Raw genomic sequence first — 72,089 nt, forward strand, 5'->3', positions numbered from 1 at the left:
ACAGTTCTGGAAAATAACCTGGGTGCTCCAAGGGACAAAAGTAGGACAAAGGTTAAGGGCCATCTTTACTGCCCCTGCTTATTAAGGTTTATGGATATTAACTTACATGCTGCTAAGGAAGGGTCAGTGCCATTTTGTGAACATGTGTTACCTGAGGTGGGAGGGGGGAACATATTAAGGGGAACATGTAGTAGGCATTCTGGGAAGCCTGTGAACTATGCTGACTCTCACCAATCAGAGTCAGTTAGGGGGGACTGGTGTCCAGGAACAGGTACAAAAGACTTGATGGGGTGCTTGGGTGCCTGTGCTTGGACCCCAGTTCCAAAATCATATCTCTCCCTAGCCTCAAAACACTGTCCCTAGCAGGCTCTCTCTAGCAAAATAGGACAGCATGCTCTAGCAAAACACTCATCTCTCTTCCTGATGCAGTGGCCAGCTGTACCTATAGAATTTATTAGTTTGGACTTGCTGTGTACATGCTGAACTGGCTGTGTACTGGGTCATAGAGATATTTACTACTCACTGACCTGTCATATGCATGCTATACCTAGACACATGTATACTCCCTTACATTTATCTTGTCTAACAAGACATTGATGGGAGCAACCTGGTATTCCCCAGTCAGCCCTGACTGTTAGTTGACTTAGTGATGTTTTAGGCCTAAAACACACCTCCATGTAACCCCCACCTTGGGCTACTTCCCAGTGAACTCTGGGTAAGAGAGCTGCAAAGTAGATACAAAAAGTGCAGTGTTCCTTTAAGAATTGACCACCCCTTAACCACTCCATAATCCTGCCGTGAATCACCTAATTAGCATATTTGGCACATGTTTTAGTAAAGTTTAAACTATATAAACTTCATCTGCACCCCTGTAAGGTTGTAGGTTCCCTAAGAACTCTTACCCTCTGAAAAGTGTCATAAATCTTTGCCACCTTGACTTAAAGAATGCTTGGGTCCGTGAATTCATTCCAGGCAGCCCTGACCCTCTCCAGTACTTGGGTCCTTGAGGGGTACTCCCCCTCAATTACCCTATCTGGGAACTTCAATCTTGGGGTTCCTGGACTTCATCCCTCACTCTCAACAGACCCACTCTTGCTTCTCTAGGGTGTAGGGGAGCTCATCTTGGGTCCCACACCCACCATGCAGGATGTATTAAAGTTCCAACTGCTTCACTCATCCTAAGTCTGCCTAATTTACCGCACTTATTTGGGCTTGAGGGGTTATTTCTCACATTGAATATATTCATATATTTCATTTAGTGTGTAAATTTTAATGACATAATTAGTCAAAATAATTTCTAATAATAACCTTTATTCTTCATTTGTTGTTAAGTCTTCCTTTTTGTTTTGATACTGGCAATTTGGTTTGCTGCTTTCTTTTTTCTAGCCACACTCCTAATGGTTTATCTTTTTTTTTTTTTGAAGTTTTAAAAATCTGTTCATTGTCTTATTTATTAATTCAGGGATTTTCTGCTTCCAATTCTGTTAGTTGCCTCTTTGGTTTTTCTATTTTGGTGTGTGATTGGAGTTTTAAAATTTGTTCCATTTCTGGTTGTTTTTCTTGCCAAATTTATCAAGCTGTTCTTCTTTTGTTGATAGGAGATGTTTTTCTCTTAAGGTCTGTTTTGCATGCATACCAAAATTGTGGATATGTTGTCTCATCATTTTCTTTGATGAAATTCTCTAGTTGTTCTCTGTTTTACTCTTGACTAACCAATTCTTTAAGATTAAATTATTTAGTTTCCAATTGATTTTTGATCCTTTCTTCAACACCATTTATTTGAATATAAATGTTCAGGAAGTGCCAGGGTGTTTAATTAAAAAAATAGCCCAAGGTGAGGATGTTAGAAGCCTTTGGGGAGTAGTTGTGGACATAAGACAATAGCGTGGTGCCACAATGATCAGACTAGGGCAAGCCAGGACTCTTGGGCTTTGAGGTGCCTAAAATTATGTCCTGAGGCGCCATAAAGGGAGGGGAGGAATGCGGCTGAAGATGCAGCACTTTGAATCCAGAGTTAAGAGGGGCATAACCCCAAGAGTAGAAGGACAATGGAAAAATCCAGGAGACCCAGGGTAGACCAAGCAGGGTAAAAAAAATCACCTTACCCACAAGGTAATCAGGGGGCCGAGTCTGGCCATAGCACAAAGCCACCTTTAAGGAACTTTATCTGAAGAAATGAGTAAATTAAAGCAAACACTAACTGGTATCAACAATTATTGTACACCTAGAAATTCAAAAAAGGAAAAACTATTAGACGCAAAGGGGGAAAAATGGAATTTCCACAAGGACTACATGAATACTTAAGATATATAAAGCGAGAGATAAAAAGGGAAATGAAATCTCTGAAGGAAGAAACTGGCAGGCAAATAAGCAGTTTAACTTGTCCAACACTTGGATTGGTAGGCAAATAAGTAGTTTAACTTGTCCAACACGTGTCCAAGAAATGGACTTTGGGTGGCACTACAAACAAGATGGAGGACTTTTCTCCATTCCTCATAATTCCAAATAAGAATTATGCAAAAGAGGTAAAGTAATTTCAGCTGTCTGCACAGGCTAAGACAACCAAGAACCTTAATGAAATAACAATCTGAAATAACAGAGAAAGCTAATTTCTAATGAATTCTCAGCATTAATAGGGGAAGATAAAACACAATGGGGAGATGAAAATTGGGGAGGAGGGCAGTGAGTTAAGCTGGGAGTAAATATGCTTAGGGCCTCTAATGAAATATCAATTCTATCTTAGGAGTGAAAACCTTGAGGGAAGATCCATGAGAAAAGAGTTTGAGATGGGCAAGGTCAAGAGGTGGAGTGATCCAGAGGGTGAGTTGAACTGGGAATGAAGTGAGCATGGCTGGGGTCAGTCACTCAGTCCACAAGCATCATTAAGCTCCTTCCCTGTGCCAGGCACTGTGCTAAGAGCTGATGATACAAAGGAAGGCAAAAAAACAAAACCCCAAAACAAGAAACCCAACCCCCAAAACTAGTCCCTTCTCTCAGGGGAGCTCACAGTGCAACAACATGCCATAACTATCAACAAACAAGATCTATCTATCTATCTATCTATCTCTCTAGATATATATATAGAGATAGATAGATATAGTAGAAGTTGGAGATAATTTCAGATAAAAGGCACTGAAATTAAGGACTGGGAGAAGCTTTTTATAGAAAGAGAGACTTTAGCTGAAACTTCAAGGAAGCCAGGAGATGGGAGATAGGGAGAGAATTCTAGGCTAGGTAGACAGCCAGTGAAAATGCCTGGAAGGAGTTAGGAGATGGAATTTTGTGTGCAAGGAATAGAAAGGAGACCAGTGTCATAGGTTTGAAGAGTAGGTGGGGTGGGGGTAGAGTTATGTGTAAGAAGACTAGAAAGGTCAGAAGAGCCCAGATTATGAAGGGTTTTGAATGCCAAATAGAGGATTTTATATTAGATCTTAGAGGTGACAGGGAGCTATTGGAGTTGATTGGAGGAGTGATATGGCAAGATATGCATTTTAGGAAGATCATTTTGATTGCTGTGTAGAAAATGGATTGAAGGAGGAAGAGACTTGAGGCAGGGTGGTAAACCAGAAGCTATTGCAATAGTCCAGGCATGAGGTGATGAGGGCTTGCACAGGGGGTGGCATTATCAGAGGTGAGAGGGGCCATATAGTTAAGAGTATACTGTATGTTTAGAAAACAAAATTGACAGGCCTTGGCAACAGATTTTTATGAGGAGGGAGAAGGTGAAGGGTCAAGGATGACACCTAGTTTGCAAGCCTGGGTAACTGGGAGGATGGGGGTACGCTTGAGAGTAATAGGGAAGTTAGGAAGAGGGCAAGGGTTGAGGGGAAAGATAATGAATTCAGTTTTGTGGTCTCACTTGACTTGGTGATCCCAGATAGGCCCAATCAGGAGAGCACGCCCTAGGGTGGAGGCATCTTGGGTTACGCAAGTCTGCTGATGAGGAGATGGCCAACTCCAGAGAGTAATCTAGCTGGGAGGTACAGAGACACATTTTTAGACGTGACTACTGTGGGAATTCATTTTGCTAGATAACACTTATTTATTATAAGATTTTTTTCTTTTTCTCTCTGTTTTAAATTTGGCAATAGAAGGGAGGGAAAGAGATTAGCAATGATGTAAAAAGAGAGAGCACCCTTGTAACAGTTTAAAACATGAAAAAGAAAAAAGAAGTTCAGAAGGAAGCACAGCCAAAGAGGGTAATTTTGAAAGTACTGTATAGAATTTATTATATGAATTTTAAAAAAGTTCTATGCTATGGAGATTCATGGTTTCATATAGAATCCTTCTTTTTGTTTTCTGCTATGTGAAAGGAAGGAAGGAAACATTTATTAAGTGCCTACTATGTGCCAGGCACTGTGCTAAGCACTTTTCAAATATTATCTCATTTGATCCTCACAACACCCCTGGGAAGTAGGTGCTATTATTATTCCCATTTTATAGTTGAGGAAATTGAGACAGAGATTAATTGACTTGCCTGAGTCACTCAGCTAGTCTGGATTTGAACTCAGGTCTTCCTGACTTCAGACCCTCAACTTTATCCACTGTTTGGAAATACTCTTTTTTTGTGTCTAAGTTCAGAATTTTTTTAAAGCACTCAGTTTGTCTTTAAGGCAGTGGGGAGGGATTTAGTTATTGAGACTGAAAGTTATATTTTTGGTCTAAAACTAGGGATAATCAAATCAGAAAGAAAATGATAAAACAATAACATTCGTGCAATAATTTCAAATCAAATGTTAGCAAAAAGGCTACAGCAACATATGAAAAATATTATAAACTATGACCAGGTTGGATTTATATCACAAATGCAGGGATGATTCAATATTGAGAAAACTAAGAATAGGATAGACCATATTAATAGCAACAAAATTTAAAAGTCACCTGATCATATCAATAGATGCTGAAAAACTTTTGATAAAATTCAACATTAATTTCTTTTAAGAGAACTGGAAAGCATAGGAATATATAAATCTTTCCTTAATATGGTAAGTAGTGATATCAATATAATAAAATTGATAATATGCTAAGAAGTACAAACAAGTAAAACCAAGAGTCAGCATGACCTTTGATGAGAAGAAACTGGATGCCTTTCCATTAAGATCAGGGGTAATTCTCCCTCCCTCTCTCTTCTCCCTCCTCCCCAACATGGCAAGCAATGTGATATAGGCTATACATGTTATTTCCACATTAGTCATGCTGTGAAAGAAGAATCAGAACAAAAGGGAAACACTACGAGATAGAAAAAAGAGACAAAAATAGTATGTTTCAATCTGCATTCAGACTCCATAATTCTTTTCTCTGGATGTGGAGAGCATTTTCCATTATGGGTCTTTTGGAATTGTCTTGAATCATTGTGTCAAAAGCTATCAAAGTTGATCACTACACAATGTTGATGTTACTGTGTACAATGCTCTACTGGTTCCACTCACTTCACTCAGCCTCAGTTCATGTAAGTCTTTCCAAGTTTTCTCTGAAATCTCCCTGCTTGTCATTTCTTATAGCACAAGAGTATTCCATTACTGCATAGCACATACTTGTTCAGCCATTCCCCAATTGATGGGCATCCCCTCAATTTCCAATTCTATGCCACTACCAAAAAAGCTGCTGTACTTTTGTACATGTAGGTCTTTTCCTCTTTTTTATGATCTCTTTGGGATATAGACCTAGTAGTGGCATTGCTGGACAGTTTTATACCCTTTGAGCAAAGTTCCAAATTCCTTTCCAGAAAGGTTGGGTCAGTTCACAACTGCAGCAACAATGCATTAATGTCCCAATTTTCCCATATCTTCTCTAACACTGATAATTTTCCTTTTTTGTCCTATTAGCCAATCTTACAGGCATGAGGTGGAACCTCAGAGTTGTTTTAATTTGCATAAAATACTTTCCTTTTAAGTAATTTTGTGGAAAGTTTAAAATACCCGGGAGTTTAGCTACCAAGACATACAGAACTATGTGAATATAACTACAAAACAATCTTTATGAAAATCAAGTAGACCTAGGAAATTGGAGAAATATTAATTGTCCAGGTAGTCTGAATCAATATAATAAAAATGATAATTTACGTATCCAATGCTATACCAATCAAACAACTGAAGTATTATTTTTTAAATTAAATTAAGATTTAAAAATTTTTAGTTTGCAACACTCAGTTCTGCATGTTTTTGAGCTCCAGATTTTCTTCCTCCCCGTCTGCCCTTCCCCACAAGACAGCATGGTATCCAATATAACTTCTACATATACCTTCGCATTAAACTTATTTTCATGATAGTCAAGTTGTAAAGAAGAATTATGACCAATGGAATGAATCATGAGGAAGAAGAAACAAAACCCAAGAATTATTTTAAAGAGCTAGAAAGAATAACAATGAAATTCATCTAGAGCAGGGGTTTGTAACCTTTGTTGCCATCACGAACCCCTTTGGTAATACCTGTGGACTTTTTCTCAAAATAATGTTTTTAAATGAATAAAATAGAATACGTAGGATTACAAAAGAAATGAATTATATTCAAATAAATATGTAATTTTTCCCATCCAAGTTCATAGACTCATTGAAAACTAAAGACATCTTGGGGTCCATGTATTGAGGTTTAGACCTCCTAATCTGAAGTAACAAAGGTCAAGAATCTCAAAAGGGGAGGAAGGAAAGGGGCCTAGCAGTAGCCCATCTCAAACTTTAGGAACAATTTCAAACTAACAGCCATATGGGAAATGCTCCAAATCGCTAATAATTAGAGAACTGCAAATTAAAGTACCTTTGAAATTCTATCTGTTGAAATTCTACATATTAGAATGACCAAAGATAACAAAAAAGGAAAATAATAAATGTTGAAGGGGATGCCTTACAGGCCTGAGCCTGAATCTTAAAATTACAAGCATATGCCTACAATTGGTTATGTAATTAAGCATACCACCCAAGGGACAGCTAGGTGGTCCAGTGGATAGAGTCATTTCACTGCCATTTCACCTCTATCTCAACTCTGTGGACAACTCCATCAAGGCCCTATCTCCTGGCAAAGCAGGACATGGCTTGGGGCTCTGCCAGTCAACCACTGCAGTATCTTTCCCAAGAAAACCCCAAATGGGGTCGTAGAGAGTTGGATAGGAATGAAATCACTCAACAACACCACAGGACCCAAACCAATATCATGGGAATATGCATATTCCAATGCATAATATGAATAATCTCAGGACAACATTATTTGTGGAATTTTAGTAGCCATTGAACAGCAGACTTTAAAAAAAATACCATTTGTGATATAAATTCTGTAAATCAACCCAATAGAGAAAAATGCTCATCACAAACTAAATCAATGTAAAAGAAAACAAATTAGAAACTAGATTTTAAAAAATCAGTGGAAGTGTTTAAAAAATATGCACCAAACATTATAAAATGAAAGAAAAATTTCCAAAAATATTAAGAAATGCTGAGCTGAATTCAGCTCAAAACTCAAAAGCATCAAAGGTACAGGAAAAAAATAATTTTCACTGATAACATTACAATGACTAGAAAAATAGATAAATCCATTTAAAAGCACACATAACTGAAAAAAAAATTAATTCCTTTTTACCGAGGAGATTGTGGCAAGCAAGGCAGATCGAACTATCAGTACACGTGCCTGGAGAACTTTCTGCTACAAAGGCAGTTTCACTTTCCTCTGGGTGCATTACCTCCTTTCAAACTCAGTGTGTGTATTGCCTTCCAGGAGAAAGGGACAAAAAGACCGCACATAACCAGCTCACCTACTTAGCTTTTCTCTCCCTTCCCCCTTCCCATCACTCCTCCCTCTTCGTGATCTCTTCCTCTCCACCCTCTTCTTCCCCCTGCTGTGTTTCTCCCCTTCCTCCTCGGTCCTCCCACTCAGACCCCACCATCCTTTAGGAATAACTACCAAAAAAGGGATGATAATCAGATTGAGAGTCAAATGGAGACATTATTTACGCAAACACTTCAATGCACCTACATTTCTAGGGAAGGGTTAATGAGGTGATTCGTGACTTGCTGTTCCCTCCACCCCAAGCCACTCCCTCTGGGCTTGGTTGGGCAATAGAGTATAAACATAAATAGCCAATGCTTCAGTTAATTAGACTTTGCCACGGTGTGGGAGTTTTCTGACTGCGCAGAACTGACGTGACCTGTGAGGTGAAAAGAAATGGCTCTTTCCAGATCTCACAGAGTGACAATGAACGATGGGAATACCATCCCGGTGCTGGGATTTGGTACCATTGGACCTAGAAGTGTAAGTATACAGAGGAGTGAGGTTGTGTGAGGGTGAGTAGAACACTGGGAGGGGAGATGAAGTCCGAATTATCCTAATTCCCTTCTCATACCACCCAGAATGGCGCTAGAGACTCTTTGAGGTAGAAATAAACAATTGCGAATCAAATGCCGGATAGTGAATTTCTGTATAAACCTGACACTGTGGTAAATGTATCACATCTCGAATTTAGCCACCACAGGCTGGCCACAGAGACCCCGGGGAGTTGTAGTTCTTCCCAGGCTGGGAAATGAGAGCTAACGTGAGATCAGCCCTCAGAAAGGAAGGAGGAAGGTTTTTCACTAAGCCCAGAGTTTGAAAAAGTACTTAGGTGTATGAGGAGACGAGATGAGCATCTGTGGCACACAGTGTCTGCTATACCTGCCTTTCGCCTCTTCGACACCTTGAGAGATGATATTTAAATGGATGAGCAGAGAGATGTGGGGCTGTGTATTATTACGCACGCTCGCTCCAGGAGCGAGAGTGCTGAGAGAAAAGCGTAGGTCCTGCCCCCTGCCTTACTTCTGCTTATTCGTGTTGTTAACAACATTCTATTAAAGAATATTTCCCAGATTTAACATTATTTTAAATATATTTATAAATTGTATAACATATAAAATATAACTTACATAAAGTTAATTTAATTTTAATTTTATTACATTCTTTTTAATATTATTTTCACCTGTGGTTGCTTGGTCCTTAAAGTTGCCGGGTGTTCTTGGATTGCGGCTTGAGGACGAAATGGAAACCATACTGGAGAGAGGGCCAGGGCAAGGCAAGGAGCTCTTTTTGTTCTGAGGCCATAAGCACAGAAGTACAAGCCTTTTCATAGTTATACTTACAATCACAAAATTATTATGAACGAGCACCATCTTTGAGGTAAAGGTGTACCACAAACAAGGGCCTTATAAGAGTAACCGGTTGCACCCTATGGACATAAACTACTTATTGAACCTGTGCACTTGTGTGGTCGTTGGAAGATGGGTGGATGGATTGTCCAGACATCTTGTGGGTGAGGAGAAGGCAAATTCATGTGCAGGAAATGCAGGGCCAGCCTTGAGGGAACCTGGATATTGACATAGTCTGAGCACTGGGGAGAAAAAGAGTGCACAGAAGGCAAAGCTGTACTTGGTGCTGTGTGTGTAAATATTACTGCTGTGTGATTATTGCAACTAGTAAAGGAGAAAGAAACAGAAAGGTAATAGTCGTGTGTGTGTGTGTGTGTGTGTGTGTGTGTGCGCGCGTGCGCGTGTGCGTGTGCATTTTGCTTAACATCTAAACACAGATGGGAGCCCGCCAAAAGGTTTCCTCTGTCCCCCTCCCTCTCTGCTTGCACATAGTGGTGTCCAGAAGGCAGGCAGTTTATTTTTTCCTTCATTCAGGGTGGCCGGGCTCTTGAAGTAGTTTGGGGTGTGTGGGGAAATAGCCCAGCTGAGGAGAGACCAAGAGCTACAGCTCTGAACCCATTCTCTCCCTAGGTGTCACTGTCTCACTGTCAGACATTCTTTGTCTGCCTCTTCCCTTTTCTGAGGTGAAATGGGGAGTTTTGGATGGGGGCAGGGATGGGGAAGGGAGTTGTTTTAGGGTGCAGTTATGATTGTTGAGGTTACATAGGGTGAAGGTCTGGACTTCTTGATTGAGCAGCTGGGAAAGGGTACAAACCCAAGCAGGGCTACCCTAACAAGAAAACAGAACGTGATATTTGGGGATCTTCAAGCTAGGAAGAACAAAATGGAATCACTTTAATATTTTCTGGTCTATTAGGTAAGACACTGCTCTTAATTTCAAGAAACCCACAACGTAAAAGAGAAATAAGACGCGAAAGCAGAAAAATATAAGTATATTATATGATAATTGCATTAGAGAGTTATACCAGAAAGAATTTTGAGAAGTTTGAAGTATAGAGTAATAACCAAATGGGAAGAGGGAGAGATGGAATAAGGGAAGGCTTTCTGGACAAAATGATATTTAAATTGAGCTTTGTGGTATGGTTTATTTTTAATACTTTTTCAGTAGCCCTTTATTCGTATTATAACTTCATTGCATTATAAGTTAATATATATTACGGACATATATAATATTTATGCTTTTCTGCATTTGTTCTTGTCTAAGATCTTATCTAAGATCTCACAGAATCTTATCTAAGATTCTATTCATGTTCTTAATTTTTCATTTATTTTTTGTTATATTTTTCTAGGGCTGATGGGGTAAATTGAAGTCTCTCGTTATTATAGTTTTATGGTTTGTTTCTCCTTGTAATCATTTAGTTTTTCCTTTGTTTTTAATCGTTGTGCCATCGATCACATATGTATTAAGTATGAAATCAATTATTGTGTTACCTTTCAGTAAAATAGTTTTCTTTTTATCTCTTTTAAATTAAGTCTATTTTTGCTATTGCCTTGACTAAAATCATAATTGTTACCCTGGCTATTTTGTGTTCAACTGAGACATAATCGATTTTGTCCCAACCCCTCATTTTAACTCTTTGTGAGTCTGTTTCGAGGATGATTCTTGTAAACAATGCATTGTTGGATTTTGTTTTCCTAACCCATTCCAACTTCTATTTTATGGATGAATTCATCCCATTCACATTCACTTTATTTTCTCATTTTAACATTTCTTTTGACCTTGTTTTAAGAACTGTGTTGTCTCCTACAGTCATTCATTTCTGTTTGGTCCATTGTGCTTTTTAGAAAGTTTGTTACTAAAGTTTTGTACCTCTTCTGTTACGCTATTGCTCTTTCACCCAGTTTTCTTCTCCATAATTCTGATTTCTTTTATAATACGTTTTTTAAACTCTTATCATTTTTAAAACAAATTAGAAGATTTCTTGCAGACAAACTTTTTTTCTTTGTAGCTTTGATTATAAAGTTTTTGTATTATTCTCTTTTGGTTTGTGCCTTTGTGATCTCTGCATGTATAAAAGTTTTTTATTTTAATTTTTGTTTAATTCATTTTTGTTTCTGAGGCCTTAGGGGTTGAGTTCCAGGTTTCCTCTACTCTGGCGGATCAGATCAAGTTGAGTACCTTTCCTTTACAAGCTCTGTTGTCTTTCTTTAGGCCTTTTTCTTCACTATGGACCCCAAAGTTTTCTCTCTTGTGGTCAGCCTTAGTTAATAGCTTTTCTTTTGAGGACAGAGAGAGAGAGAGAGAGAGAGAGAGACAGAGAGAGAGAGAGAGAGGAAGAGAGAGAGAGAGAGACCTTTTCTTTCATTCTTAGTTATTTTATGCATGCCCTCCTCTGGTGGGAGAAACCTAGTTGAAGACTTTTCCTTAAGAAGAGAGAGAAGGAGAGAGGTTAAAGTCCTTTTCTGCTACAATCTTTTTTTCTTCTTTCTATTCTCTCTTTAAAAGATAGTAATAGTGTGTATTATGTGTAGGAAAAGCTGCTGAACCTGGTGCTATATTCCCAACAACCCATAATTTTATTTCCTGAAGATCATTTTGGGATGTATAACTGTAGCAACAATGGAACTAGCAGCTGCTGTGGCTGTGTAAGATCAACAGCATCAGCACATAGGAGGGCTACTAGCACATGTTCTTTGATCTTTTCTAAGGAAAGAAATTTAAAGGAGTTAGCAATCTCACTTTAATCAAGCATACATATATCATTCACTTAGTTCGGGGGAAAAAGTCAGCACCCTGTACTTCAGAAAAAACATAAACAGAAATTACAAGCAGAAAAAAATAACATAAAGCAACAGACGGGCTTCTAACTGTCTGACCAAAGCTATACATACAAAGTTACCAGAGAGAGAGGCACCAACATCTGGGTTTTTAAAGCTGGAGGGCTCCTTAACAGCTACCCAGAATCTCCATACCAACACTCTTCCAATGAGTAAGCACCAAACAAAATGCTAACCTCAGAGTATTTGTACACTTCTTCAGGGTCAGAGCAGTTCACACTTCTCCAGGGCTTTACACCTCTTGAGGGTTTCACACCTCTCATGACCTAACTAGTAAAAGGATGTGGGCCTTCCTACAAACAAAGGCAAGACTCAATCAAAAGGGCTTGATTGCCTCAGTGCTGAGAAACACTCCAAAACAAAAGACAGCAAAAAGTCCCACTTTGCTTGCCATTACAATATCATGCACCCTAATATTACAAATAATGTTTGTTGTTGTTTAGTTGTGTCTGATTCTTTGTGAGTCCATGGACTACAGCACATGAGGACCTTCTGTCCTCCTCTCTCTCCAAGTCTGTACAAATTCCTGTCCAGCTTTAGTATTTGACTTTCCAGTGAATAGCCTGAATTAATTAATAATGACAGATTTGATCTCTTTGTTTTCTAAGGGAATCTCAAAAGTCTTCTGAGTGCCACAATTCTGTGGTGCTTAGTTTTCCTTATAGTACAACTCTCACAGCCATACGTACATAGAATATACATATAATATGCACATTACAATTCAAAGCACCACTTAACAGGCTGCTTCAAATCAAGCAAACTCTAGCAAAAGTAAAAAACAATACCTAAGAACAACATGCATGCAACACTACATATACATATAATAAAGTACTAAGTGTTATTATATATAATTCAAAAATAAGTTACATTGAACTGAGCAAGTAGCTGCAACATCCTTATTTAGCCTATTTATTGGTTGGATGGTTCTAATTCTTTTATGAGTAATTGGACTTTCCATATCCGTCCCTAAAATGGTTGTTGGCAAAAATCTCACTACCAATATTTTTGTACTTGCCCTCTTATCCTTATTAGTATGGTAGCTGAGGTTATAGGTATAAAATCCCTAACTTTAATTCTAAACTTTCTATCTTGTCCCTTTAGGTGACTCTAGAATTTTAATTTAAATGTGTAGTCATGGAGAGCAGAAGTCAAGTTAATTTTCTTTTTTTTTTTTCCAATCCATGATTAGTAGTGATTCTCTTAAGTTTATATTGTTTCATTTTCCCCCCCAATGCACAAAAAGTCTTCTCCCAAACTTTTTATCATTGAAAGCTTTTCTCCTTCTCCTTTAGGCCCTACTGACTTTGCAATGTGAATTAGTATTGCTCAGTTTTCTGGCATAGTACTCTGCTGTCTTGCAGAAGCCTGGAACTCAATATACTTAAAACAAAACATTCTATTAAACTATGGGCTGTGGGAGGAGGAAAGTCATGGAATGTAGCAGCAGATCCTCAAACTGAAATCTAAAGACATAATTCCAAGTCAGGGGTGGGGAGCGTGGGGCCTCAAGGTCACATGTGGCCTCCTAGATTCTTGGGTGTGGCCTTTTGACTGAGTCCTTGTTTCATACAACAAATTCTTTTATTAAGGGGATTTGTTCTGTGGAGTTTGGATCCAGTCAAAGGGTCACACTTGAAGACCTAGAGTGCCACATGTGGCCTTGAGATTGCAGGTTCCCCACCCATGGTCTAAGCCAAAGAATTCGGCTGACCTGGGCGGATGTGTATCTGGCAAAATGTCTAATTCTCTCTATTGCTTAATAGCCACATACTTCTTAGAATGGCCAGATGGAAAAATAAGCATCAGGATGTGAAGAAAATAAATGAAAAAAATGCAGCTGTTAATAGAAGAACTTGAATAGTACTTGGCCAAGAAAAAGACAAGCAAGGGAGAAAATGGAGGGAAGGAGAAACAATAGTTTAAGTACCATGTTATGGAAGGAGATCCATTGGACTAATGTGTCTCTATCCAGGTTGAAATTCTCTCCCTTTGAATTCCTAGGTTCCCAAAAGTGAAAGTGAGATGGCCACAAAGCTGGCTATTGAAGCGGGCTTCCGCCATATTGATGGGGCTTTCCTATATCAAAATGAAAAAGAAGTTGGGCAGGCAATCCAAGCAAAGATTGCAGATGGGACAGTGACCAGAGAGGATATATTCTACACAGGGAAGGTATGTGGGATTTTTTTCATAGTAAAAAAATGTGATAAATTATAAACAATATCCTAAGTGGAACAAAGAAGAATCCTCCCAACCAAGTCAATCTAAACAACAAAAATGAATTATGCTGCATAAGGGAAAAGATGAAGGCTAGCTAGTATTGATCAGAAATAATGGAATTTAACTTCCAGTCATTTAATTTCAAAGGTAGAGTGGCCACTCAGTTAATAAGCAACTACTTGCACAGTGATATTCATTAAAGAGGAGACATGGTCTTTGTTCTTCAGAAGCGTACATTTAAACCAGTTTTAAGCTAGTATAAAATAACTGGAAATTTAATTTTCCCAAATAGATAATTAAGAAATCACTTCAGGAACAATGAGAAAAATGAGCACCTCCAAGACAAACTGTTAAGGAGGTGTAGTGACCACATTTTCTGAATGAGCAGCTGTGAGCTTATTCCTTATTATGACATACCCAATGTAATTTTTTGGTATTCAGTGTACTTAATATTTTGAACTGACGGTTTCATAACAGTTTAAATTTAGTCTTGAAGACTAAAATTTAAATTATTCCTACTTTCAGTCAGGATTTAAGTTCCTTGACTAAACTGTGAGAAGACTGTATGGGAGCTTAGCAGATTTTATTTTTAAGTAATGGATCAAAAGTGGAGTTAATTTGGAGAAAAATAATATTCTTATTTTGGAATTTAGTGTTTGACAGACTTGTATTTTTTTTTTTAAAATTAGAAATAAATTGTCTACCAGGAAGTTAAATTTCATATTTAATGCAAAGGATACAAATCAGAAATATGTAATCAATTATTGGGCATTCTTTAAAAGCAATTTATCATTGGGAAAACATAGAACAATGCCTTAAAGACAAGACAAAAGTAGACTGGAACTTCTTTTTAAGGAAGTTTACATGAGCTTAACTGCTTCTGAACAGCAGTAATGTGCATTTAAATTTGGTAGAAATTCAGCGACATACTATTATGTAATTAAAAAGTCTCATGGACAATTTAAAGGTTTTCTCATAGTTTTGTCTTGCTATCCATACTTAACTGGATTTAGACAAGAAAAGCATTAAAATACACTTTAGCAATTTTTTTCTAGCTCGTTCTTATTCTTTTCCTTTGGTCCTCAGTGGCGGCTGATTTCTAGCATTTCAACCTTGAAACTTAAAGATGTTAGTCATTACATTAATTTGTTGGCCACAACAAACCCCTTGTTCCAATTAAATCAATTTTATTAAAGGTTTCTAAAATGAAATAGAGAGAAAAGTAAATAATAAGGGACCAAAGTAACAGCAATGTTGCTTACCATTTCCTAAAACCTCCTCCCAAACTACAGGCATAGAAAGTTGCAAGTCTAGCCTGTTGTCTGTTGTGTGCTACTAAATAATCTTTGTGTTCAATCTTAGGAAACAATGTAGTTTCACTATTAGGCACTTACCCAACAGATAAGGTGAAGGTGTAGGTGTCATATCTCAATGCCTACTTCCCTATCATCTCTGTTGACATTTGATTCTGTAGCTACAGCTTCCTTGCATAGATGGAAGAAAATCTCAATAGGTTACCAAAACACAGTTTCATGTACATTCAAAATTCTGACATTAACGTGAGTTGGGAGGATATCTCATTTTTCACTAGGTCAGGTAGGTTTTGCCCAGGGCAAGTACCCCACTCCATGACTATTTCTTCTTCTTGCCTTTCTAGCTCCAGGCTTGTCTAGTACTTCTTTTAAAACCCCCTGATTCGGAGATGTGTCCATACTGGGTGTCCATTCAGTCAGAACCTCCTTCAACAGGCAGTTCAGGACCCTCACTTTAGTGGGTAAATTTCTCTAATTCCCAAAGAGGTCCCTTTTGCTGTTTACAAAACATGTGACATCTCTTTTGAGCCTCAGAAGAACTCTTGGAGGTAGATAGAATTTATTTATTATCCCTCATTTTACAAACAAAGAAACAGGCACAGAGAGTTTAAGTGACAAGGATGAACTTCAGCTACTTCACAATTTTTCTGTAAATTGGCCATTCAGGGAACTCAGTCTGCTGTCCTATTATTGCCACTGTTACTTTGAATATTCCTTTATTCCCTTTAGCTTTGGAGTACATGCCACCGCCCAGAATTGGTCAGGCCTGCCCTGGAAGAGAGCCTGAAGACCCTCCAACTTGATTACCTTGACCTTTATATTATCCATTCTCCTATTTCTTTTAAAGTAAGTGCTAGAACCCTCTCTAGGTGTACAAAGACTTTTTGACCACATTTTCTCTTTTCTGCCTTAGCATTTTTCAGCCCTGCTTCTATAAGAAGTGAAGGAATGTTTTGTCCTTATTCAGGTTTTATCTAGAGGACTGCAGATAAATGTTGATAGGACTGGGTATCAGAGTCCTAATATTTAAAGTAGATGTCTACAAGTAAACATTTCCAAGGGTATCCTGATTTAGACTCAAGAGATGAGACTGGTCATGGTGGTGAATGCCTATGGTCTGCCTGTTGGGGAATTCTCTTGAGTTCTTGGGAGAGGCATATTGTCCTAGCAGGCTCCAATGACTGTGTGTCAAAGATAGGAGGAAAAATTTACAGGTTTATTAGAGTGCTCAGCAATCTGCTCTTGCTGACAGCAAATTCATATTTCTTTGATTTAGTATAGATTTTGTTTTTGTGACCTTCAGGATGCTTAGAGTACACAGCCACTTAGCAGCATTGTGTAGCAACTTAGGGGAGAAGAAAAGGCATTTCACAGAAAAGGCTTCGTGTATCAGTCAAAGGAGAAAAAGGGAGTATTTGGAACACAAGTGGTAGGATTTACTGTCAGAATAAAAAAAGATGTTCAACGGCACGCAATAAGGGGCAGAGAACAAAGTTTTTGACAATTGTGAACACAGTCCTTTTAGAACAAACCTCAGTATGTCTTATCTAAGGACAGGAAGAAACTACAACAGTGAGATAAGTCCATCCTGAAGCTCATACTCTCATTGCATAGAGGTCATGGACTTTCTAATGTTAGACCACCAGGAGGTTTGGGGATCTGTACATTTTTAGTCCATCAAGATGTCACATAATATTTGTGTTGCCTATTTTTCTCCACACCTGCTCCTGGGGAGGCTACAGCTGGTGGATTGCTTTAGTCAGCGATTTGTGAACTATAGTAGTGCTACTGTGTGTCCATCATTTCCAGCAAGGCCGGCACAGATCTGGGGAGCCCCCCAATTTGCCTCAGAAGGAGCAAACCTGCCTAGGTTAGAAACAGAGCAAGATTGTCTAATTAATTTATGATGTAGTCTTTTACATGTAGGCCACGTACACATTTGGAGCTTATGTTTGCGTAAGTTATAAGGTGTTGATCTAAATCTAATTTCTTCCATACTACCATCCAATTTTTGTTAAGTAGTGAGTACCTATTCCAGTAACTGGGGTCTTCTTTTTGTTGAATAGTAGAGTGTTAGATATATTTGCACCACTATGTTGTATACTTAAACTGTTACACTGTTAAATCTCTCTGTCTTTCTACTTTGATTTGCAGTAAATTTTTAAATTATTATTTTGGGTGTTTGATTTTATCATCTCTAGATTTAGTTTCTTAAATGGGGCTTTTTTTCAGGGCCAAGCAAGGGCTCTTGCTGGGCTTTTGGGTGATGTCATTTGCTCTGCTTGGTCTTGGCCTGGGTTCCTTGTGTTCTTGCAATGACCTTCATCTCCTGGAATTTGGCTCCCCATGCTCTCTGAGTTTCAGACAACTGAGTTTTCAAGGCCATCTATGGCATCTCAATACAGAGTGTTCAGATCTCCTTGGCTTTGGCCTTGGCTGTTCCGACCTAAACTCAGTGAGAGGTCTGTAGTTCTTCTATCTGTTCCTCCCCAGAGTTTTCAAGGTCTGCACCTTAGGGCATTCTCAGGCAAGTCCTCCATTCTTGCAGAACCTAGACGCAGAGTATTACAGACCACAGATGCCACATCTCTCTGGGAAGCTTTGCTTGGGAGGAGAGAAGAGGGTGTTTTTCTTGTCTCTGGGCTGCTGGATGATTTTTTGTACAGTTCTGGGGTGGGAGATTTCACATGCTATCGTTTCTCCTTAATTTCTTAATCATTTATTCAGTGTGATATGAAGTTCAGTTGTGCTAGAGCAGGTATGTGGAAGCTGGACTGACTGCATCTATTTCTGGAGGCTGTCTTCTTTTTTTTAATTTTTTTTATTTCTTTATTTAATTTTTAGTTTACAACACTCAGTTCCACAGGTTTTTGAGTTCCAAATTTTTATCCCTTCCCTCCCTTTCCCCCTCCCTCCAAGATGGCATTTAATCTGATACATGTTCTACATATACCTTCACATTTAACATATTTATACAATAGTCGAGTCGTAAAGAAGAACCATGATCAATGGAGTGAGTCATGAGAAAGAAGAAACAAAACCAAAAATAAAGATAGAGAAAAAAGGAGAGAGCACACAGTTTCCTTCAATCCTCATTCCCACTCCATAGTTCTTTATCTGGATGTAGACAGCTCTTTCCATCATGAGACCTTTGGGGCTGTCTTTGTACCTTGTATTGTTGAGAAGAGCCAAGTCTATGAAAGTTAGTCATCACAGAATCTATATGTCTGTGGTTGTGTATAATGTTCTCCTGGTTCTGCTCCTCTCACTCAGCATCATATCATGTAGTTCTTTCCAGGTTATTATACATTCTGTATCTTCCCTTTTTCTTATAGCACAATAATATTCCATTACATTCATATACCACAACTTGTTCAGCCATTCCCGAACTGATGGGAATCCCCTTGATTTCCAATTCTTTGCTACCACAAAAAGAGCTGCTATAAATATTTTGGTACATACGGGTTCCTTTCCCCCTTGTGTGATCTCTTTAGGATACAGCCCTAGAAGTGGTATTGCTGTGTCAAAGGGTATGCACATTTTTATAGCCCTTTGGGCATAGTTCCCAATTGCTCTCCAGAATGGCTGGATCTGTTCACATCTCCACCAACAATGTAACAGTGTTCCAATTTTCCCACATCTTCTCCAGAATTTATCATTTTCCTGTTTTGTCATGTTAGCCAATCTGACAGGAGAGATGTGGTACCTAAGAGTTGTTTTAATTTTCATTTCTCTGATCAATAGTGATTTAGAGCGTTTTTTCATATGCCTATAGATATCTTTAGTTTCTTCCTCTACAAACTGCCTGTTCCTATCCTTTGATCATTTCTCAATTGGGGAATGACTTGTATTCCAATAAATTTGGCTCAGTTCCCTGTATATTTTAGCTACGAGGCCTATATCAGAGACACTAGTTGCAAAGATTTTCTCCCAATTTTCTGCTTCCTGCCTAATCTTTGTTGCATTGGCTTTGTTTATACAAAACTTTTCAATTTAACATAATCAAAATTACCAATTTTGCATTTTGTAATGCTCTCTATCTCTTGTTGGGTCATGAATTCTTCCCTTTCTCATGAATCTGACAGGTAAACTATTCTTTGCTCTCCCAAATCACTTACAGTTTCAGCCATTATTCCTAAATCATGAACCCATTTTGACTTTATTTTGGTATATGGTGTAAGATATTGGTCTGTGTCCAATTTCTGCCATACCATCTTCCAATTTTCCCAGCAGTTTTTGTGAAATAGTGAGTTCTCAGCCCAGAAGCTGGATTCTATGGTTTTATCAAAGATTAGATTGCTGTAGTCATTGACTACTGGCTGCCGTCTTTTAATAGTCTTTGAAATGCAAGGGATAGGAGCAGTTAGGTGGCACAGCACCAGCCCTGGAGTAGGGAGGACCTGAATTCATATTTGAACCGATTACAAATCTGGCCTCACATGCTTACTAGATGTGTGACCTTGGGCACTGAACCCCAATTGCCTCCAAAACAGAATGCAAGGGAGGAAAGAAATTTGTGAAATGTCAACAAGTTCAAGTAGCCTTAAGAGTCTGGGTGATGGTCCAGTGCTTACATATTAAAAGGGGACCCCTCTTTGTCTATTGGTTAGTGAGGGGGAAAGAGAAGCTGTGCGTATGGGTGTTTAAAGGAGAGACCCTATGGAAAGAGAGGGCTGGGGAAGAAGGGATACATGAATCATACTCTTATTGATGTGGGGAAAGTAAAGTATAAGAACAAGGGATATAATGAACAAGAGACTTGAATGGACTAAGGAGGGACAAGAGGGAAGTGAGAGAGGGAAGAGGAATGAATATGTTAGGGGAGGGGAGAATTTCTTCAAGCACAACAAGCTATAACTATGGAAGGCTGATTAACCAGCAAATAAATAAAAGTGAATTGAAGATTTAGCAATTTGATTCTGGGCCACAGGCAACAAAACAGGAATCACTAAAAGTATCCAGCAGTGAATTGTTTCCTTTTGGTCAACCCAGAGCCTAGCTTGGGGTCTTGCACACCATAGGTGCTTAATAAATGCTTTAGGCGTGAGTGAGTGAATGGATATACATGACTACAGTTGTATAAAAAATTCTAGATTATTCCAGTTAAAGGACACATCTTTTTTATTAAGTGTCAGTGGACTGCCAAGTTAAAAAGTGTCACATGCAGATACAGAACCACGTGATTAAATTAGGCAGTTTTGCTTGTTTCAGGAAATATGCTTCTTGATTGGATTTAATTCAATATTTGTTGAGAAATGTTTTGTGTCAGAAATTATCAAAAAAGTTTTAAATACATAATAAAATGAGCGGGTTTGATTAGATGATCTCTAAGATTTTTTCCTGGTCTACATCTCTGATCCTCTGGACTTGTATTATAATTATCTATGGCCTTGATTTCTACTAGTTGATAAGCTCCTACAAGACAAGAACTATGTCACCATTTCATGTTTTATTTGTGGCATCTGGCGCAGTGCCTTATGCAATGCACAGAGTAGGTTGAATTGAATAGAATCAAAGACAAGTTTCTCTTCTCTAATTACAGCCTGGCAAAGACCTGATGCCAATGGATGAAAATAAAAAATTTATTGGTGACTCTGTGGATTTGCGTGATACTTGGGAGGTAGGTGACTTATGGAAGCAGACACCAAAAAACATGCTGTGGCTTTGAGGTAAAGTTACCCTGCCTGGAAGTGATTGTGACTGGAGAGGGAGATCCTCAGGTAGTTGGAAGTGAATTTTATCAAATGAAGAGATGCAACGCAGCTTGTCAAATGGAATATGTGCAGGGCTAGAAATCTAGACTTCTGATTTTAGCTCTGACACTGATTTGTGGATGTTGAGTGAGTCATCTCAGGTATCATTTGAAGAAGGAGGGAAGCTAGACTAAAAGATAGTGAAGTCTCTTGATTTACTCTATTATTCTATATTAATGTAAAAGGAATGAGTGTTCATTAAATGAGGATAGACAGGCTAATCAGAAAATCCAAGGAATTATGTACTTTAAATATTGTTGAAGGAGCCTCTGTTGGTGACCATGGGATCTTGGGCACCCTGAGGTGAGTTATAGAATGGGGAGGACAAGAGGAGAGTTACACTCCCAAGATTTTTCTAAACTCCAAAAATGTAAACATCTTGTCAGATTCAGATCAAGTGGAAAGAAAGCAGGACAAATTGAATAGGAATGGCAAGGGAGAGAGTAACTGGTATGCTAAGAAATATTCAAAAGTAAACACAAGAAAAAGTAGATAGTAACTAGGGTTTTTTTCTGGTGGTTCTTACTCTTTTTCTTTCTTGGCAGTGTAGATTTTGTCACCCATTTTACAGAATGAAAGACTTTTTTGATATTTCTGAGTATTTGGCTCTGGCTCCTGTGATTTTAAATTCCATTTACTGAAATAATTACTTAACTTCCAGATTTTCATGCTTTGAAAAGGCATATGAGAGTCAGGGTCATATATATAAAGTTCAGTTAATATTTTTTCTTTTAGAACTAGAAATATGCCTGGTGAAGAGCTGTCCTCTGAACCAGCCTAATACAAAAGTTAGAAGACTTGAACTCAAATCATGGTTTGGTTACTTACCACCTGTATGGTGTTTGGCAATAGCTTCTCTAGACTCTGGTTTCCTCGATCAAAAAGGGAAAAAAATGAGGAGGTTGAACTAAATTGTATCTAAAGCCCCTTCCAGGTTTGAATTCTGTGACATGCCTTCTCCTGTGTTTCTGTTTTCAAATTAAAGGAGAGCAAGTGAAAAGACCAAGGCTAGGTGATGAATGGGGGAAGGATTCTACTTGACATGTCCTCCAAAGTTCCATAGGGGTTCACAATCTCTCTCTATTCAGGCCATGGAGAAATGTAAGGATGCAGGACTCGTGAAGTCCATTGGAGTGTCCAACTTCAACCGCAGGCAATTGGAGATGATCCTGAATAAAACTGGGCTTAAACATAAACCTGTCTGCAACCAGGTAAAACAATTCTTTTTCTAGTGCAGTTTCTTTCCTATCCTTCCCCTCCCTGACAAATGAATGGAAGAACCTTAGCTCCCTGCAATTATCTTCATCAGGGTCCTAGATCTCATTTTTTGTTCTTCAAACTAATTCTTTCTACAAACATTTTCTTAGTTTTTAATAAATAAAACTTATTTCTTTGGTCCTTTAAAGCACAAAACTTTTCAGACATACAAGGTTTCATCCTATATAATCCATAAAGTCATTTGAGTCTATTTTTATTAAACAGTTGATTTTCTATTCACAATTACTCAGGTAATTAATACCTGAAAGCGCTGTTTCTTCATTTAAATAGTTTTTATTAAACCAAAGTTCTTTTAGTACTTCTTTCAGACATTAACCTATTCATCAATGGCAGTAGCTGAATCTTATATCCTTTATCAATTGATTTTAGTCTTTTCCTTAATTCAAAATTACTTTTTCTGCCCCTTTTAGCACTAATGGCTCTATGTGAAAAGGGCCTTAAATAGACATATATTTTACTAACATTCTGTGATTTGGGGTGTAGCTAGGTAATTCTCAAGTTCTTTAATTATTAAAATGCTTAATATTGTTCTTTTTGGCCTCATGCATCTTATTTTTATTAGCTGAAACCTCAGTATTTATTGTACTGCAGGTGGAATGCCATCCTTACCTGAACCAGAGCAAATTGTTGGAGTTCTGCAAGTCAAAGGATATCTTATTGGTAGCATACAGTGCTTTGGGATCCCAGAGAGAGGCTCCATGGTGAGAAAGGGGGTCTGTAATGGATTTCTTAATCACTAATAAAGACGACTGCCCAAATTTGTGTATACTTACAAATTATGCAACACTGAGCTATAGAAACAGCATTGATTATAGGATTATAATTAACTGGATTTGACTCCCATTTGACTTCTGGCACTTTGTCAGTTGCATGATCTTGAAGAAATAATTTAACCTTTCTAAGCCCTATTTCATTATATGTAAAGAGAAGATAATAACTTTTGCCCTGCCCATCTCATGGTATGATTATGAGGTTCAAATGAGATGTCTATGGAAATGCTCTGAAAAATGTAAAAAGCTAAAGGATGATAACTATCTACATGGTATTGAACTCTGCCCCATTCCCCTAACCACAGATTTTAAAATGTTTGTTTTCCCTTGCAGGATAGATCAACAGTCTCCTAACCTTCTAGAAGACCCAGTCCTGGGAGCCATTGCCAAGAAGCACAATCGGAGCCCAGCCCAGGTTGCTCTCCGATACCAGATTCAGCGAGGGGTGGTAGTCTTGGCAAAGAGCTTCAATGAAAAGCGCATAAAGGAGAACTTTCAGGTAAAGAAGCATGGGCAGAATTGGTTTAAGCAGATGCACAAACACTGGTTTTGGTGAATGGAATATTGGAGAAAATGTTGAAAAATAGAGAAGACTGAAAGCTGGTCATTAGGAAGGTGATTCCTGAAGAGTCTAGTGGACCTCACTGATTCAGTTTGGTGAAAGAAGTATGAATTTACCCACATTCTCTGCTATTCTCCAAAGATCTCCAAGAAAATTATTGTTCACTTCACTTTTCTGAGATAGTGTGTATGATGTTTATGTAATAAGCACTTTGGAATGACTGCTTTGTATTTATTCACATTATATCATACACATATATAATATAAAGAGAATAAATACACAGCAGTTAAATACATAGTAGTTTGGGAGGCAGAGCATTATCAGTTGAGGACATCAGGGAGGACTTCATATAGAAGTTGGTACTTGAGTTATACCAAAGGAAGAAAGGGATTCTGTGAGGTAGAGGTTAAGAGAGAATGCATTTCAGGCATAGGGGATAGCCAGTGCAAAGGAAAGAAGACAAGAGATGCAGTGCTGTGTGTGAGGAGCCAAGAGAAAGATAGGTCAGGGCCAGTTTGTGGAGGAGTTTATATTTTATCCCCTAGACAACAAGGATTTTATTGAATAAAGGAATGACACAGTGAGATCTGACCTTAAGGTTAATGACTTTGTCTGCAGTGAGGAAAATGGACTAAAGTGGGGAGTGACTTGAAGGAGAATGACCAATAATGTAGGTGAGAAGTGATGATGGTAGCTATCTGAGCAAACAGAAGTGATGGGATACAAGAAATGTTGAGGCAGAAACATAGAGATTTGGCAACTAATTATATTTGTGGAATGAAAGAAAGTGAGGAATTGAGGATGAACCTGGGAAACTAGGAAACTTGTGGTTCTTTCTACAGAAATTGGGAAATTTGGAATCAGTGTTGCTTTGGAGGAAATGATAATGACTTCTGTTTTGGACATATTAAATTTGAGATGTCTCAGACATTTAGTTTGAAATGTCTTCTTGGGTGATCTGATAAAAACAAACTCTGTCTCTCTTTCCCACTCTTCCTATCATTCTCCTCACCCCTCTGGCTACCTGAGAGGGCAGACCTTAAATCCAAAACATCTTTGTACTTTAAAAGTGTTTACTTTTCTGTTTTAATCAGCTGAAGCATAACAGATTCTGCTCCAGCCCCTTCCCTTTACTCTGTGTGTGTGTGTGTGTGTGTGCGCGCGCGTGCGCTTCAAATGTATTTCCTGTAAACAACACATTGTAGGGCTGTGGATTTTAATCCACTCTGCTATCTGCTTCCTTTTTATGGGTGAGTGCTGCCCATTCACATTTACAGTTGTAACTACTGTGTTTTACTTACATCCTATTTTTCCCCTGTTTATTCTTCTCATTCTTTTCATCTTGTCCCTCCTCACCAGTGTTTTGCTTCTGACCACCATTTCCGTCAATCTGCTCTCTATCTTCTGCCTTCTATCAATCTCCCTTCTTCTTTTATTCTCCTCCCCTTCTACTTCTAAATATGGTTAAGATAGATTTCTATATCCAACTGAGTGTGTATGTTATTCCGTCTGTAATCCTCTTTCACGTGAGATAATTTACCCCATTCTACCTCTCTTCCCTCTTCTCCCTCGTTTGCATACCTTATATTTGTTTTTTTAAATGACATCGCATAAAAATCAACTTATTCCTGAACCCTCTCTCTATATACACCCCTTCTAACTGGACTAATAGTAATACAGGTCTTAAAAATTACAATCATCACCTTCCCATGTAGGGATGTAAACAGTTTAACTTTATTGAATCCCTTATGTTTTTTATTATATCCTCTTTGCCTTTTTATGTTCCTCTTCAGTCTTATATTTGAAAGTCACATTTTCTGCTCAGCAATGGTCTTTTTATCAGGAATGCTTGAAAGCCTTCTATTTCATTAAATATCCATTTTTCCCCTTGAGGATAATATATTCATTTTTGCTAGGTAGGTGATTCTTGGTTGTGATCCTAGCTCCTTTGCCTTGTGGAATATCACATTCCAAGCCCTTTAATCCTTTAATGTAGGACCTGCTTGAAGTATTGAGTTTGACTGTAATATTCCCAGGAGTTTTCATTTGGAAATCTCTTTCCAAAGGCGATTGGTGGAGTCTTTAAATGTCTATTTTGCCTTCTGGTTCTAGGATATTAGGGCAGTTTTCCTTGATAATTTCTTGAAACATGATGTCCAGGATCTCTCTCTCTCTCTCTTTTTCTATCATAGTTTCAACTGTTTTCAATTATCTCCCTTGGATCTATTTTCTAGGTCAGTTGTTTTTCCAGTACCAGAACAGAGTTACCATAGTCTAAGTGGAGAGTGTGATTGATTCAGTCAGTCGAGTTGCCTATTCTGTTCTGAGGTGGTATAAGGAGATCCTACTTATTATGATGTCCTCTCTTCCTTTGCAGGTGTTTGACTTCCAGTTGACTCCAGAAGACATGAAAGTCATTGATGGCCTTAATAAAAACGTTCGTTACCTGACCCTTAATATGTGAGTTTTTCCTTTAGCATCTTACTTTCTATCTTAGAGGTCTGTGACTGCAGGGACATGGGGGAGCACTTTAAAGGAAGGAGTCCTTTTTCAAGTCCTTCACAGAGAAATTATAAATCTAAAAAGTATAATGTTTTACAATGGTCATCAAATCTCCTCTTCTTTTTCTCTGAAGTAGCACTCTGGACCTCTCCTGTGCACTTATTCTGGGTCAGGTGTTGTGTAGTCAGAGCTAATATAATAAAAATGACAATTCTACCTAAATTAATTTACTTATTCAGTGCTATACCAATCAAACTATCAAAAATTATTTTATTTTGCTAGAACAAATAATAACAGAATTCCTCTGGAAGAGCAAAAGTTCAAGAATATAAAGGGAATTAATGAAAAGAAATGCAAGGGAAGGTGGCTTAGCTGTACTAGATATAAAACTCTATCATAAGGCAGCAACCATCAAAACTTTTTGGTACTAGCTAAGAAATAGAATGGTAGGGCAGTGGAATAGGTTAGGTATGGAAGACATAGTAGTCAATGACCATAGTAACCTACTGTTTGGTAAACCCAAAGATTCCAGATTTTGAGGTAAGAACTCGCTATTTGACAAAAACTGCTTGGAAAACTAGAAAATAGTATGGAGAAACTAGGCATAGACCAACTCTTACACTGTATACTGAGATAAGGTCAACATGGGTGTATGATGTAGACATAAAGAGTGATACCATAAGCAAATTGGGAGAGCAAAGAATAGTATACCTGTCAGATCTATGGAGAAGGGAAGAATTTATGACCAAACAAGAGATACTGAACATTATGAAGTGCAAAATGGATCATTTTGGTTGCAATAAAAAGTTTTTTTTTTCCAGAAAGCCAATGTACCTAAGTTTAGAAAGGAAGCAGAAAGCTGGGAAACAATTTTTAGTCAGTTTCTCTGATAAAGGCCTCATTTCTGAAATATATAGAGAACTGATTCAAATTTATAAGAATACAAGCCATTCCCTGATTGATAAATGGTGAAAGGACATGAACAGGCAGTTTTCAGATGAAGAAATTAAAGCTATCTATAATCACATAAAATGCTCTAAATCAGGGCTTCTTAAACTTGGGGTTGGGACCCACAATTTAAGAAGCATTTCTCTAAATCACTATTGATTAGTGAAATGCTGATTAAAATCACTCTGATGTACCATCTCATACCTATTAGAAAAAAGGAAAATATAAATGTTGGAGAAAATGTGGGAAAATTGGAATTGTATTCATTGTTGGTAGAGTTGTGAATTGATCAAACCATCCTGGAGAGCAATTTGGAACTATGTCCAAAGGGTTATAAAACTGTGCATACCTTTTGATTCAGCAATACCATTACTAGATCTGCATCCCAAAGAGATCGTCAATAAGGGAAAAAATCTCCATGTATAAAAGTATTTATGGTGCCTTCCCGCTTTCAGTTATTTTCTGAATAACATTATTTGTTTGCATGGGTTTGCTCACATTAGATTGCGTGCTCTTCAAGAAAGGAGATTGTCTTTTGCTTTTCTTTATATCCTTGTTGCTTAGCACAGTGCCTCACATGTGGTAGGCATAGTCAATGGTTATTGACTGAACTTGCTGCATAGTAGAATATTTACTATGCTGTTGATTGCCCTTGGAATATCTCCTCCTTCTGATGATATACAAACAATCAGAATTTAATGGAGTTCATAGTAGAGCCTGGCCACAGTGCACCACAATACTTTTCTTACTCTAAATTCCCTCCATGCTATGAGAGCAAAGCCTATTTTATTAATTGATGTGGATAAAGGTATGCCATGGTATAGGGATTCAGGATGATTATCATCATGGGAAAATCACTGAATTTCAAGTCTTACATTTTAGCTTTGATTCCTCTTTTTGCCACTCCCAGTTTGACTCGAGGTCAAACTTCTCCTCTGTTGGCTTCAGTTTCCTAAATCAGAGCCCTGCAAATACCCCTTTTTATATGGTCCTTCTTTATGATAATAGTAGACATTTACATAATGATTCATGGTAGCAATGTCCTTTGTACCCATAGTCTCAAGCAAACCTTGCAAAAACCCTGTAAAACAAGTAGTCCAAAAAACATTATTCTCCATTTTAAAGATGAGGAAATTGAACTTCTGAGACATTAGGATAATTGCCCATAGTCATACAGCCAGTAATTGAGAGAGCCAGAACTTGGATCCAACTTTTCTGGTTCCAGAGCCAGGATCTATTATGTTTACTGATTCAATTATGTACTGACTGAGTCATGTTTGACCCTTTGTGATCCCATTTGGGGTTTTCTTGTTAAAGATACTGGAGTGATTTGCCATTTCTTTCTCTGGCTGTATTATACCACCCATTTATTTGCCTTGTGTCTCAGAAATGCCTTATTGTTTAAGGAAACTGAACAAAGACTGCTTGAACCCAAGGCAAGATGTATCTACAGCTAAGTCCTCACTCACTGTTTAGATGCATGGGCCAAAGAAAACAAACCACTAGAAAGATTGCATTTCTTAATCTGGATATTTGAGGTTTTAGGGGGAGGTAGCTTGTTGGGGTTGGTGTGTTGGAGAGATTTCTTTAATGCATAAGACTTCTACATGTATGTTTCTTCCTTTTTAGTTTCCAGGAACTTCCCAACTATCCTTTTAATGATGAATATTAATGAGGTTCTGGCTCGGAAGATTTGTGGTCCTGAGGCATTGCAATTCTCTCAAAGGCATAGCTGACATTCTGTTGATTTTTATGGAAATTAAATCCAGTGTCAAGGTTAAGCCATGCACCATAGCTAAGCTTACACCAAGGCATAGGTTTAAAATAATTGTTGTATCATAAGCCCTGCCTTTCCTGCCCCCAATAAGACAGACACAATGGTACACATTTACGTAGCATTTCAAAGTTTAACAGGTACTTTTCATGCAGTAGTGCAAGTATTATCCACTTTTTTCCAAGAAAGGTAACCTTAACTGTGAGAGGTTATATCAGAGCTAGTATGTAGTTCACAATCTTCCTCTTTTTTCAGATCTCACCGTTATTCTAAGTACTTCAACAAATATGTTGATATCCCCTCCAGCATCCTAACTACTCCATTCCTTAATTTCCTCAACTCTCATGGACAACTTCTTTACTTCACCGTCTATATAGTAGTATAGATCAGCTGTCCTAGGAATGGCAGTGCCCTTCAGTTCTCTACAATTGAATCCCAGCTACTTTCACATCCAGCATGAATGCAGTAATTTCTGTAACTCTGGGGTGGAGCAGAAAGCCAATCATATAAATACACACACACATGCACACACACACATATGATCAGAAATCAATTATTAGAAATTAAGAAAACAATCACATTCTGTGATTACACAGAAATAATGAATAGGTTATAGTTCATACAAAACCTGGAAGAACACTAGCCCCTGTAAGCCCTGAGGCTGACAAATATCCATATTTGAGGTAACACTTAAGGCAAAAATAAATCTTTGAATCTGGGATCTGTCTGTAGTAAAGAAGATGTAAATTTAATAGTGGTTATTCCAGGTGCACTTTAATGATTTTAATAATTAATGGCTAAACAAGCTATCAAATAAAAATCTATCATATTAAATGTACCAAATAAAAAGCATTCTTTAATGTAGAGCCTGTATCGATTGCATACCATCTTGGGGAAGGGGCAGGGGATGGAAGTGGAGAAAAATTAAAATTTATGAAAGTGAATGTGAAAAGTAAAAATAAATAAATAAATGTATTTAAAAATTATTTTCAAAAAAGCATTCTTTATAAAATAAACTTGTAAGCCTAACAATAAAATAACCAGTATTTTGGATTTTTAAACTTATTGCCAGTCAAATATCATCAATTTGGTCTTGTGCACTTATGAATCTTCTTACATAAAAAAATCACTTCATCTCCTATGAATTTGGCATTTTATACTGAAGAGTGGTATAGACTAATTACACTTTTAATTCTTATTCATGCAGTTTCTAAGTATATCACCTTAATTCCAAATATCATTTGTTTCTTTCATTAAGGTATAATCTACCTATAGAGGGTGAAACATTAAATGGATCACAGTATAATTTAGTTTGGATGTACAATCACAATTGTCAATTTCCCAAAGACTAATACTTGATAGCACCTCAATTTTAGAGGCTATTGTTTTAAATTAAATCCATTCCAAGGATTTACAGTGGAAGTTTCACATTCTCATCTTCTTCTTAAAATATTTCAGCATTTATAAAAATCTTTTAACTCTAATTTGGAAATTTATGGTAAAGATATTATATTTCAGATACAAATTTATTCTCTAATTAGTTTATAATGCCATAAATTTCTACAAACCAAGAAAAATATTTCTTTACTTTGCTTGTCTAACTTTATCTCTGTAACCCCCATGTGACTATTGAAATGAGAGAGAAAGTATCTTAATGTTTTTTTTTTCTTTTTAAATTCTTAAAACCTTATTTAGAGCTAAAAGTCTGAAGTGGGAGTGAATCTGTGGTTATTGAGAAGGAGAGTTTAGAATCAGATTATAGAAAACTAGGAGAACTGTTTCAAGTAGGAAACTTCATTCATCTTCCCCACCCCCTATTCGAATCTCCCTTTCTGCATTTTTTTTTTCAGCAGACTTTATTGCTCAGCTGTGTTTTCCCCTTAGAAATCTTCCAAAGTAACAGAATCTACAAATAACAGTAGGCATGACATAGCACATTTCCCTGAGAACCTCCTAGGATAGGAGAAAAAGGGGTTTCCTGCTGTTGGGGTACTAGTGTTTGGCCCATAAAACCTAACATTTTATCTGACTTATACACATTGGAGTTTCCCTCACTAACCTGGGGATATCCCAAGTGAATAGGTGTAGGTCTGATATTAGGTGAGCTGTATATCAATGTCACTCAGTCAACTAAAGTGATATTAGGACATGAGAAGACAAACACAAATATCTGATAAAAGATTGCCTCTGGGTAGGTCATATGGTTCAAGTGGTGGCCTTTGCATTTGAGTCCTGGATCACAGTGTCTCACCAGGATATCAGGGTGGCTGCCACCAGACACAGGTATCCAGTTTATTTTTAATGGCTACAGGAGGGTTGAGGGGAATACAGGGAGAGAAAGAAAAGAGAGACAGAGAGACAAAGATTGAGACAGAGTGTTAATGGCCAAATTTAGCAGATGACAGCATTGCCTCCAGAGTTCTTAGGTAATCAATCTTAGAGGACTACTCATTTCCTAGTAAGAGTGGCTAGGCTTGTTCTAAACCTACTCTGGGATTATTCTGAGTCAGGGTGTCACACAGCCTCCTACATTATATAGAGTTCAAACAAGGGAACAAATATTGCATTCCACTGGATAGTTAAGGTACCTCACTTGGTTCTCACCATACAGATTGATCCCATCTAGGTCAGTCCTGCCCTACTTTGGGCTTCTCAAATTGACCATCAGAGATCCAACTTCTGACACCAAAACTTTTTAAGTTTATTAAGTCATCTGGCAGGGGGGAGAGTTAAAAAAAATGGTTGTCTGTTCCCCCAAGTCTCTTTTTTTTGTGCCTCCTTTTTTCATTTGGCCAATTCTACTTTTTTAAAAATTTATTTAATATATTTAGTTTTCAGCATTGATTTTCACAAAAGTTTGAATTATAATTTTTTCCCCATTTCTACCCTCCCCCCACTCCAAGATGGCATATATTGTGGTTGCCCCGTTCCCCAGTCAGCCCTCCCATCTGTCACCCCACTCCCCTCCCATCCCCCTTTCCCTTCTTCTCTTGTAGGGCAAGATAAATTTCTATGCCCCATTTCCTGTGTATCTTATTTCCTAGTGGCATGAAAAAACTTTTTTTTGTTGTTGTTGTTTTTGAACATCTGTTTTTAAAACTTTGAGTTCCAAATTCTCTCCCCTCTTCCCTCCCCACTGTATTGGCAACCAAAAATGGGCTCCTTAGCACTTAGTCAACAAGTGCCCTTAACTAGTTTGGTTTTTTCCCCTGAACTGAATGCTGTTTGTATGTTGGACTTGTCGGCCCCTTCACCTTGCTTCCCTTGCTTAAGCTGATGGAAAGAACCTGTGCTTTCCTGGTCAACCCCTTCACCTTGCTTAAGCAGACTGAAAGAACCTGTGCTTTCCCCGGGGTACCTTACACCCCCGCAGAAGCTGGATGGTTAAAAGCAGCTCCCGTTGGAGCCAGAGGCTGCTACAGCCACAGCTACAGCCTCAGCCGCAGCCGCAGCCACAGCCACAGCCGCAGCCGCAGCCGCAGCCACAGCTGAAGCAGGAGCTGCCAGTAGCAGAGCTGACCTACGGGAGGAAGCTGAACAAAGACTTCAGGCCAGTGGGTAATCTTTTTACCATAGAGGGGGAAGCATGATTTTGCTTTACGCAATCATGCTTCTCTGTAGCCTCCTGGTTACTCTTTCAAGGCGTACTTATTGGGCCTGGAAGCTTTTGATCAATATATCAAAATGGGGTTGCTGGTTCATGGGTTGGTTACTGTGGAGCCTAAATATATGTTTTGATTCTTCTGCCTTCTACTTTGAGAGTTTCTTATATCCGGCGGTTCTGAACCTTTCAGACATATTTATGATCCTCTTTGAGATTATAAACTCTGCCCTCCTAATACACCCACCCACCCTCCCTAAGAAGGCAAGCAATTCAACATAGGCCACATGCGTATCATTATGTAAAACCCTTCCACAATACTCATGTTGTGAAAGATTAACTATGTTTTGCTCCTTCCTAACCTATCCTCCTTTATTGAATTTTCTCCCTTGACCCTGTCCCTTTTCGAGAGTGTTTGTTTTTGAGTACCTCCTCTCCATATCTGCCCTCCCTTCTATAAATCCCCCCTTTTTTATCTTCTTCTTGCTTCTTTCCTGTGGGGTAAGATACCCAATTGAGTGTGTATGGTATTCCCTCCTCAGGTCAAATCCAATGAGAGCAAAAGTTACTCATTCCCCCTCACCTGCCCCCTCTTCCCTTCCTGCAGAACCACTTTTCTTGCCACTTTTATGCGAGATAATTTACCCCATTCTATCTCTCCCTTTCTCCCTCTCTCAATATATTCCTCTCTTATCCCTTAAATTGATTTTATTTTTTTAGATATCAACCCTTCATATTCAACTCACTCTGTGCCTTTTGTGTGTGTGTGTGTGTGTATACACACACACACACACACACACACATATATATATATATATATACCTACAAATATACATACATAGACACACACATATGTATATATATGTATACAAATATATATATATATGCATATTCCTTTCAGGTACTATGATTTTGAGGTCTCATGAATCATACACATCATCTTTCTATGTAGGAATGTAAACAAAACAGTTCAACTTTAGTAAGTCCCTTGCAATTTCTTTTTCTTGATTCTTGATTTTTTTGATTCTAGGCTATATTTCCTAGATTCCAAGCTTCCCTCCCTGTGGAGGTTCTCAGGAATGGTTCTCAGGATATGGTATAGTTTCCTGACTTGGGGCCCACACGAAGACTCAACATTTAGCATACCTTAATCCAGGATTTCACTCCTCTAAGGACCCTTCAATTCAATCTAGAGAAAGGACTGAGACCCTGGGGGAGGCATCAGGTCTGTCCAAACAATAGGCCCTTTTCTGCCTGTTTCCTTCTCCAAATGCTAGGGGAAGAGGTTGGTCCTCATCAGCCTCCTACCACTTATCCCCAACCCCGTATTCAGAGCCCTCTCATTTTCCTTTATATCTTTTATTTATCTATTAACTAGCTAATTAATTAATTTAATAATTTTAATTTTCAACTTTGCTTTCCTCAAGATTTTGAGTTGCAAATTTTCTCTCCATTTCTACCCTCCCCCACTCCAAGATGCCATATATTCTGATTGCCCCGTTTCCCTGTCTGTCTTTCCTTCTGTCAACCCACTCCCCCCCTTACCCTTTTTTCCCCTTACTTTCTTGTAGTGCAAGATAAATTTCTATACCCCGTTGTGTGTATATCTATTTCCCAGTTGCATGTAATAACAACTTTTTTTAAACATTTGTTTTTAGAACTTTGAGTTCCAAATTCTCTCCCTTCCTCCCTCCCCATCCACCCTCCTTGAGAAGGCAAGCAATTCAACATGGGCCACATATGTATCAATATGCAAAACACTTCCATAATAGTCATGTTGTGAAAGACTATATTTCCCTCCATCCTATCCTGTCCCCCTTTATTCAGTTTTCTCCTTTGACCCTGTCCCTTTTCAAAAGTGCTTGCTTTTGACTATCTCCTCCCCCAATCTTTCTTCCCTTCTATTATCCCCACCTCTTATCCCCTTCCCCCATTTTTCTGCAGGGTAAGATATCCAACTGAGTGTGTATGTTATTTCCTCCTTAGGCCAAATTTGATGAGAGCAAGATTCACTCATTCCCTTTCACTTGCCCCCTTTTCCCTTCCAACACAACTGCTTTTTCTTGCCACTTTTATGTGAGATAATTTACCCCATTCTATCTCTCCCTTTCTCCTTCTCCCAATATCTTCCTGTCTCACCCCTAATTTTTTTTAGATATTCTTAACCTGAAAGTTTGGTCAAATAAGGCAAACAGAGCTAGGTGTTAGAAAAATATATATTGTTTATTCCCTTAAAGCTAGCAGAGCTAGCTTACTTGTACATACAAGGAGTCAGAGCATAAGTTCTGACTGTCTGAACAAAGGAATGAGAAAGCTTATGTACATAATTTTCAGCAGACTTAGCAAGCCTGTGTTACTTCACTTTTATGATTCCCATGTATGTTTAACCATGATACAAGAAGAGGATTTTCCTTAATGGAATAGGTTGTAAATACAATAAGTCAGGATAGTTGACAAAGTGTCTATTGAAATTACAACCCAGGATCTCTGTGTTTAATTTACCATTAACATTCCATAACATAGTATATGCCCATAAAATATTAAGATAAGAAAAAATCACATAATTCAAGATAATTCCTCAGGGCTAAAGGTCTCATCCTTGATGGCCATGGACAGAGGAAAGAATGCTCCATCCTGGCTTTTTGACATAGTATAGAGGTATTCTGATTTTACTCAGAGAACAAAGACACTGTTAGGATCAGGCTTTTCTTCTGGCTAATCAGTTAAGACTCTGAGTCTTATTGAAATTACAAAACTGTTATAAAATGGTACAAAATGTTCCACAATATCATCCTTTCATATTCAAATCACCCTGTGCCCTGTGTCTATATATATATATATATATGTATATTCCCTTCAGTTACCCTAATACTGAGAAAGGTCTCATGAGTTACGAATATCATTTTTCTATGTAGGACTGTGGACAAAATAGTTCAACTTTAGTAGACCTTATGATTTTTCTTTCCTGCATACCTTTTCGTGCTTCTCTTGATTCTTGTATTTGAAAGACAAATTTTCTACTCAGCTCTGGTTTTTTCATCGAGAATACTTGAAAATCTTCTATTTTATTGAAAGTCCATATTATGCCCTGGAGCACTATACTCAGTTTTGCTGAGTAGGTGATTCTTGGTTTTAATCCTAGCTCCTTTGACCTCCAGAATACCATATTCCAAGTCCTTTGATCCCTTAATGTGGAAGTTGTTAGATCTTGTGTTATCCTGTGTTTCCACAGTGCTCAAATTGTTTCTTTCTGGCTGCTTGCAGTATTTTCTCCTTGACTTGGGAAGTCTGAAATTTGGCGACAATACTCCTAGGAGTTTTCTTTTTATGATCTTTCTCAAGAGTTGATTGGTGGATTCTTTCAATTTCTATTTTACCCTCTGGTTCTAGAATATCAGGGCAGTTTTCCTTGATAATTTCTTATATAATGATGTCTAGGCTCTTTTTTTGATTATGGCTTTCAGGTAGTCCAGTAATTTTTAAATTATATCTCCTGGATTTATTCTTTTGGTCAGTGGTTTTTCCAATGAGATATTTCATATTGTCTTCCATTTTTTCATTCTTTTGGTTCTGTTTTATAATTTCTTGATTTCTCATAAAGTCACTAGCTTCCACTTGCTCCATTCTATTTTTTAAGGCAGTATTTTCTTCAGTTGTCTTTTGGACCTCCATTTCCATTTGACTAATTCTGCCTTTTAAGGCATTCTTCTTCTCATTGTCTTTTTGGAGACCTTTTGCCATTTTGGTTAGTCTATTTTTTTAAGTCATTTTCTTCAGTATTTTTGGGATCTTGTTTAACAAATTGTTGACCTGTTTTTCATGGTTTTCTTGCATCACTCTCATTTCTCTTCCCAATTTTTCCTCTACTTCTCTTATTTGCTTTTCCAAATCCTTTTTGAGCTCTTCCATGGCCTGAGCCGAATTCATATATTTCTTGGAGGCTTTTGATGTAGGCTCTTTGACTTTGTTGACTTCTTCTGGCAGTATGTTTTGATCTTCTTTGTCACCAAAGAAAGATTCTATAGTCTGAGTCCTTTTACAATGCTAGCTCATTTTCCCAGACAATTACTTGAGTTTTGAGCTTTTGGTCAGGGTATGACTGCTTTCAGAGTGTAGAGTGCTTTGTCCCATGTTTCAGGGGTTTTGTGCTGATGTTTTCAGAGCTACTTCTATTCTGAGGTGCTATGATGGTCCTTTCCTGGATTGTGCTCTGGTCTGTGAGTGTAGGCACTCCTTTCTGCCATGTAACCCCCAGGCAGACTCTGTCTCTGGAATATCATATTCCAACCCTTCCATCCCTTAATGTAGAAGCCACCACAAAGCTATGCAACTCCTGTACTCCTCCTCCCCCAAGGACTACCAACCAGGACCACAACCCAGATACAAGCAGGGCAAAATAAGAGACCCTTGCCTCAGTGCCAACAAAGAGACCTCTGTACTCCCACTATGATCAGCTGCTTAATTTCTCCTATCCAGCCTGGGACTTTGGAAGCAGCCTCCACTGCTGCCGCTGCTGCCACTGCTGCTGCAGTCATCTCTGCCATCCTGGGGATGCAGCCAGACAATTCACTTCTCTCACCCAGATCCAGAAGTTTTCCCACTGACCTGCTCTGTTGTCTTTGGAGTTTGTGTGGGAAGTCTGGTAACTGCCACAGTCCAGTGATTCAGTGCCCTGAGGCCTGCTTCACCCAGTATACTCTAGCCTGGTCTCTCCTGGTGCTCTCCACATTGGCCTGCCCTCTGCTCACAGTATAGTGCCATAGACCTTTCCCAGGGACCATCTAGGCTGCCTTGGGCTGGAGACTTGTTTCCCTCTGTTATTTCATGGGTTCTGTAGCTCTAGAATTTGTTTAGACTCATTTTTACAGGTGTTTGGAGGGATTTGGGGGAGAGCTTAAGCAAGTCCCTGTTTTCAAGCTGCCATTTTGACGTCACCACCCTTTCCTTTATATCTTTTCCCACCCCAGAGTTAGAGTATAACTGAAGGCTTTCCAGCCTCCACACTGAAGTGCCTTTCCTTAGCTCCCTCTGTGCCACCCTCCAGCGCTTCCCTCAGTGTCCTTGAGGTTCTTTCTAGAATTTCTCCCTCTCCGCTTAGGCTCTATGCCCTAAGAGCAGATGTTGGGAGGATGGGGCAGGGACCTCTCCACTCCCCACTTCAGTGACCTCTCCACTCCCCACCTCAGTGACTTCATGTTTCCCAGAGAGCATATAAGAACCTGGCCAATAAATCCAACCACTATGTATTTTCTTTAAAAAAAAGTTTGTGGGGCAGCTAGGTGGCACAGTGAGTAGAGTTAGGAGTACCTGAATTCAAATCCAGCCTCAGACACGTGACACACTTACTAGCTGTTTGACCTTGGGCAAGTCACTTAACCCTAATTGTCCTGCCTTCCCCTTCCAAAAAGAAACAAAAGTAACAAAATAAAAAGTTTGAAGACCAATGACCACTGTGTCTTTAACAAAACCAAAAAAAAGAAGGAGTTTAGACACTAGTGTTCCAGATAATCCATGGTTCCTGAGGTAACCTAACACTTTAGTTTCCCTAGTTATTTAATCACTCAGCAACTTCCAATTGTAATCATTAGCCCAAAAGCAAATATAGCAACTCTCCCAGGTAAATATAATTCATTTATTTTCTAAGTGCTAGGGTGTAAAATAATAACTATTTAGGTGAAGAATCATAAATGCCAATGGTAGTAAGTGGTCAGCTGATGCCACCCAAGAAAGCAAGACTTGACTGTAAGTCTATGGTTCAGGAGAGAACCAAAAGATTAACCTGCTGACCAGTTAAACTTTATGAATTTTATGCCCAGATAAACATCATCTTGCAACTCTGTCTCACCTGTTTTGCTAGAGTTTTTCTTATAGACTCTTTGTGAATAGGGTGCATTGGGATATAATGGGGCTGCATCATAGCATTTCAAAGCCTCAACAACAGGACCATAAAATTTGAGGTTTCTCATCTGACAGGTTTCTTAACCCCTTAAGAATGAGGGATTGTTACTGGAAGGATGAGAACTACTTGACTTTGGAAGGGAAAGAGAGAATACCATAGAACATTTGAGCAGAAAGGATCTTTTTGAGACCATTTAACCATACCCCATAGAAACAATGTGAGTTACCCAGCCTTTTCTTTTTTCCTTTTCCTTTCCCTTCAGTTTTTCTTTTCTTTTTTCTTTCCACCCTCCATGCCTCCCTTTCTTTCCTTCCTTCCTTCCTTCCTTCCTTCCTTCCTTCCTTCCTTCCTTCCTTCCTTCCTTCCTTCCTTCCTTCCTTCCTTTCCCTTTCCATCTGTCTCATTGTGCCATCTGTATAGGGAAGCAAGTTCAAATTAGGAAACTTCAGCTACCAGTGAGTTCTTCAACTTATTGTTTTAGAAAATTGTCTAAGGCACTGAAAATGTAATTTGTCCTGGTTGTGAGTCTATTCGTAGGTATCAAAAGCTAGAATTTTAACCTTAGTTCTTCCTGACTTCAAGGCTTACTCTGTTTGTTAAGCCATGCATCTTAAGTAGCAGATCTAGATTTAAATCCAAGTTCTGACTCTAGAACTCTTTCCATTCTATCACATAGCCTGGCATAGCAGAGATATCAACAGCCAAATCCAGTCATGGCTAATTCCTTCTATGTGACTGCTGACTAATCAGATAAGAAGCCTAAAGACTACTATAGTGTTATTTTTCCAGGTGCAGAAGCATGGGATACTGTCATAGGGTCCCTTAAACGATGATGGCTATGATTCATTTGATTGCATATGGTCTGTGGTGTCTATGACTCTTCTTAACATGTATATTGTCAACCTTCACAGCTTGGTTTTAAAGGAGACAAACAAATTAGGTTGTATATGTGCTGTTTATTTCCTTTCAGCTAGCAAAGATATATGTATGGGAGTCAGAATATTCTAACTCAAAACAAGGCCTGCTGAATGAGACTTTATACCCCCAGAGCAACAGCAAGAAAGCATTTCACCACCACCACTCCCTCCTGACTCAGGATGTTTGTGTAGCACAAATTATATTTTTCTTATCTGTCAACTATTAACATGGGTTTGTCATAAAACATAGTGTCCATAAAACATCAAGATAAGAAAGTTTCTGTTTTTCAAGACGGCATCTTTATAAGGGAGGTATGTGAAACAGGAAGATAAACGTCCATTTCAGGGCTCCAAGTCTTTGTCAGAAGAATATTCCCAGTCAGCTAAATCCAGCAGGAGAATTTTGGGTTCACCTGGAGAGCGTAGAAAGCACAATGGTTATGCCAATCCAGGGTGAGCCAAAATGTCCTTTTCTGATTGGTTAGTCCAGGTTTTGGCTCCCTTCAAGTGTTGGGCTCCAGCAGTCCTCTCATTTTGTAGCGCCTACTCAACCTCCACTCATACTGAAAGGTGGGGTGCCCAAAATACAACTAGGATACTGATCCTCTTCAGGGCTCTAAGGGTAGCCTTGGTGTATTGGGGGCTGTATTTCTAGTGCTATAGTTTGCTGACCCCTACCAGTGTGTTTCCCTTCATGATAATAAGTTAATATTAATTAGTCAGCCAGATCAAAATAGCTTTTAGAAAAAGATATTTACAAGAGAGGATTCTGGGAAGATGGGAGAATATATCAGAAAATTCCAAGCTCTCCAGATTTCCCACAGAAAGAGCACATCAGGGCAAACATAGAGTAGTCAAAAAAAATGAGTAGGGGCAGAACAGTGGTCCTCCTGGGACAATCAGAGAAGATTTGAAGAAAAATCCCAGGACAAGGTTTGGTCCCTGTGAAGAATAAACTCTTCCAGGCCAGGTCCACTTAAACAACAAGCAGCAAGCCCTGAGGTTAACTGAGTTGGGAGGATGCCTCAGCTCCAGCTACAGGAACTTTTATCCCTGAGACAGTGAGGGGAGTTAGGCATGTGAGCTGGGGAACATTGAGTGAACCTCTTCTGACAAGGAACACCAGATCCAGCTGGTCTACAAAAGTGTGGTGGGCCAAGAAGGAACCAGCACATGGCTGGTGAGTGCAAAAGCAGTGGGGCATGGATGCTTCTGGCTGGCACTTACAGGAGGCTGGAGGTCTTGGTTCTATTGCAGGCTGGAGGGGAGAACTGAAGGAGGATCTGAGGCCAGAGGCACCATCCCTTTTACTCCCAAACTAAAGGTGATTACAAAACTAAGCTGCTACCAAAAAATAGTGGGGTGTAATATCAATTATGTTGGGCGTCTTTGATTGAGCCTTACTAGGTGTTAAACCCCAGGACCCAAACCCCTATCTATTGTGTGCTAAGCCTATGTGGGTGTGAATTGGTAACTAAGGTGGGTCTCCAGGTCGGACCAATGAAGGGAGGGGCTAAGTGCAAAGCCAATAGTAAGAGCCTAAGTTATGGTCACTCAGATGACGGTTTATGACGTCTGAAACTGTATAAAAAGAGAGAACAGAGTTATTTGCTTAAGGCTCTCACTCCTGGAGCTTCTGGACCTTCCAGCTGAACTCAGATGTTGAGGGTTGTCTTGGTAACTATGAATTATATTTGGTCTGTTTGTAATTTGTTTGTATTTGCTCTGAAGTTCAGGGTGCTGGCTTTTTCCCCTGAACTTAGTGAATGATATTTGTATGCTGGATTAAAGTAAGATTGTTCACCCCGTAACATTGTTTTCCTTCATAAAGCTATATTAGGAAGGCAGAATTTATGATTTCAAAGAGAATCTCATATGTGCCTAAAAGGTCCGGAACCGCAGGATATAAGGAATTCTCTAGGCAGAAGGCAGGAGAACTAAAGCATGTATTTACACTCCACAGTAACAATCCCACAAACCAGCGTCCCCATTTTGATATTTTCATCAAAAGCTTCCAGGCCCAATAAGTCCGCCTCACAAGAGTAACTAGGAGGCCACAGAGAAGCGAGATGGTATAAGGCAAAATCGTATACATGCTTCCCCTCTACGGTAAGAAGATTACCCACTAGCCTCTAGTCAGCTCTGCTACCGGCAGCTCAGCTTCGGCTGTAGGCGTCTCTGGCTCCAACCGGAAAAGGAAAGGAGGATCTTCAAGCTGTCCTCTCCCCTCTTATAGAGTTTTTGACATCATCAAGCGCCACCTGAACGACCAGGGCCGATTGGTTCTTGACTTGGCCCCTCCCCCAGCGTAGACCATGTTAACACACCTCCCCTCAGCCAGCGCCACGACTCATCACACAGGAAGCTCTGGTCCTGCCCCGGAAGAGCAAGCCCCAGCGTCCAGGGAAGCTCAACGAGGCAAGCTGAGTCATTCAAAGAAAACAAAGTCCATTCTGGCTACACTCCACCCCTCACAATGTTCTAGGATGCACAATCCAATCATAATTCAAATTAAATTATATATCCTAGAACATTGTGATCCAATTATGCAGGAAACTAAAACATATCATTCACAATAAAGCAAAACATATCATTCAGTGACGTTCCCAAATATTGGTTTACGATTCAAATGTGATCCACCCCTAGATCCCAGCCAGATAATCTCTTCAATCAATCATCCCAAAATAATTATTAATAATTTAAATGTCCACCCCTAGATCTTTGTATCCATTACATAGGATCAATAATATCATAACAATAAAACAATATAGCAAGGATAACACAAAATAAGTACACAGAACACTATCATCATTCCCCCCCTCAAACAATTGGGGCTCAAAATCTTGGGGAAATGGGTGAAGGTCTCATTTTCCATAGCTTCTTCTTGCTGAAATTGGATGTAGAGGTGTCCCTGCCCCAACGAGTCCCATTCCAGAGTTCAGTTCTTTAGCGAGCTGGCAGGAATTCCAAGAATGCTATGTACTTAGGCAGTCACCAGAAACTGCAGGGTGCTTAAACCTGCAGGAGACAGAACTAGCGACAAGGTTAACTAAAACAGAAAACAAAAAGAGTAGGCAAGTATGGGCTATTATCCTTTAAATAAAATCATCTCCAGTTTAGTTGAAATTTCAGTTATGCAGAGATCCAATATCAGAGCCAAACTCAGATGGGAAATGTTTCTTTTTAAACGGAACACAATGAGGAAACTAAGCCAAGAAGATCCCACCCTAGATGGAGACCAGGATTGTCCTCCCAGCCTTTCCCCAGATGTACAAGGGAAACCAGGAGGATCCCATCCTAGATAGACTAGGATTGTCCTCCCAGCCTTTCCCCAGATGTACAAGCTTTTATCCGTTAATCACACAAAGTCACCTTCCCTCTGAGTGGCTTGTGTCAATTACCAGCATTAGCCATACCTGTGGGGTCTGTGAATCTAATATTATAGCCCTATTCACGGTAAAATATATGGTTCAGGGGTACGATTTGGTAATTATCTTCCCCTGAATAGACAACTGTTACAGTGTTGTTCTTCCCATGGGCTATGACTTCTGCAGCCTTTGGAATATCATCTGGCTTCCGTTTTACCCATACCTTAGCTCCCAACTTTATTCTATCAATGGAGCAAGCCCCTTTTGCCCCTCTAGTAGTTATTCTGGAAGGAGGGTCAGTTTTCACAAAGGGTATTTTTTCACAGGGGATAATAATCACTTGAACTATCCTATCATTCCTACCAAATTGTACAGGTTTTTCACCCAAATTCTGGAGTGTCACAACAATTTCTTTTTGATAATTCGAATCTATCACTCCAGCCAATACATGTACTCCTTGAGCTGCTAATCCTGGTTTAGGTAATATCCGTCCAAAATGATTCTTGGGGATTCTCATACATACTCCAGTAGGGGTTTTTCTTATCTCTTTCCTATTCAACCTAAAATTCTCTATACAATGTAAATCATATCCTGCCGAACCAGGTGTTCCTGGACATGGTAGGGGGACATCTTCCCTCACAGTCCAAAATTCAATATTTTGGATCTCACGTGTTTGCTGTTCTCTAATCTGCAAATTTGGGGTCATCATTCTGGCTAGAGGTGTACTCCCCCCTAAGGGCCTATTGTTCAAATTACGTAAGGCAATAGACAAATTATCCTTCCAATGTAGATATGAATTATTAGAGCTTAATTTTCTCAGCTGTTCTTTCAACAATCCATTCATTCTTTCAATCAGCCCAGATGCTTGTGGGTAATATGGAATATGATATATCCATTCTATATTATTCAACACACAATATCTTTTCACTTCTTTGCCCTTGAAATGTGACCCATTGTCACTTTGAATCTGCATTGGGGTTCCATAGTATAAACTTACAATATCTAGGGTTTTACAGGTGTTTTTCTGAGTTGCATCCTTATAAGGACAAGCCACTAGGACACCTGAATAGGTGTCAACACACGTACATACATATTTACATCCTTTATCCTGGGGTAGTGGGCCAATATAATCTATCTGCCAAATTTGGGCTGGAACTTTTCCCCTTGCTATTTCTCCAGTTACTATCCTAGGAAGAGTTCGTTCTTTTTCTAATTGGCATATACAACACCCCTCTGTTATTTGTTTTAACAACGCGTGAGAGATACTGATACCTCGATCCTGTGCCCATCGGTGGGTGGCCTGGACCCCTAAATGGCCGGAGGTCTGGTGGACCCATCTCGCTAAGGCTAAGTCATCAGTTGGAGTTGGAGTAGGGACAATACATTCAGTGGCAATCTTTGCTAGTCGATCCGCGTGTGCATTGTACTCACGCTCTGGTGTGGTCAAGGTCGCGTGAGCATCAACATGAAAAACTGACAAATCCGTAACCAAAGACATGTCCCATATATTTTCCCATAACTCTTTACCCCAAACTTGTTTGCCATGAATCTCCCAATTCTGATTCCTCCATATAGGCATCCAAGTAGCTAATCCATTAGCTACCGCCCATGAATCAGTAAATATATGACACTGTCCTCCCTTCTCCATTCTGATGGCCTGATGTACTGCCATCAGTTCAGCATATTGGCTACTTCCCCCTATCCCAGAACTTTCCAGAGTTCGCCTAGTACAGGGGTTATAGGCTACCGCTTTCCAATGTCTCTTCTGTCCTAAATATTTTGCTGTCCCGTCAGTAAACCAAGCGTGTTTCTTCTGTTCTACACTTAGTCCATCATACCCATTATTCCATTTCACTAAGGATGGCACCATCTGTTGCTTAGATTCAATGGGTTTTTCATTTCTCTCAGTGCCAATGTTCGCTACCGATTCATGTAAAGCAGAAACTCCACTTTTGCCTGCTCTGGACCTATTCTGAATATACCACTTCCATTTGATTATGCTCGCCTCTTGTGCATGTCCAATTCTGTGAGAAGCTGGGGTACTCATTACCCAAGTCATAATTGGAATTCCAGGCCTTAATATCACTTCATGGCCCAGGGTTAGTTGCTCAGTTTCTACTAAAGCCCAATATGCAGCTAACAGCTGCTTCTCAAAAGGTGTATACTGCACTCCAGATGAGGGCAGTTTCCTTGACCAAAAGCCTAAAGGTACACTTCGGCTCTGTTGTTTTTGCCACAGACTCCAATTTGCATAGTCATCTTGTACAGTCACTTGTAACTCCACTGGCCCATTTTGCATAGGCCATAAGTCCAGAGCTAATTGTATAGCAGCCTTTGCTTCCTCAAAAGCTCTACTTTGTTCAAGGCCCCAGTCGAATTCATATTTCTTTCTGGTGACTTTATACAAGGGTTTTAAAATCTGTCCCAAATGTGGGATGTGGTGTCTCCAATAACCAAATAGCCCTATGAACTTTTGGGCCTCTTTCTTATTAGTAGGGGTGGGAAAATCCTGAATTTTTTGTCGAGCTTGTGGGAGAATTTCTCGCAGTCCTCTATTCCACTGTATCCCCAAGAATTTTACAGTTTGAGCTGGCCCCTGAACCTTTGCAGGGTTGATTTCCCATCCTTTGCTTTTCATATGGTCAGTTAATAATGCTAAACTCTCCTCCACTTCTTTAATATTCTTTCCCTGTATCATGATATCATCTATGTAATGTGTAAGCTGTACACCAGGTAGCTTTAATTCATCCAAATGCTCAGCTACAATCCTGTGGCAAATAGTTGGGCTATGAATATATCCTTGTGGCAGGCGTGTAAATGTATACTGTCGGCCTTGCCAAGTAAAAGCAAACTGGTTCCATTGTTTGGGGTCTATTGGGATCGTAAAGAAGGCATTGGCCAAATCAATAACTGCATACCAAGTCCCTTCATGTTTTTGTATTCTCTCTATTAAAGTAACCGTGTCTGGAACAGCAGCATACAAGGGAGGAGTCACTTTGTTCAGCTGTCTATAATCTACTGTCATCCTCCATGTCCCATCTGACTTTCGGACTGGCCAGACAGGGTTGTTCCATTGAGTATTTGTAGGGACTAATACTCCTGCCTCAACACATTCTCTTATAGTGTTGGCAATTTCATCTTGCCCACCTGGCACACGATATTGCCTCAAAGTAATTACTTCAGAAGGTTCAGGCAAAGTGATTGGATCCATCTTGATTTTCCCCACTAAGACTGCATTAATGCCTATTTTCCTCACAGCAAATTGGTATTTCCCTTCAGGTAAATTTAAGGTCATACCCTTCAAAATGTCTATTCCAATGATGTATTCAGGAATAGGCACAATAACCACACTATATTCTTTCTTGGGCAACTGTCCAATTTTCATCATCAATTTAACTTGTCTGGCTGATATTTCAGTCCCTCCTAGTCCTGTGATGGTAATAGGAGTTCCATGGCTGAATTTGTCTGGATTCCCGTAGATAAGGGTGGCCTCGGCCCCAGTATCTATTAATGCCCTAGTTACTGTACTTGACCCATTTTTCCAATATATGGTCAAGTTAATGTGAGGTCTGCAATCCAGCTTACGTATTTCCTTAATTTGGGCTGGGGCCTGGCCTGTTTCCTAGTATTCCCTAGCATGTGATTCACTTGGGTATGAAGGTTCAACATCTCTAGCATTTGCAGGAGCAGTTCTTATTTCCCTATCTCTCCTGTTATCAAGTCCTTTATCTCGGTACATCCTGTACAATTCATTGGTTGGAATGCCATCTATCATTTCAAAACCCACCCCTGCTCTCAATAGAGCAGTGAACATTTCTTTTCTTGTCACTCCATTTTGGCGCCAAGTTTGCTGGCTGTTCACCCTTCTCTCTCGAGGAGATCTGTCCCTTCCCCAGTCTCCTAAGTCATGTAACTGTAAAATCTTATTTATCACCTCTGTAAGATGGCTCCCTACTTCCCCAAGTAACAGATTCAAAATTAGTTGTTTATAAGCAGGGGGAGCTGTCCTAATTATTAAATTCCTATGAGGGATTCCTATGGGATCATTGTAATATTTGTCTGCAGTTCCTGTCATAATAGCAGTCTTCATTACCTCCTCCTTTAGTCTCATGATACAATCTTTAAGTGAATACCAGGGTTTGTGCTCAGTGGGCCACATAGAATCATTAGTATATCTCTTATTGCATCCCGCAGCAGCTAATGCCAACAGAGTAGTCCTGCTAGCATCATCTCCTCGCTGATGATGTTCCCTAAAAGCTTGCTGAACTAGAGGATCGTGGCTGATACCTATGAATCTCATACAGTCCCTCTTATCTACTAATATTCCACCGGCCCCTTGATCACTGAGCCTTACCATCCAAGATATTAATGGTTCTCCTACTCTTTGGCTGAATCTACTCAAAATATCTGTGACCTCTTGTGGTGAGAAATCTTCCTGAAATTCCCTCGTAACTAAATTGCCACCTCTGGTTTCTGTCCTCCTCCTCTCTACGGGACGAACGCTTGTCTGAGTATTTAACCATCTCCCATTCTCTGTGCGAGGGATGTCCTGAACCCTAGTAGCGTTTTCTGTCTCAGCCCCTAACACTGTCTCATTTTCCCCCCACTCGCTTCCCCTGCCACCATGGCAAGGACAAAGCAGGCAGTCAGGCTTGGTCTGGGCTGAGTTGGGATGCACTCTTGGCTTATTTGGCCTCCTGTTGCTCCTAGCCACATTAATAGAAAAGTTCTCATCTGAGTCAGTGGGTTCTTGAGCAGCAATTTGTTCTCCTGCTATCTGAGATTCCCGTTCTTGCTGTGGGGTAGGAGTGCCCCCATCTCTTTCACTTAATCTCAATCTTTCATATACTAGCCGGTAGGCTGATAACACTATCCAGCTTTGCCTAGATAGTGATGCCCCTGACTGAATCCCAACCTCTTGTAAACACCTTTCCAAATCCTTAGGATCTCCTCTCTGTAGCCTTGGTTCCCAGTTTTCACAGGGTCCGGCTTTTTTAGCCAATTCCTTTGCTAAGGAGGAATAAAAAGGATCCTCCCACCCTGGGATATTCATCTCTTCCTCTGAAGTTCTTCTGCTTCTGAACAGAGATCTTATATCTAGCGATCCCATCCACCTTGTCGCCAAATATATTAGGAAGGCAGAATTTATGATTTCAAAGAGAATCTCATATGTGCCTAAAAGGTCCGGAACCGCAGGATATAAGGAATTCTCTAGGCAGAAGGCAGGAGAACTAAAGCATGTATTTACACTCCACAGTAACAATCCCACAAACCAGCGTCCCCATTTTGATATTTTCATCAAAAGCTTCCAGGCCCAATAAGTCCGCCTCACAAGAGTAACTAGGAGGCCACAGAGAAGCGAGATGGTATAAGGCAAAATCGTATACATGCTTCCCCTCTACGGTAAGAAGATTACCCACTAGCCTCTAGTCAGCTCTGCTACCGGCAGCTCAGCTTCGGCTGTAGGCGTCTCTGGCTCCAACCGGAAAAGGAAAGGAGGATCTTCAAGCTGTCCTCTCCCCTCTTATAGAGTTTTTGACATCATCAAGCGCCGCCTGAACGACCAGGGCCGATTGGTTCTTGACTTGGCCCCTCCCCCAGCGTAGACCACGTTAACACACCTCCCCTCAGCCAGCGCCACGACTCATCACACAGGAAGCTCTGGTCCTGCCCCGGAAGAGCAAGCCCCAGCGTCCAGGGAAGCTCAACGAGGCAAGCTGAGTCATTCAAAGAAAACAAAGTCCATTCTGGCTACAAAAGCAGATCAAAAGAACCTGGGCTTGCAGCATTTGGTGAGCTGGTTGTTGTTGGTTTTACACCCCCACAGCAGCTTAGCCAGACTGTTGAAACATGGGGGCAGATAGGTGACATAGTGAGTAGAGCACAGGCCCTGGAGTCAGCAGGTCCTGAGTTCAAATCAGAACTCAGACACCAGACACACCTACAAGCTACGTGACCTTGGGCAAGTCACTTAACCCCAATTGCCCTGCCTTACCCCCTCCAAAAAAAATAATAATGAACAGGCAAATGAGAAAGAATCCAACCACAGAGAGTTACTATGGGAGTAGAGAAAACAAGGGTTTATCTTCAGAGGAAGATACTGAAGCAAAGGAAACCTCTTCTACTCCAAAGAGTAACATCAAAGAGAAAAGAATTCTCAAAATAAATTCATAGAAGAACTTTAAAAAGACTTTAAAAATCAAATGAGAGACTGAGGAAAAAGTTTAAAAAAATAAGAACAATCCAAGAAAAACAAGATTATGAAAAGAAAATCAACTAATTAGAACAGGAGATCCAGAATATTAAGGAAGAAAACATTTCCTTGAAAATCAGAATTGGGCAAGGGGAAGCCAGTGAAGAAGAGATCAAGAAATAATAAAACAAAATATAAAGAATCGAAAAATAGAAGAGAATGTGGAACATCTCATAAGAAAAACACCTGATCTGGAGAAGAGGTCAAGAAGAGAAAACATAGGAATAACCAGACTGCCTGAAGGCTATGATCAAAAAAGAATCTTCATACAATAATACAAGAAAATTAGAATTAAATGAACAACTAATGAAAATTATTCTGAAGCTTTAGAACAAGAAAGGAAAATAGAAATAGAAAAAACCCCCCACTAATCACCACCTGACAGAGATCCTACACTGAAAATCCACAGGAATATCCCACTTAAATTCTGAAACCCCAAGCTCAAGGATTAAACATTATGAACAACATGAAAAAAACAGTTTAAATATGGTGGTGCCAGATTTAGAATCATATAAGGCCTGACAGGGCTGACACCAAAAGACCACAGGTCTTGGAACGCTATAAATCAAAGAATAAAAGAACTGGTGTTCGAGCTGAAAATATCATACCCAGCAAAGCTAAGCATAATCCTGGGTTTAAAAATAAGGTCATCTAATGAATTTTCAGTCTCTCAGGATTTCATTAAGAAAACCCAGAACTTAGTCAAAGATTTGACATACTAGAGCCAAGAGAAATTCTAGATACATACCAAAGACTAATTACAAGGGACTCAATAAGGACAGACTGTTTACCTTTTATGTATGTAAAATGCATGTCTAAGATTGTTATTAGTAATTGGGTAGTTCATAAGAAAGATTGGGGTAAATCTGAGTATGATAAAATTTCAAAAAGTAAAACCATTTAGGAACAGCTAAAAAGAGGAATTATCTTATACAAATGAGGTGTGAGAGGAAGAACTGCCACTGAGGGATTATGATGTGTATATGTGCATGTACATATCTATATATAAATATATTTGTGCTTAATTGTAGCCCTCTGGGAAGTGGGAAGGATGGGGGGTAAAAAGGACAAAGTAAAAAGTGCACAGCAGAGAACAAAAGAAAACTTACAAGGGAGGAAAGAAAAGATGAACAGCTCCTAACACAATGTGTAGTAATTATCATATAGGCTTTCTTGAAATGGAAATTTATTGCTATATATTTTGAATCCTCTGTCACACTCTGCTCATGTACATGGCAATGCTTTTTTTTTCTTATTTTGTATTATTTTTGTTTTAATATATGTTTGTTTCATTTTTCTATAAGTTAAAAATAAAAAATACACACAAAAAGAAATTGGGAATTTACTATGGTGGTATTGTTGGTATAAAACATCCCTTCTTGATGTGGAAAAATTAGGTACACTAATGCACTGCTGGTGGGGTTGTGAACTGGCCCAACTATTCTGGAGAATGACTTGGAACTATGCCTAAAGTCCTCTAAAACTGTGCATACCCACTGATTCAAAAATACCACTGCTAGATCTGTATCCCAAAGAGATCAAAGAAAAGGGAAAAGGACTTATTTGTAGAGAAATATTTACAGCAGCTGTTTTTGTGGTGTCAACAGACTGGAAATGGGGGGATGCCTATTAATTGGGGAACAGCTGAACAAGTGTTATATAATTGTGATAGAATTATATTAGTTAGTTATAAAAAATGACAAGCAGGATGCTTTCAGAAAAAAGAAAACCCTGGGAAGACTTATATTAACCCATGCAGAGTGAAGTGAGCAGAACCAGGAGAATATTGTACACAGTAACAACAAAATTACAGTGATGATCACCTGTAGAAAGAAAAATGAGAGCAAATTTAAGTTTATGATTCTTGCTTTTTATTGTTGGTTTTTTTTTGTGATATGGCTAACACGGACATAGGTTTTACATTACGTATAATATACATTACGTATCATATTGCTTGTTTTCTTTTTTTTTTTGCTTTATTTATTTATTTAATTTGTTTAATATATTTAGTTTTCAGCATTGATTTTCACAAGTGTTTGAATTACGAATTTTTCTCCCCATTTCGACCCTCCTGCCCATTCCAAGATGGCGTATATTCTGGTTGCCCTCTTCCCCAGTCAGCCCTCCCTTCTGTCACCCCAATCCCCTCCCATACCCCTTTCCCTTCTTCTCTTGTAGGGCAAGATAAATTTCTATGCCCCATTCCCTGTGTATCTTATTTTGTAGTTGCATGCAAAAACTTTTTTGCTGTTTTTGAACGTCTGTTTTTAAAACTTTGAGTTCCAAATTCTCTCCCCTCTTCCCTTCCCACCCACCCTCCCTAAGAAGTCAAGCAATTCAACATAGGCCACATGTGTATCATTATGTATAACTCTTCCACAATACCCATGTTGTGAAAGATTAACTATGTTTTGCTCCTTCCTAACCTATCCCCCTTTATTGAATTTTCTCCCTTAACCCTGTCCCTTTTCAAAAGTGTTTGTTATTGATTACCTCCACCCCTATCTGCCCTCCCTTCTATCATCCCCCCTTTTCTTTATCTTCTTCCTCCTTCTTTCCTGTGGGGTAAGATACCCAATGAGTATGTGTGGTATTCCCTCCTCAGGTTAAATCTGATGAGAGTAAGATTCATTCATTCCCCCTCACCTGCCTTCTCTTCTCTTCCTTCAGAACTTCTTTTTCTTACCACTTTTATGAGAGATAATTTTCCCCCATTCTATCTCTCCCTATCTCCGTCTCTCAATATATTCCTCTCTCATCCCTTAATTTGATTTTATTTCTTTTAGATATCTTCCCTTCATCTTCAATTCACCCTGTGCCTGCCTGCTCTCTCTCTATATATATACATATACATACACAAACATACATATATACATATATATACATATATATGTATATATGTATATGCCTATTCACTTCGGCTACCGTAATACTGAGGTCTCATGAATCATACACATCATCTTTCCATGTAGGAATGTAAACAAAACAGTTCAACTTTAGTAAGTCCCTTGCAGTTTCTTTTTCTTGATTACCTTTTCGTGCTTCTCTTGATTCTTGGGTTTGAAAGTCAAATTTTCTATTGAGCTCTGGCCTTTTCACTGAGAAAGCTTGAAAGTCCTCTATTTTATTGAAAGTCCATATTTTGCCTTGGAGCATGATACTCAGTTTTACTGGGTAGGTGATTCTTGGTTTTAATCCTAGCTCCATTGACCTCCGGAATATCTTATTCCAAGCCCTTCAATCTCTTAATGTAGAAGCTGCCAGATCTTGGGTTATTCTGATTATGTTTCCACAATACTCAATTTGTTTCTTTCTGGCTGCTTGCAATATTTTCTCCTTGATCTGGGAGCTCTGGAATTTGGCGACAATATTCTTAGGAGATTTCTTTTTGGGATCTATTTGAGGAGGTGATCGGTGGATTCTTTCAATTTGTATTTTGCCCTGTGGCTTTAGAATATCAGGGCAGTTCTCCTTGATAACTTTTTGAAAGATGACATCTAGGCTCTTTTTTTGATCATGGCTTTCAGGTAGTCCAATAATTTTTAAGTTATCTCTCCTGGATCTATTTTCCAGGTCAGTGGTTTTCCCAATGAGATAGTTCACATTGTCTTCCATTTTTTCATTCCTTTGGTTCTGTTTTACAATATCTTGATTTCTCATCAAGTCACTGGCTTTTGGACCTCCTTTTCCATTTGGGTAATTTTGCCTTTCAAGGCATTCTTCTCCTCATTGGCTTTTTGGAGCTCTTTTGCCATTTGAGTTAGTCTGTTTTTTAAGGTGTTGTTTTCTTCAGTATTTTTTTGGGTCTCCTTTAGTAAGTCATTGACTTGTTTTTCATGGTTTTCTCGCATCCTTCTCATTTCTCTTCCCAATTTTTCCTCTACTTCTCTAATTTGCTTTTCCCAATCTTTTTGAGCTCTTCCATGGCCTGAGACTAGTTCATGTTTTTCTTGGAGGCTTTTGTTGTAGACTTTTTGACTTTGTTGACTTCTTTAGGCTGTATGTTTTAGTCTTCTTTGTCACCAAAGAAAGATTCCAAAGTCTGAGACTGAATCTGGTGCGTTTTCGCTGCCTGGCCATGTTCCCAGCCAACTTACTTGACCCTTGAGTTTTTCAGCAGGGTATGACTGCTTGTAGAGGGAAGAGTACTATGGTCAAAGCTTGGGGGGATGTGCCAGCTCTGCCACACCAGCACTCCTCCTTCCCCAGGATCCCCCAACCTGGACTGGACTTAGATCTTCAGCAGGCTGTGCACTCCTGCTCTGATCCGACACTTAATTCTTCCCACCAGGTGCGCCTGGGGCAGGAAGCAACTGCAGTTGTATTTCTGTAGCTGCCCCACCTCTGCTGTCCCCGGGGCAGTGGCTGAATCTCGAACTCCTTCTACCCCTCTCAGCTTTTCCCACTAACTTTCTCTGTTGTCTTTGGTGTTTGTGGGTTGTGAAGTCTGGTAACTGCTACAGCTCACTGATTCAGGGCACTAGGGCACGCTCTGCCTGGCTCCTGATTGGTCCGCGCCGCCCATGCTGGGCTCTGCTCCGCTCCGCTCTGCTCCTAGCTCCTTGTGCAAAAGACCTCACTCAGCAACCATTCAGGCTGTCCTGGGCTGGATCCCTGCTTCCCTCTGCTATTTTGTGGGTTCTGCAGATCTAGAATTGGTTCAGAGCAATTTTGTATAGGTTTTTGGAGGGACTTGTTGGGGAGCTCATGCTAGTCCACTTATGTAGTTTTAATTACTTATTGATTTCTTTTTCTTTCATTCTTGAAACCAGTCAAGAAGTTTGCCATCTGTTTCCCCAGTTATGACCTTAATAGATAAGTGTCTACTTGGGCTTAGACATTGTCGTCAGATGATACCTAAGACCCTCCACATTCCCTTTATTAGCCAACATTGAGCATATTTGGAAACATTCTATTCCCATATTCTAATACCACTCCCATCCCTCCAACTAATCATTGTACTCAAAGATCCCAAAGCATAGTTCTGGAAGCTTATTCCTCCCAATCACCATGTTGGAATGTCTAAAAAGGAAGGAGCATTTCAAACACATGTCAGAGATGGCCCTTTTCCTGTTCAAGAATATAAAGTTGGGATGCCATCTTTGAAGCTGCTACATTATCCTCATCTAGATGCAGGTTGGGAAGACTGCAGCATCCCTGTCCCATCTCCAAGCCTCTTGAAGCTTTGGTCAGCTGTACAGATATTCTTTTACAAATCTCTTTGGGACATATAAGTCTCATGTGCCAGTTTTCTCCTTTTCCTCTGTAGGAACAATCTGCTAGCAGCTGCTGTAAGGGTGTAAGACCCACCTACAACCAGCACGCAGAAAGCTGCCAACACAGGTTCTTTTGATCTGCTTTAGTAAGGAAAGTAACATTAAGGGGTTAACAGTCCTATTTCAATCCAACGTACAAATATCGTTCACTTAGTTCAGGGGAAAAAGCCAGCACCCTGAAAACTTCAGAGCAAATACACACAAATTACAAACATCAACAGAGAGACCTTGTCTGAGTCAAATCTCAATGCATAGTTACTAGGGTTTAACAAAGTCCCAACATCCAGGTTGACAAGCTGCAGGGCTCTTAACTATAGCTGCCCAGAGTCACCACATCAACACACCTCCAAAAGTGAGAGCCCCAAGCAAATAGCTCTGTTCTCTCTTTTTATACCCTCTTTAGCTGTCATCAAACCTCATCTGAGTGACCAGAAGTCAGGCTCCTACTATTGGCTCTGGTCTTAGCAGCTCCCCTTAGGACCCTGAGGGCTTCATGCCCACATAGGCTTAGCACCTAGTAGCTAGGGTTTGGGCCTGGGGTTTTGTACCTAGTAAGGCTCAATCAAAGACACTTAATTAGTCATTTTAAAACAGTAAGAAAGTCCCATCTTAGTTACCAAAGCATCCACCTCCCTAGTGCATTTACCACATAATCACTCATAGGACTGCTTTTTTCCACAAAATATAGGAGCTCATACAGGGAGCCTTTAGATCTAGTGAATGGTTCTGATTTAGCTGCTGGGGAAAAGAATGAAAGAGGTTAGCATTTCAAATTCTATGAAAATAGAAGAGTTCCCAATGACCTAATAACATCAGGAAGGTACCCATGAACCAAGAATGTCACTTAACTTGAGTATATACGTCAACAGTGGGTTGGAAGTAGTTTGAATATGATTTTCTCTCCACTGGCTTGTATTAGATTAGTAGGTAAGGCAATTCATGCTCATCTTATTCTTATCCTTTTCCCATCACCAAATTGATCCAGGTAATTTCAACTGTTCTTTAATTCATTTTCTTGCTCTTGTCAGCAGCATGGTCATCTGCTCTGAGAATTCTTTGAGTATGGTGTAGTGGCCTGCCAGTCAGAAGACATAGGTCTAAGTTCCAGCTCTATTACTAACTGGATATGTTTCATGGATAAGTCACTTCATCTCTCAATTTCTCATTTAAAAATGACAGGACCTGACTAGATGCTATCTACGGTTTTTATCTAGCTCTAATACTCTGATTCTGTGGCTTTGCAGTCAGGAAATGTCAATTAATTTGGACAATTTATTACCTTAATGTAATTTAAGGAAGCACACGTGGTGAAGAACCATGAATATATTTCAAAATCAATTTAGATTGTGGCAGAAGGTCCTTCTGTGTGCCTTTCAAATTATACTGTGCAGCTGATTGTATATACTGTCTATTCATAAAACTTGCCCTCGTATTGATGTGCGGGACTCTGCTAATTGGATAGTAAAGTGATCCATGGTGATGGGGGGATTGTGTGTTTTCCTAACCTGGATTTGGTCTGGGTTGGGGAATAACACATTGGCCTGTTAGTGATTTGGTATTTTCTTCCCAGCAGCTATTTCCTTTTAAGCTATCAGGGTTCTGAGAACACTGACTGCTAGGGTCCTATGATTTCTGAAACAGGAAATCCAAAAGAGAGAGACTCAGAAGATTTTGTCAGAGGACCATTTTTTTTTTTTTGCCCAATATGTCATAAGGCAAGTTGCCACACCATCTTATATTTAAGACACACTATCCGGGCGGTAGATAGTTGGTGCAGTGGATAGAGCACTGGCTCTGGAGAACTCAGGAGAACCTGAGTTCAAATCCGGCATTGGACACGTGACACTTGCTAGCTGTATGACCCTGGGAAAGTCACTTAACCCCTGTTGTCTTGGCCCCTCCCCCCCAAAAGACACACAATTCAGAGGAACACAATCCTAGATATAGGGCAAACCACAAAGAGTTCTCATCTGTTTTCTTCTCCTTCCTTCTGACACACACAGCTATAGGGTCAGTTTAAGAGCATTAACTTAGAAGCCTGGACATTCTTTGCTTTTATATACTGCCCACTGGCAGCCTTGGAATGGGAGGGAGATTGATGTCCATTGTAGACTTTTTGGCAATAAGTGCTGTCATCATGCTCCTACAGCTAAGCTACTGTGCTTTTCCTGATTATGGGAAGAAAGAAGTGCCCTGAAGAATTGCTGAGTAACCATGGGCAAGCTTGTGCATGTCCTCTAATGAGTATCAGATAGCAAATGTTGATCTGATGAAATGGTTTCCACCGACATTTCCCAAAGGTCCCATCCAGGTGTGTACATAGTTGAGGGAGAGGAGGTGTGGGAAACAAGCCCACATCTTGAATCTTGAAAAAGCATGCAATGTACATGTTTGCATTCAATATGTAATCTCTTTTCCAAAAGAACACAGCATTTTCTTCTTCTTGAGTCACTGGTGATTTTTATTATCCTTTTTCCTTCTCTCCTCCCCTAGGCACAATCATTAATTGACCTAAACTCTCCCCAATATAGAGGTGCAGCAGAAAGAGAAAAAGCCTGTAAGGCTTAAGGAACTAGGAAGTTGAAAATAGGCTTATCAAATTGATTTTCACTACAAGAAATCTTAGACATAATCTAGATTAATCTTTTTTAAGGATATCATCTTCTCTTTGTGAATTTTATCCCTGAAAAGTCCATTTAGGGTACAAAGGGTGACAGATGATATTACCAAATTGTGGACTTTGGTTGGAAGTGGGCCATTTGTGATAATCTGGTGAGAGGCTAGCCATTAACCCCCATGGGAAAACAGATTGTGGAGGACTCATGGGAGAGGCAAGAGAGAGCCAGAGAACAAATAAAAAAGGGAGAAGAAAGAGAGAGAAAAGCTGAGATAGTGCCAGTAGACTTTCTGCAGATCCTCTTAATTCCTGTGGTTAATGACAGAAAATCCCACACTTTGCTCTTGAAACACTTTGCCAGTATGGAAACTTCAACATTGTAATACCAGAAAAACAACATTTCTCTGACCCTAAGATTTCACTAGAACAATTTGAGAAACAAGGTCATCTTTCACGCATGAAGACTTCAGCATCCATCCTGGTAACAAGCCAGCATGGGAACTGGGAAATTTAGATGTGTACCCTTCAGAATTGTAGGTGGGGAGAAGGTGGTTAGGTAAATAGTTGTTCAGACTGTTTCTTGCTTGATTTAACCCTTTGTTGTATACATATTCTTTCATCATTCTTAAGTAGATGTTCTTTCATCTTCTCACTGGCTTTTGAGAAGTTCAGAGGAAAATGGGGCTTTGAGAAAAGCAGCTCTAAAGAGATCACAGATCCCAAAACATAGATCTAAATCTTGCTGGGCTGTTAGAGGTCTAGTTCAATGACTTCATTTTGTAGACAAGCAATTCCAGAGAGGTTCTAGTGGCAGTTAGAATTTGAACTCCAGATCCAGGGCCCTACATGATAAACTCAAAAAAAAATTTAAGAAAATTTATATAATTTATATAATTACTGGTGCACAACACAGGTAGCAAGTAGATCCCAGGGATGTCCAAGTTATAAACAGGGAAAGCTGTGTCCCAGAAAGCTGTGCCAGTAGGCAGTTGTTTATGATTTTGTTATGATGCAATTTTTTTGAATTATACCATTTTTATTGAATATTTTAGTTTTCAACACTGATTTCCACAAGATTTTGAGTTACAAATTTTCTCCCCATTTTTATCCTCCCCTCATTCCAAGATGGCATATATTCTGATTGCCTCATTCCTCACTCAGCCCTCCCTTCTGTCACCACACTCTGTCAGCCCCCCTTCTCTTTCCCATTGTATTCCTGTAGTGCAGGATACATTTCTATGCCCCATTCCCTATATATCTTGTTTCCCAGCTGCATGCAAAACCAATTTTTTTCTGAGCATCTGCTTTTAAAAATCTGAGTTCCAAATTTTCTTATCTCTTCTGTTCCCACCCACCCTCCCTAGGAAGGCAAGCAATTCAACATAGGTCATACACGTATCATTATGCAAAACACTTCCACAGTACTCGTGTTGTTTAAGGCTAACTACATTTCCTTCCAGCCTATCCCATCTCCCTTTATTCAGTTTTCTCCCTTGACCCTGTCCCTTTTCAAAAGTGTTTGCTTTTGATTACCTCCTCCCCCTATCTGCCCTCCCTTCTATCATCCCTGCTTTTTTATCCCCTTCCCCTTACTTTCCTGTGGAGTAAGGTACCTAAGTGTGTATGTTATTCCCTCCTCGAGTCCAATGTGATGAGAGCATGATTCACTCATTCCCCCTCACCTGCCCCCTTTTCCCTTCTAGCAGAACTGCTTTTTCTTGCCACTTTTATATGAGGTAACCTACCTCATTCTATCTCTCCCTTTCTCCCTCTCTCAATATATCCCTCTCTTACCCCTTAATTTTATTTTATTTTTTAGATATCATCCCTTCATATTCAACTCACCCTGTGCCCTCTGTCTGTACAATATGTATATTCCCTTCAACTACCCTAATACTGAGGAAGGTCTCATGAATTACACACATCATCTTTCCATGTAGGAATGTTAACAAAACAGTTCAACTTTAGTAGGTTCCTTATGATTTCTCTGTCTTGTTTACCTTTTCATGCTTCTCTTGATTCTTGTATTTGAAAGTCAAATTTTCTATTTAAGTCTGGTCTTTTCTTGAGAAAGCTTGGAAGTCCTCTATTTTATTGAAAATCCATATTTTGCCTTGAAGCATGATACTCAGTTTTGCTGGGTAGGTGATTCTTGGTTTTAATCCTAGCTCCTTTGACATCTGCAATATCATTTTCCAAGCCATTCAATTCCTTAATGTAGAAGCTGCTAGATCTTGTATTATCCTGATTATGTTTCCACAATATTCAAATTGTTTCTTTCTGGTTGCTTGCAGTGTTTTCTCCTTGACCTTGAAACTCTGGAATTTGACAACAATATTCCTAGGAGTTTTCTTTTTGGGATCTATTTGAGGAGGTGATCTGTGAATTCTTTCAATTTCTGTTTTATCCTCTGGCTCTAGAATATCAGGGTAGTTCTCCTTGATAATTTCTTGAAAGATGATATCTACGTTCTTTTTTGATCATGGCTTTCACGTATTCCAATTATTTTTAAATTATCTCTCCTGGATCTGTTTTCTAGGTCAGTGGTTTTTCCAATGAGATATTTCACATTGTCTTCCATTTTTTCATACCTTTGGTTCTGTTTTATAATGTCTTGATTTCTCATAAAGTCACTAGCTTCCACTTGCTGCAATCTAACTTTTAAGGTGGTATTTTCTTCAGGGGTCTTTTGGTCCTCCTTTTCCATTTGGGTAATTCTGCCTTTCAAGGCATTCTTCTCCTCATTGGCTTTTTGGAGCTCTTTTGCCATTTGGGTTAGTCTATTCTTTAAGGTGTTATTTTCTTCAGTATTTTTTTAGGTCTCCTGTAGCAAGTCATTGACTTGCTTTTCATGGTTTTCTTGCATCTCTCTCATTTCTCTTCCCAATTTTTCCTCTGTTTCTCTTACTTGCTTTTCCAAATCCTTTTTGAGCTCTTCCGTGGCCTGAGCCCAATTCATATTTTCCTTGGAGGCTTTTGATGTAGGCTGTTTGACTTTGTTGACTTCTTCTGGCTGTATGTTTTGATCTTCTTTGTCACAAAAAAAATCTTCCGCAGTCTGAGTCTGTGTTGGTAAGCAAAATGGGCTCCTTAGCACTTAGTTCAACAAGTGCCCTTGAAGAGTTTGGCTTTTGTTTGCTTTGAGTAATTCAATATATTTCATTGAGTCTTACTAAGTGCTAAGCCCCAGGCTCTAAACCCTATTAGGTGTTAACCTAACCTATGTGGGTGTGGATTAGTAACTAAGGTGGGGCCCAAGGTGGGGCTAACTCAGGGGAGGGCCTAGTTTTACACATGAGTTTGAGTGATAGGTTTGGGACATCAGAGGCTCTTACACCACGTGGATTTAAGTCACCTCTTTGTGACGATTTTAGGTTATGTGGGTGAGTCGCATGTGTGACTCACCCCTGACACTGAAAAAGATATAAAACCAGGGGTTGGCCTCCTTTCCTTGGAGCTCTTTCCTGCAGCAGTAGTGGCATGTGTGACTCTGGGCAAGCCCATGTTCTGAGCCCCCGGGCTGAACCTAGATGTTGGTAACTATGAATTGTATTGAGTCTGTCTGGTGATGTTTATAATTTGTTTGTATGTTGCTCTGAAGTTCAGGGTGCTGGCCTTCTCCCCTGAACTAAGTGAATGATATTTGTATGCTGAATTAAAGTAAGCTTGTCAACCCCTTCACGTAGCTTTCCTTTGTTAAGCAGATCAAAAGAACCTGTGCTTTTGCAGTGTGCCAGCAGCTTTCTGGGTGCTGGTTGTTGTCTGGCTTTCACCCCCACAACAGCTGCTAGCCGGATTGTTGAAATAGAGTCTGAGTCCATTTTCGCTGCCTGTTCATGTTCCCAGCCAACTACTTGACCCTTGAGCTTTTTGTCAGGGTATGACTGCTTGTAGAGTAGAGACTATTTTGTCCCAGGCTTTAGGGTCCAAGTGCTGCTGTTTTCAGAGCTGCTGTTTTCAGAGCTACTTCTACTCCACTATCACCCCAGGCTCTGTCACAGTAGTGCTCCTCCTGCCCCAAGAACTGCCAACCAGGACCACAATCCAGATCCAAGCAGGGTACAGCAAGAGAAACTGCCTCTGTGCCCACAAAGCACTGCTTGCACTCTCGCTCTGATCCACTGCTAGATTCCTCCCGCCCTGTAAGCCAGGCACTCAGGAAGCAGCTGAAGCTGGAGCTCTGGAAGCAGCCTCAGGAGCTTCCTGCTGCTGCCACCACCACCACTGTACCACCTCTGACACCACCAGGAATGGGGCCAGACTGCTCTAAACTCAATCCTGCAGTTTCCCACTAACCTGCTCTTTGGAGTTTGTGGGTTGAGAAGTCTGGTAACTGCCACAGCTCAATGATTCATGGTCCTAAGGCCTATTCTGCTCAGCTGACTCCAGGTCTGGTCTGTCCTAGCATGTGGCCCATGCTGGGCTCCCAGAACCATATGATAGACCCTTCCCAGTGACCATCCTGGCTCTCCTGGGCTAGAGACCTGTTTCCCTCTGCTATTTAGTGGGTTCCTCAGCTCTGGAATTTGTTCAGAGCCATTTTTTACAGGTGTTTGGAGGGATTTGGGGGGGAGAGCTTAAGCAAGTCCCTGCTTTCCAGCTGCCATCTTGGCTCCGCCCCTGCTATGATGCAATTTTAAAAAAAATTCTTTATCATTGCAAATAACAAAATTACAGAAACTGTTATATAATTTGGTGGGAAAACCCAAAGCTTGTGCAAAAGCTTGTGCACAGTTTCCAAAACTGTGTTTGTAAATCTCAAGATACCTGGAAAATGCATTTGATGTAACTCTGTTTGCTGTACAACCAATATGAACAAAAGAGGTAAATTGCATGAAAAGTATGAATTTTGTAAGGATGCAGTAAGTCGTCACTGGAGCTCACTTCACAGGAAGTGACATGATCAAATCCACTCTTTAGAAAAATCATCCTGGTAGCAAGTGGAACATGAATTGGAATGGAAAGAGAATTGAAGCAGGGAGACTCATTAGAAGGTAATTTCAGTAGTCCAGGATGGAGGTGATGAGAGCCTGAACTAGGGGCACAGTTGTACGACTGAAAGTAAGGGGGTATACATTTTGTTGTTGACTGAATTCCTTTTAGTCATGTCTGACTCTTCATGAGCCCAGTTTGGGAGTTTCTTGGTAGAGATACTGGAGTGGTTTGCATTTCTTTCTCCAACTCATTTTGTAGATGAGGAACTGAGGCAAACAGGGTTAAGTGACTTGCCCAGGGTCGCACAGTTTGTAATTGTCTGAGGATGGATTTCAACTCAGGAAGATGAATCTTCCTGATACTAATCCCAGTGCTTTATCCATTAAGCCATTTAGCTGCCATAGGGGACATACCTATATAAGAAATATTTTGAAGGTAGAAACAACAAGATTTGGCAAGAGATTGGAAATGTGTCATCAATGATGACTGAAGTCAAGGATGCCATTGAAGGTGAGAGCTAGAGGGACTGGGAGGATGGTGGTGTCCTTGACAGTAATGGGAAAGTTTGGGAGGGAAGAGCACTTCTGAGAAATGATAATAAGATATTAATAATTTTCGGTCCTCTCTCCATTTCCTCATATATGACAATTAAGCTGTACTCCTCAACATGTCATTTCATCATTCCAGGCATGGGGAATAGTCCATATGAAAAGTCATATAGATAGGAGAAAGAATACCTTCCATAGGGAATGGCACTAAATAGTAAGATACAAGAAGGGGGAGAAATTTGTAATGTCCATGAAATTGGACTGGGGCCAGCTTATGGAGGGCCTTAAATGCCACTGAGCACTTTGTATTTTATCCTAGAGGCATTTGAAAACTTAAATTTGACAACTCTGTGGAAGATGGATTGGAAAGAGAATAGATGTGATACAAGGAAATCAGTTAGGAGAGTAACGAAATAGTCCAGGCAAGAGCTGTGTTAAGGATACAAGCAAAGGTGGTAATTATGTTCCCGAAGATAAGGAGACTGACAGTGGAGACATAGTGGAAGTGGAGTTGAAAAGATTGGCAACTGATTGGATATGAGGTTTGAGGAACAGTGAAGAGTCAGATGACTCTGATACAGTTATTTCGACTATGTGTGACACTTGGGAAACTGCGTATGGACTCACAAAGCAAACCTTCTAGATCAGTTTACTGGTTGCTTTTCTTAAGTTTAAAGAAAAGTAATATGGCACTGTGATAATTATTCTATTTCAAGGGATTGTGATATCGAATGTGTCCACCAGGTGGCAGCCCACTCAAGCCACAGATCCAGGTATTTGAGAAGTTTAAAATCCCTGCCGACCAGGTGCTGAAATTCAAGTGGGAGATGGTATTAAGTATTGCCTCTCTGCTCCCTGTGAAAACATCCCTTTACATTCACAGGACAAAGGCAATCAAGCCATGGAGTCAGCATTATCACCAAGGATATTATTGAATAGTCAAATAAAAATGAACTGATATATATTTCTCCAAAACCTTCACAAGAAGTCGACTATTTTCCTTAGTAGGCTAACTTTTCAAACATTCCACAAGAGGAAGTGCCTGTGGCTTCCTTTTTTAGAAGCTTTTTGGTTTGATTTTTTTCTTTTCTTTTTTGTACATTTTTAATTGCACTTTCAAAGTGAATCGTAACCTCAGCATTGTGCGTGATAAGAGAATGTGTCAGAATTTCAGGGTTCTACATTTTACCTGTTACATTTATCTGTAACATCTGTGACATTTAAAAAAAAACTCATGCCTATGTCTGTTTTGCCTATAGTTTAGTTTAAAGAAAATCAATTTGAAAAGGAAAAAAAAAACCTGGAAATTTCCAGAGCATCACAAGGCATTATCACAAGTCTTTGAGAGTCTGTTAACAAGTAGAATTATTGGCTCATGATGTAACAACCATGAGAACCCTTCAAAAACATTTTGCCAAACACTTGCCAAAACAAGTGCCATTAAAACATATGCTTCTCTGTCTGTGGAACAGAGAAAGGGGTTTGGTGAGAAAGCAGGGAACCAGAAAGCTGCTCTGAGTCAGAGTTTCTACTCCTGGGACACAATAGATCTTTTCATATTCATTTCTACTCAAATTAGCCTTCAAAGTAGATGATTTAACAGACCGAGTTTTGTAAGAATCCTTTCCAGATAAGGTGATCAATGGGGCAATGAGGGTCACTAGAGAAGTGAAAGATTTTGTTGAGAATGATGCATGCAAGAATTATTTGAACACGACCACTATGAATATAACTGAAGGATAAAAACTGCATTGTAGCGATGAAAGTACTTATGGTTTCTGAGGTCTCATTTTTTATAAAATATTGCTATAACCTGGCTTTTTGAGCATGCCCAGTAATAGAAGGATGAAGTAGCCCCCTTTGATGGGTCACCCACATCTTTAAAACTGGTAGAACCAAAGTGACTTTTGGCATCCATACTGTTGCATCTGGTTCTTTTTCATTCCACAATATAGTACCATACATATGAACAGTTTCACAGAATGGTCTGGAAACATAACTCTTGTGCTTCAGGTGCAGGGCTATATTATCAAAGCTGTTTCAAATTTTTTTCCATAACCCTTTTTATGTTAGAAAACAGGATGCATAACAGTTTTAAAAAATGAAAAAAAGTTACTGTTTTGTCTCTTCTAAGGCTGCCTTTTGCTCAGGAGTATAGGTGCTATGAAAAGCTCCTCTAATTTTGTCTTATGAGAAACTCTTCTGTGATCCTTTATGGTTTCATGAGTAAATTCTATGGGGTTTCCTGAGGCACATGGGGACCATATATCTAGTAAATGTCAGAGGTGAGATTTGAACCCAGGTCTTTTTGACTCCAAGCCCAGCACTGTGTCTGCTACTCCTGCTGCCTTTCCTAGAGTGTGGATATGAGGTTCAAAATGGGAAAACATACTTACCTGTTAGTCTGGTTTAGCTATTCTTTAAAAATTATAGTGTGTCATTTGGATGAAGTAGAGTGAACATCTCTTGATTTTTTTTAGGACTTTAGTTGAAGTGTGTTCCAACAATCTGGCTAGCAGCTGCTGTGGGGGTATAAAACCAACAACAATCAGCTCACAGAATGCTGCAAGCCCAGATCCTTTTGACCTGCTTTATTAAGGAAAACAATGTTAAAGTGTTAACAGTCTTACTTTAATCCAGCATAAAAATATCATTTACTTAGTTCAGGGGAAAAAACCAGCACTCTGAATTTCGACCAAATATAATTTGTAGTTATCAACAACTGAGTGTTTAGCTGGGGAGCTCATTACAATGGCTGGCCCAGAGTCACATGCCACTCCTGCTGTGGCTCAGAGCTCTGAGAGAGAACAATAATCTCTGTGCTTATATATCCTGTTCAGGGCCTCGAGGGTGCCGACCTCACCCAGGCTGGGCATGGAAAAGTTACCCCCAATATCACATCAGATTCAAATCAATCAATGACTCCCAATTGTCTTAGTGCTGAGAAATACAAAAACATCCCACTTTATCTGCCCCAATCAAACAAAGGCCAGAATCATTAAAGGTCAACAGCAAAATGTCCCACCTTAATTACTATTACAAGTGGAAGGGTGGAAGTTAGACTGGATTTAAACCTAAAAGATATAGGTTTGAATCCAGGTCCTATCACTTCCTGTGTGGCCCTGTGTGGCCTCAGTTAAGAAGACCCTGCTTGACTGATATGTAAGAGGGTAATTAGGGGAACCTGTACCTTGGTCCTTCTAGTGGGTTATGTTCTTTGTTGTTCTTTGTTGAAGAGCATACATGATTTTTCTGGGTCCCTTGGTCTGCATGACCCAGGGTTGGGGTGGGGGATAACACTATGCCAAAGAGAACTGGTGTCTTATTCAGGAAGCCTCCCACTCAATAGATTTTCAAAATGAAGCCAGAGATTGTCTGTTTGTTTCTTACATCCTGTAATGCCGATGGTGATTTCTTACCCTTTTCCCCACCCCGTGACATGTATTTGCCCATGAGAGGTAGTACAATTGTTTTACACATGGTACATATACCAATGAGCCTGAGACAATCCCCAGATGCATCTTCTGCTTTGTTTCTCTTCCTCAGCCTAAGTGGTCAAAAGCAATGCTGAGATGGATATTTTTAATCTTGAAGGCTACCTCATATGTTCTAGAGGTCGGAAGTCCTTGGGTGCTAGTTGGCAGCAGGAGGTGCACTCTGCAGCTATATCCTTCTCAGAGGGAATGATATCATTGCCAGGAGAATGAGGCTTGCTCTGGCTGACCTGGGTTTTGAGTTACTGCTCAGATAGTGCAGATTGAGGTGAAAGTAAAATCTGTTTAGCAAAACTCCAAGTATCCTGAGACTCTTCCTCCTCCTGAGAAAGCAGATTAGGATTGAAGGGTTATTGTTTTATGTTTTCAGTATTTGCCAGTGAATGCTTACGAGTCTTTTGTTATAAGCATTTCTTTTATAGTGGAAGAAATAAATAGCTTCCTATAACTGATAATTACTCTCTGTACATATATCATTAAGGCAAAATTTGTGACCTCGAAGAGGACCATGAACATGCCTGAATGGTTCAGAATCACAAAGTATAATGAATTTTCTAGGTAGAAGGCAGAGGAAGTATAACATTTATTTAGTCTCCAAAGGATCAGACCCAAGGACTAATGCCTCAATTCAATATTGTGGTAAGCATTCCAAAACCAATAAGCTCACCTCGCTAAAGTATCAAGGAGGTTACAACAAAATATTATAGAGCAAGCCAGACCATACTTGTGCTTCCCCTCAGTGCTAGGGCCCTCCTATAAGAAGATCACTTATAAATCTTAAGTCCCTGCTCAGCACTCTCTCCTGTGGCTCTGCTGATTCCAAGTTCCAAAACTCCCTCTTGTGTTCAGCACTCTCTGCTCTGCATGCTCGGGAAGCTAGCCCTCACCTCCTGAATCCTGCTGCTCTCTGTTCTGCTCTCAGTCCTCAGTCCTTGGTTTCTCAGCTTCTTTCTTCTAGTCCTCCATTTCTCGGTTTCTTTAGCTTCTGCCAATTCCAAGCTCTGTTCTCTCTTTTTATACAGTCCTTAGACATCATCTGATTGACCAGAACTTCATCTGATTGACCAGAACTCAGGCACATACCATTAGCAACTCCCTTTAGGGCCCTGAGGGCTTCCTGCCTCTCTCAACTGGTTAACTAGTTTGCTAACCTGCCTGGAGTCTCACACCTAATTAGTGAAAGAGTGTGGACCTCTGTCTAATCAGACCTCCCTTTGTTCACCCCACCTGAAGCCTGTTCAATGGGCAGGAAAGGTCTTTTCACTTACTGATTGGCTTTACAATACATCAAATAACTTTTTTAGAAGGGGCCTGGTTAACAGCTAAACCCAAGTTCCATGCTTCGATTTTCCCTGGGACTCTAGGATGGGGGTACAATGAGGCATAGAATGCAGAAAAGCTTCACTCCTCCATTTGGGGCTGAGGCTCACCCAAGATAGAACCTGATCCATAGAAGTCCAGAGCAAGAGCCCCTTATAGGAGGGAGGTGCCCATTGGGCTTCAGGAGATATCCCCTCAACCCCTGTCAGAAGTCCAAGGGAGAGCTTTTGGAATATAAAACTCCATCTTCAGCTAAGTAGCTCTTCCTGCACAGATGTCAATCATCTTTGACATAGTCCCCAGTGACAGAGACCATGGGGACCAACCACTGGTTGGCCTCTGGTCATGCATCCTTTAGGAAAGGGCCTGAGCATAGGGCCAACTGAAAAGGGCCAAGGTGAAGGCTCAGTTTCATGAGAAGTACCTCCAAGACTTTCTGGGGGATTGCCCTTTTGACTCAATTGCAGATAGAAAAGTAGAGGAATACTTTGGTAGTGAATGCTTTTGGATGGTAGAAAAAGCCTCCACTTAATTCAATATTTCAATACTTAAGCAATAATTCATACTCAAACATTTTAAAAAATATTTATTGACGCTTTTGGTTTTTCCATTGCTTACAGTAAGTACAATCTATCCCACTCCACCTTTCAGAGAACCATTTCTTGTAACAAAGAATAAAAATGAGGAACAGGAAAAAGTTTCTTGAAACTAACCAATGACATTGACTATGGGATATATTCTTAATCAAGCAGAGAATAGAGATAATTACAAAAGATGAAATAATTTTGATCATGTTGTGATACCTGAGTAGCCAGCTATTGCTAAAAAAACCCTGCCCCCAGCCCCTAATTGCAAACTCCAGTCTGCATGTAAAAAAACAGACTGAGTTCCTGCCATTCGGCAAGGGGCCTGGGCTCCTAAGACTCTTCTAAGGAATGTGAGCTAGTTACCAGAAAAAAGTCTAATGCCTAACGACCTTTCTCTGGCAGAGTGGGCTCAGAGATGTCTCTATCTTATGTCAACAGTCTGAGCGAAAACATCTCTCGGTCTGTCCATGGCCATTAAGGATGGAAGCCTTGGCCCTAGACATTATCTTGAATTATATGACTTTTGCCATATCTTGAGCCTTCCTAGCTTCAAGAGTTATGGCAAAAGTTGGAGACAGAGATCCTGGGTTGTAAATTCCAATTGACACTTTGTCAGCTATCTGATATGTTGTATTTACAATCTATTCAGGAGGTTTCTCTAATGTATCATGGTCATAAAAAGTGAAATAACACAGGCTTGCTGAGTCTGCAAAATAACATATGTAAACTTCAAGAGATAATTAAGCACTGAATCCTGTATTGTCTATATAAACTACCCTCTCGCTTCAAACGTGGTCATTTGATTTGGGAATTTCCCCGAATGACTGCCGGCTAATAAACTTCTCCATTCAAAACTTATACTCTGTGGCATGTCTCACTTGCTTCTGGTATAACAATGTGAAATTGAAAAGCTTCTGCATGTACAAAATTAGTATATCTAAGATAAGTTGAGAAGCAGTCAAATGGGGAAAAACAACAACTTTGTATTAAATTTCTCAGATAAGAGTTTGGTATCCAAGATGACCAAGAGCCATTGCCCAATAGCAACATTGTAAAAGAAAAGAACAAATAGTTCTCAGAAAAAGAATTGTCAACTGTGAGAAATGGTGCCAAGAGTTTTGTTTCCACAAGACAGTGGTAGCAGATTGTAGGCCAGGTGACTGGTTCTAACCAGAGCCGTGATGTAGCAGAGACTAGGCTTTCGATTGCTTGAAAGGTTAGAGGCTTGTATGCGTGGGTCTGGGTTAGCAAAGCCCGGAGGGGGCAGGTAGTTACAAGGGCTTGCCCAGAGTCACGCACCATTCTTCCAGTGAGTGGGAGCCCCCCAAAGGAAAACCGCCAACCTCTGAGTTTATATACCTTGTTCAGGGTCAAAGGGCATCACAAACGTGTTTCAAACCCATGTAAACTAGGCTTTCCCTTGAGGCAAGCAGATCATCAAAGACTCTAGATTTAATCAAAGAAACAAAGGCTGGACTCCTCAAGGGCACTTGATTAAGTAAGTGCTCCAAAAGAGAAAACAGTAAAAAAGTCCCACCTTAATTACTGTAACATAACTATGAGAAGTTTTGAATGTTGGAGAGAGATGAAAAAGCAAGCAGGAAACTTCTCTGCAGATCAGGGAGAGGTAGATTGATTTGCATTTAAAACCATTCACTGCTTCACAGAAAGGAGGTTTGTGTGAGAGGACACAGCCAGGAAGTGATTTGGATATGTGAAACATAAAATGTGTTATTTTAAATTTAATGCTTAGGATGGGTCTGAATTCGAATTCAAAATTGGTTTCTAAATTGTTTTTTTTTTTTTTTTAACATGAGCTGTCTTGTAAATGTCTTGGCTAATGTCTTGTCTGTGTGTTTGAGAAAAGTTTCATGGTTTGGGGTGAGAAATTTCTAAGGTACATAATTAGGGAAAGAACTCCCATTTTTAGGCTTTCAGTGGGAGATTAAGATTCTTTTTGGTTCCAAAAATTGAAATGCTAGACTAAAAATTAAATTACAAGAAGCCAGCAGCTTTTAGAACTGGTAAGGAATCAGAGCCAAAGCAGCCCAGAAGAAGAGAGGGCTGATAGGGAGAAGAAAGCTGAGGGTTCTTAATTAAGGTTTAATTAGATCCCAAAGGTTAACAATCTGTATGTTTGTATTAGCTCAAAATCTCTGACATCAAGCAAAGTGTTTTAAAATTGTAAAAATAAAGGGGGTCTTCTGTATGATAATGGGATGACCACTTTAAGGGTTCAGTCTTTTAGAATGTGATTAAGTTGTTAGACATTTAACTTTAAGTTTTAAGGTAAAAAGAAGATGGAGAAGAAGCATGGTGAGTATAATATTTTTTTCTTTCATTTATTTGAAATGTTTGAGGTAATTTGGGTAGAGATTAGGAAAGAAAGAAAGGTAGAAATTGGAGCCAGAATATGGAGGGTAAAATAGAAAGATAAAGGATTTGGGTGGTGGTGGAGCAGCACCTAGTCCACATGGCTCTCAGGTCCACATGTTCTTAGCCACTCCCTCCCTCACCCTACTGTAGAAGACTTCAGTATATCAATCAGGATCTGAAACTAAAAGAAACTTGTAGCCTGATTGGAAAATAATTGATTAGTTGGTGATGAAGGGTTTTGTTGAATCTGGGTACTGACTATGATAAAGATATTGATCTGTATAATTATTGAGCTTTGCCTATGTAAGGTATGATTGAGTTTTGTTTCCACAGAGATTATATAAAATTATGATTTGAAGCCATATACTAGTGGGTAGGGGTAGGAAATTAAACTGCCTTCAAAGGCAGTTGAGGAAGCTGGCTGCCTGAAAATCAGCATATCTAAAAGGCAATCTCCTTTGTTTTAAGAAAGGCCTCTGGTATCTCAAAGGGCTGCCAGGCCAGATGCAATTTATGGAGGGATGAAATCTTTATTATTGATAATCCTGGGCTCCTAGTCAATTCTCTTTAGCAATTGAGGGGGATCGTTTCTCATGCTATCTGAGGCAGACCGAGGGAGGGGAAGCTAAAAATATTTCAGCTTGATATAAAGAATTAGTATGTATGAAGACGAGAGGAGTGGGGGAAGCTGCAAACTCATGTGCTCTTAAGAGCCACTCCCTCCTCATCTTTCTTTAGAAGACTTGAAGACTTTTAAAAGAGTTCAGAGCTTTTTGCCTGGAAGGGAAGTAGGGGCACTTTTTTCAAATTCCTTAAGCCTGTTGTTTTGCTAAGCTAATCTAATTCAAATCTTTTTTGTAAAATCTCTGAAGAATAGGAGTAAGGAATTGGAATGCCTAAGGTGAAGTTTAGTGAAAGCTGACCTATAAGGGTCAGGGCAGGACTTTCAAATCTGAATGACTTATAAAAGCAAGTAATGATATGAAATAAAAATCTTTTTTTCTAAATTCATTCATAACCAGGTAAATATTCCTAATACTGGGGCCAGAGGCAACAGTTAGCTCAGAAAAAGAGCTGTTCAGTGCTGGAAATATACAGCTAAATAAAATGTATTTAATGGAATATAGAAATACGAAAAGTAATAGGATTAGTGATTTCTATACATGATAATCTAGAAATGTAATTATGTCATCTTATTTCTAAATTATATTTTTAGAGTTCTCTTAGGTTGTAAAATTTGAGAGACCATTGTGAGGTAGAAATGGCGTCTGAATTTTGTTACGTATGAATTTTGTTGTATATATGCTATATATGAATGAATTGATCTTTTAAAAGGGTGTGAAAAAATGTGATCGTTTGAAACTGTTATATTTGGTTATAAACAAGTAATATTATAACAGATTTTCCATTTGAAAATCTTGGCTATTTATGAAAGTGTATACAGTGGTTTAGGCTGATAGTTCATTCTCTGTACAACATGGTTTAGAAATGCATTCACCTAATTTGATAATGGGTAGTTTCAAGTTTTAAATACATAAAAATGTTTAAGGCATTATTACATTCATGTGGTTTAAATGTTAAGAACTGTACTGTCAGAGAAAAATGATGAATGGGTTGAGAAGCTGTTCTATTATTGCTGTGACTTAAGAAATTATAAACTTCCAAGTTTTGGTCTTTATTTAAAAGGAAGTTTCAGCTAAAATTGTGAGATTGTTAACTAAAACTTTGTGAGATCTCCTGTAATTTTTGTCAATTATGTACAGAAGGGTTTTGTGACAATTTGGCTCTTTGTGATATCTAGGAATTTAGTTTTAATTCTTTGGGAATTTATGAAAAGCAA

At 39.5% G+C, this 72,089-nt stretch overlaps 1 protein-coding gene across 1 annotated transcript; it reads left to right on the forward strand.

Moving 5' to 3' along the window:
* Positions 1-8,030: 8,030 nt before the first annotated feature.
* On the forward strand, positions 8,031-29,924 carry LOC118850247 (aldo-keto reductase family 1 member C1 homolog). Its single transcript, XM_036759506.1, has 9 exons — positions 8,031-8,237; positions 13,943-14,110; positions 16,201-16,317; positions 21,014-21,091; positions 22,313-22,435; positions 23,094-23,203; positions 23,606-23,771; positions 26,212-26,294; positions 28,914-29,924. Exons 1-9 carry the CDS (start codon positions 8,151-8,153, stop codon positions 28,954-28,956), a joined length of 975 nt encoding a protein of 324 aa, XP_036615401.1. The 5' UTR covers positions 8,031-8,150; the 3' UTR covers positions 28,957-29,924.
* The last annotated feature ends 42,165 nt before the right edge of the window (positions 29,925-72,089 follow it).

The sequence above is a fragment of the Trichosurus vulpecula genome, chromosome 5 (assembly GCF_011100635.1).
Source record: "Trichosurus vulpecula isolate mTriVul1 chromosome 5, mTriVul1.pri, whole genome shotgun sequence".
Classification (NCBI taxonomy): Eukaryota; Metazoa; Chordata; class Mammalia; order Diprotodontia; family Phalangeridae; genus Trichosurus; species Trichosurus vulpecula.

Bases quoted from the DNA above. Each gene is read 5' to 3' on its own strand.
- LOC118850247 (XM_036759506.1), top strand. From the start codon at position 8,151: ATGGCTCTTTCCAGATCTCACAGAGTGACAATGAACGATGGGAATACC. The intron at 16,318-21,013 runs GTAAGTGCTAGA...CTCTAATTACAG, and splicing joins ATTCTCCTATTTCTTTTAAA to CCTGGCAAAGACCTGATGCC. The intron at 21,092-22,312 runs GTAGGTGACTTA...CTCTCTATTCAG, and splicing joins ATTTGCGTGATACTTGGGAG to GCCATGGAGAAATGTAAGGA.